This window comes from Polypterus senegalus, chromosome 9 (genome assembly GCF_016835505.1).
Source record: "Polypterus senegalus isolate Bchr_013 chromosome 9, ASM1683550v1, whole genome shotgun sequence".
NCBI classification, from domain to species: Eukaryota; Metazoa; Chordata; class Cladistia; order Polypteriformes; family Polypteridae; genus Polypterus; species Polypterus senegalus.
Window position 1 is genome coordinate 118,270,402 of NC_053162.1, and position 72,089 is coordinate 118,342,490.

General features: G+C 38.0%; 1 protein-coding gene and 1 long non-coding RNA gene across 2 annotated transcripts; one reads left to right on the top strand and one right to left on the bottom strand.

The window, feature by feature from the left end:
- Positions 1–24,562: 24,562 nt before the first annotated feature.
- LOC120535661 (solute carrier family 2, facilitated glucose transporter member 3-like) lies at positions 24,563–37,839 on the bottom strand. Its single transcript, XM_039763622.1, has 10 exons — positions 37,288–37,839; positions 33,713–33,814; positions 33,029–33,189; positions 32,598–32,838; positions 30,950–31,112; positions 30,022–30,209; positions 29,289–29,393; positions 28,995–29,096; positions 28,621–28,833; positions 24,563–27,233 (listed from the first exon to the last, which is right to left on the bottom strand). Exons 1-10 carry the CDS (start codon positions 37,300–37,302, stop codon positions 26,973–26,975), a joined length of 1,551 nt encoding a protein of 516 aa, XP_039619556.1. The 5' UTR covers positions 37,303–37,839; the 3' UTR covers positions 24,563–26,972.
- A 4,822-nt stretch (positions 37,840–42,661) lies between these two features.
- Positions 42,662–43,943, top strand: LOC120535662. Its single transcript, XR_005634957.1, has 5 exons — positions 42,662–42,906; positions 43,023–43,071; positions 43,328–43,438; positions 43,518–43,631; positions 43,709–43,943. It is a non-coding gene; the product is annotated as an uncharacterized LOC120535662 (long non-coding RNA).
- Positions 43,944–72,089: the final 28,146 nt, after the last annotated feature.

The window sequence follows — 72,089 nt, forward strand, 5'->3', positions numbered from 1 at the left end:
GCATCAACTAGACAAGAATATAGTATAGACGCACTGATAAGCTGTGTTCTAATTATTAGTTTAATATAATTACGCTACGAAAACCAGAACCAAAGTAATAGGTGGGGATGTTTTCTGCGCAGAGCAAGAACGCATTCGGATTAATAACGAAATGAAATTATAAATTGTAAACTAGTTGTTCATCTTCCTAGAAATTATTATCGGTGTAACATTTATGTTTATTTTTGTCATTGCCTCATACATTTCAACTGCTGTGTCTGATGCAGAAGGACAGTCTGAACATTATTTTTCTAGCATTTGTGGTTAAAAAAATCAGAGAATTTGACTTTTTTCATACATGAGTGATATTTTTCCGAACCCTGCTGCTTACACACGAATTGTACTGAGCCTTGTGGCCAATAATGCCGCCCCCAAAAATGTGCCGCCCGGGGCGGACCACCCTCCACCCCTCCCTAGCTATGCCACTTTCCCCATTACCTAATTCCTATGAAAAATATATTTTTTCATTATGCAAAAAATAAAAATTCTGTTCAGGAACCTGCACAATTAAAATAGCTGTCATTCTAAAACTTAAAACTTTATTTTAAACCATTCAACCCCCACTTTATTGAAATGTGGCTGCAGCCAAATAGTTTAAATCCTTGACACTCCCAATACTCCAGTTTGGCTTTTTATTCAAAAACTCACAACTGCACCACAACCCAGAACCAAGAAGTAGTAATGGGGGGAGTGAAGCTTTGTGAAACACTAAAGCATTTAAAGCAATTGCATTAGAGATCCTATTATTATTACTATTATTATTAGGCCTCATCTTTTCTTGAGATCCCCTTTAATTGACTGTTGTTTGCCATCCCTTAGCCTAATTTTTTCTCCTCCAATTTTTTCTCTGTTCTGACTCAATTTAAAACTCAGTAGACAGTAAATGAAGCTTTAGCATGTGTCACACACATGTGCATGGGAGGCAGCTAAAGAATTCGAGGAGGGTAATTCCACGCCAGACCAGGGAGGTGGCAGAGTGTACTAACCCTTTTCCTCTTTCCTCTGCAGTCCAGTTATGGGGGATTCCACCTAGCCTCGATGATGAGACTTCCAGTTCCTGGGCCCAATGACATCACTTCCAGTTCTGTCTGCGATGACCTCATTTCCTCTGCCTAACCATAAAAAAATTTTAGTATCCTGTAAATCAGTTCCATTTTGAACTCCATTAACAGAACGTCCTACAATATATGCGGGGTGTTTTTTGTGACACCCTTTACTTTCTTATAAAGTAGGCTGGGCATATTTGAGAAAGAAGATGAAATCCTTACAAACATAGGAAGTTAATATTACATCAAATAATTAAATATTTCAATTATTAAGATGTTATATGGGTTATATTATGAGAATCTCAAAATTAACAAGTTCACCACAAAAAAAAAAGATATCACAGATTTCTTAAAAGCACTGCTTTTTGTATTTTGTATGTTGTGCAGTTTTAAGATGATCTAGGATGGGAGATTCACCTAAGCAAAGAGGTTTTAAATATTTATTACCTAATTTAACAAATAATATTGAGAAATACTATATCAAAAGATCACCTAGGTGGGCTCATTTACTGTTCTGAAATCATTTACAATTTGAATTGTTATCAGAAATGTAATTAGTTAGCATTTGCAGCTCACATATTTAAAATAACCCGTTTTATTTATTGCCACATATAGCCTATGCATCCTGCCATTGCAAAGGGTTATAACATTCCTGCTATGTAAAATCACTGTGATCCATTCCAGTGAAAGCTTATAGCAATCTCAACTGTGTTAGAGATGCTGAAAGACACATCATTCATACTGTCAACAACTGGTTTTCAAACACTGGAAATTCCAAGGTAAGCATTTTAATATTCAGTGCTCTACACTCTAGTTGATATTTACTGTATATTTAAAGTGGAATGTGAATAAAAGCTTGCGCTGAATATCTAATTACGATTGTCATTCAAACAGAAGCATAGCCAATGACATAAGTAGCACATGCCTCTTTTGTGAAAAGAAGCTAAGTGATTCATACAGAGATTGCATAAAGATCCACCATAGTACTGGAAACAAAGGGCAGTAGGATAAATACATCTGGACCTAATGTAAAAAAATGACCTCACTTTGCCAGCAAAATGTATTCATTGTGAACACATTCTATTCAAGTCTGGATAGTTGATCAGTTAAAAAGTCATCTTAGATACAGTAAAGCATAATAAACTCTTTTCTTAAATAAAAGTATGTTTCTCCTTGCTGTACTATTCATAACCATCATAATAATGATAAAGGCAAACAGGGAATATTTATTATTATAATGTTAAGTGAGAGGTTGCATTTTTTGCATTATTATACATTCTACTAATTGGCATTTTCATAAAATTATAGTTTATTTTTTTGACACTAAGTAATTTCAAATGTATTGTTGATGAAATCTCTGTCAAGGTTTTGAAACCAGGTGGTAACATGCACAATTCAAATAAAACATGATTAGATTTTGAAACTGGAGGGAGGCATTCACAGTTCAAATGAAGCTCACTGAATGAGGTTTCAAAACACTAAGCTGTCATGTGCAGTTCACATGAAATGTATAGTATAAACAGAGCTGAATGAATGAGTTTGCAGAATGCTGAGCTGACATGCACATTTCAAATGAGTGTAGAGCGGGTTTCAAAACTTGGGTTGACGTGTAGTTTAAATGAAGTTCTATGAATGAGACTTGAAAACCCTGAGCTGACATGCATAGTGGAATGTCCAGATGTGAATTACTGTCTCTCTTCTGTACTAGACAATAATAACAATATGTACTATACAGAATCTTAATTCTTTATTTGGCAAAGATATTGCTTGTTGCAGTAATGATAAGGCATGTGCGTTCTTCAGTAGTCTACTGAGAGAAGTATTGAACAGATGTGCAGCATACAATCAAGTGACAAAAATTGAACGTCATAAGCAGTTATTTTTAATCAGGTTAGAGTTTGGTAAGGTTTTTAAAAATGTTTTAGCTTAGGAAGAGTGCTAGCACAGAAGTGTCATTCCTGCTTCACAGTGCTGGAGGTCCTACATGGAGTTTGCATGTTCTCCCCATGTACAATATTTATAATTGGCATCAATGTAAGTGAGGTTACTCACTCAAAAACATTGTCCTCAATATTGCTATTACCATATCCTTGGCAACAGTGATTCATGCATGAAAAAAATGGAGGGGAGGGGGTTTACAGAGGGGGATTTACAACACCCACTGTGAACAGAAAAGTGAGGAAGAAATGTATCCTAACCTCATGATAATCATACCAGAAATCTGTGATAATGTATTTTTAGTTTTCTTTTCTTTTCACAAGTATGCCTCAAATGTGGAAGGCATATTTTCTTAAATTGAAGCCTTTCCTACTTCATGGTGGACATATTCAGTAAGTATGAAGGCTTTTTTCACATTAGGAACCAGGTAGCCATTACCTCCATTATAAAATTCAAGAATGAGCTAGTTGGTTTTTTTTTTTTTATTTATGAAATATGCTTCACTGTAGAATGCAATTACATGACAAATTAATGTGAAACATTATTGTTGTGTTATCGTGATATCTCCTTCTGCTTACCCTTTACCTATTTTCTTCAGGGCTAAGGGTACCCATCAGGTTCTTTGCTGGGTTAGTCTACTGTCGCTTAAGAATAACGCATACATATTGATATACACATATACACAGACCTTAACCACAACAGTGCCCTATGAATGATGCATACACAGCTGGTTAATCTTTAACACTTTCAACCACACAAGTGCCTTATGAATAACACATACACAACTATTCACTCTCTTGCTACTTCAAGAGACTTACTTATTATTGGCACAAACAACATATGATGTGTTAAATATATATCAGACCTAAATATTACTTTGATGTCTATGAATATATTTAAACATACAAAGGTTCAACATCCTTGATTATAAACCATTTATCAACCAAGAATGCCTTATTTTATGTATTCTTCGTACTATTGGATGGAGCTCTCACCCTCAGCCTTAATAAATCTTGCAGATTGGAGTGTATGGCAAACATCCGACTGCTCTAGGTGCTCTTAATATATACCTTATTACTTCAATCCCTCTAGATATGAAGACAAAGTTTAGAAAGTTTAAAGCAATGTGGTATTTACTACATGAATAATAATACCAAATAGAACAAGGGATAATAAAAAATAAGATTGATAGTAAAGTCTGGATATATGTTGTTTTTTAGAAAATGTTTATGGAAAATAAAAGATGTCAAAAGATGAATGTCCCTGAGTGGCATTGAGTTAGAAATTGATATTCATGAAATGCTTTTGCTGACAATAAGATGAAAACGGTCGCACATTGCTGGTGCCCTCTGCTGACGTCGCTCTGTCTTCTCCTGACGTCACTCTGTCCTCTTCTGATGTCGCTGTCAGGTGAATTTTATTTATTACTAGCAGAATACCCGCGCTTTGCAGCGGAGAAGAAGTTATGAAAAAGAAAAGCAAACATTTTAAAAATAACGTAAGATGATTGTTAATGTAATTGTTTTGTCATTGATATGAGTGTTGTTGTCATATCTATCTATTTATATTATATATATATATATATATATATATATATATATATATATATATAGCAAAATACCTCGATTGGCAGCGGAGAAGTAAAAAGAAAAGGAAACATTTTAATAATAACATAACATGATTGACAATGTAATTGTTTTGTCATTGTCATGAGTGTTGCTGGCATATATATATATATATATATATATATATATATATATATATATATATATATATACACACATACATATATACATATACATATATACACATACTGTATATATACACACACATATATACATACTGTATATACAACATATACAAATCTACATATATATATATAGGGGTGGGACTCGATTAAAAAAATTAATCCAATTAATTAGAGGCTGTGTAAGAATTAATCTTGATTAATCGTATGTAATCGCACGTAAATTTGCCCCAAATCGCAAATTTTTTTTTTAATTTAAAACGGTTTTAGTGGGCGACAGAATCAAATAATAGACATGGACATGAATATTGTAAACTGAAGCTGTTTTAATTTCTGAAAAAAGCTTTTAAACTGCATTTGAATTCAAAACAGAAACAAAAATATCATCCCTGGTTAAAATTGGGCAGACTTAAAAATAAAGTGGTAGTTTAAGTACTTTAAGTACATTTTCAGAATAGTATTGTCTTTAAATAATAATAACCAAAATTTCAACATAAAGTGCAGTTTTCTTCTTAAAAAATAAGTCAGAAACATAAAAGGTAATTTGACCAGCTTACTCTTTAAACTCTGAGTAACATTAGCCAAAATTATTTTGTACATTAGGCTAAAACAGTGTGATCATTGAACATTTTGTAATTAGATGTATTTAGAATTACTAATGGTCACGGAAGTCCAATGATCCCCAGTAAGAGCCACAAAGTCCGCTTTCTGTAATGCATCTAATTTTGCTTGCTTTTCAGTGTGCACAAAACCATGCTTTTATCAAGGCTTTCGGGTAGTCGAAATGATCAGTCGTAGGAGCGCTTTATTCCGACTCTAACATTTTTGTAGCTGTGATGTGTGCATCAGTGTAATGGATGTACCAGGAAATCATGCATTGACAAAAGTTCCGTTTGCTTGGAATTGAAAGTGTGATTAAATGCGTTATTTTTTAGCGCGTTATGGAGTACATGCATCGAAGCTTCTCAGCTGTGCTTGTGCTAAGAAAGGAAAATTTTAAAAATAGCGTAACATGATTCTGCGTTAACCTAATATTTTTCATACGTCCCAAACCAAGGAGATGCAAGGTAAAATGAATCGGTAGCGTACATAGTCAGTACACCCTCTCGGGAATCGAACCTCGAATGTCGGCGTTAGAGGCGAAGACTCTACAATTAGCCACAGCGTGTGGCTTGTCTATGCTAAAGTATGTATTGTAGATCGGGTATATATATACATTTATATATATACCCGTGTACGCAGTGGAGAAGTAGAAGTTATGAAAAGAAAAGGGAACATTTTAAAAATAACGTAACATGATTGTCAATATACAGTAATTGTTTTGTGAGTGTTATTGAATGTTGCTGTCATCAAGGATTTGATTATCATTATTTCTTTCAATCAGGCTCGTATTTGTAGGATGTGTTCAAGTTACATTCCGTGTTTGTCAATCGTTGTAAAGATAAGAGGTTTCATTCATCGATTAGTTCCTTACTGCATCAATAAACAGCTTCGTCTTCCTTTTATCTGTGATGTGACAAACTGCATGCACGGGTTTTTTTTACACTGTCTTCCTTTAGCAGGACATTCACTTTTTCCACCGTGTGCTTTGTTTCGCAGTAGCTGCACTTATGAATATGATTGTATGTATAAGGCGCTTCATATTTTTTTGCTGCCTTCTCAATTGTGTAATTCGGTTTTTGTTCAGCACTCTTTGGAACTGTTGCTTTTTGTCTGCGCATTGCGTCAGTTCACGTGAGCCGCTTGGTGTTCTTGCATCGAAGGTTCCCAGCTGTACTGGTGCCATCTCGTGTAATGTCAGCTAAGACCCGGCACTTAAAAGTTTCTCTCGCAGTTTCAATGAGTTTGTGCCAAACACCATCCTGACCATCTCATCTTCCTCTGCATAAGTACAGTCCTTCACCCGTGAACATTTACCGGCAGTGTTTGTATTGGATTGCGCTGATGGGCGGCCTTATATGGGCAGGCACTAAATTACAAGCGCTAGTGGCAGCCTGTCTATGAACTTAATTTAATATAAACTTACGGTTCACGCCGTGCTTTGTTTCCGCAGTAGCTGTACTTATGAATATGCTTGTATGCATCATTTGCTTCATAATGTTTTTCTGCCTTCTCAATTGTGAAATGGCGTTTTGTGCTGATCGCTGTTTGGAGTTCTTCCTTGTTATCTACGTACTTACGTAGGAGGCGTGATGATGTCACACGAAACTCCGCCCCCCACGGCCATCTCCAACTCAAGACTCCATTACATTATATGGGGAAAAATAGCTTCCAGTTATGACCCTTATGCATAGAATTTCGAAATGAAACCTGCCCAACTTTTGTAAGTAAGCTGTAAGGAATAAGCCTGCCAAATTTCAGCCTTCTACCTACACGGGAAGTTGGAGAATTAGTGATGAGTCAGTGAGTGAGTGAGTGAGTGAGTGAGTGAGTGAGTGAGTGAGTGAGTGAGGGCTTTGCCTTTTATTAGTATAGATAAAATTCTACAGAATATTCATAACACGTGATTGTTACATACACCTGTTTGACTGACTGTCAATATGATGAAAGAATTTGTTCATTCTTTAATCTGTTTCAATGCGTTTGTTTCCCAAATAACAAAGTTTGTGAAGTTTTCCTGTCCCGAGCTGTTAACTGGTTTGGCAATTTCTAGTTCCACTGCATTTCCTTCTGTAAACCAATTTAGTCCTAGATGTAACAGATGTTATTGTGCTTTGATTGCTAGTACAATTCAGGAAAACAGGATACTTTGATGTTAAATCTGCCCATGCAAGTGAACTGTATTTAAATTCAACTTGTTTGGCTTGAGCAAAATACAATAAAAATATAGATACAAAATTGCAGATTTTGCACTTCAGAACAATTGCGAAGAAATAATTTTGATTTTAAAAATACTGAACATCCTTTAATTTATAATTCAGAATACTTTAATGCAAGTACATTTTTCACTGACATTTTAATCACATAAATTTGCAAATATGATTTGTAATCAACCAGCACATCAAAAACATAACATTCTCAAACTTTCATTATCTGTATTTGATGAACACAAAGATATAGTTACTTCCTTGCTTTCACACTGGAGAAGACTGTATTTAAAATTTGTTTTATAGCCTAAGTAGCTGGCAAACAAAAATTCACACTTCAGAAGCCAGGTTTTGAGTAATTAAAAAATAAGTATATTTATTTATAGATACAATGCATTTTCCAATGTTAATGTATATGAATGAATGACATTGCTCTTGACCATTTTTGTGAAAAGTTTCAGGCTTGGTAAATTCTTACTTTAGATTTATGAACAAGAGACAGTCTTAATGTTGAACTTTAGTGAAATTGAAAATCATGGACATCAGCATTCAAGATTCAATTTCATTCATTGTAATGACACTTGGCGATGACTTTCTGAGTTGAATCCATGCCCCTGACCCTGAAAGGTTGCTGCGAACAAAGACAAGCAGTGAAGCAAAGAACACAGCTGGCCTCCTTTTAAAATGGCTGAATCTCACATTAATATTTTGCTTTTTGCTTTTTTCCCCTTTGTTTAAAACAGCACAGGTTGGTTTGCAATATGTGTGTAATCTCAAGACGCAGATCAATATATGGCACATGCAGTTAGGATGAAATGAGAGAGAGGGTTTCATATATTCTGTTCTTGGAAGCATTGAATGAGTATTGATAGACAAAAGAAGCCTTTGTAACCAATGAAAAATTCAAAGCCATTGTGCAGTAAATTGTTGTGAGATTATCATACATTTGACACCCGTTTCCCTATTGTAATTTGTAATAAAACACACTTGGGCGATATAAGACAGTGGCAGACTGAAATAGAAATCTAGATAATCGCTGTCAGTTTGTAATCATTATTATAAAAGTTTTATTATAAAAAACTAATTCAGAGTTTCACTGCTAAACATATTAAACTTCATTTTTGAGTGTTTGGAGACACTGGTGTAGAAAGATCACTGACTGAACATCTGTACTGAATGTATATTGTGAATTTGTGCATTTTTGTTTTTGACTGTCATAAACACCATGACCTTTTAGGACAAAATGCTAAAAATACTCTTAACCAGTTGGAGCCAATTGGCCAATCCTCCAGCAGGAAAGAGTGATTCTTCATAGTTAGAGTTGTTAGACGAGTACTTCATTTATTTGTATTGATTTTTTTGACTGTTTACTATGGATTATTTAAGTATGTAAGCTTCCTAAACCATAATATGCTCATCAGTTTGATGGGGATTCTATGTGGACATAAGTCTACATCAAAAACCAGGGTGTCTTGTGTGAAACATTCATGCTGCCTCTCCAAAATATTTGTTAACTTATAAATAAGCATTATGCAACCATATTCTTTTTGCTTGGAAAGCGTTCAGCTTTCATCACAGCTACATGATCCACATCACTCAAACTTGTGTTGGTACTACACATAAACTGGCATGGTTCACTGCTTTTTCAGGAAATAAGAAACCTAGAATGAGCATCTGACAAAATGGTCTTTCACGTTCAAAGATCACATTACTTTTTTCAAACTATTTTGCCTGTTATCTTAAAAAAAATGGCAGATGTCAATTTGCAACAGTGTGCAATGCAAATAAATACATAAATAAATAGATAATGGTCACATTCTTAATAGGTTTCTTTTTTACTACTAAATTGAAATCATCCCTCAACTCCAGATACCATTCAGTACATTCAAATTTTAACCCAACAGAAGTGGGAAATAAACATCACAGGAAGGGGTAACTGCATTTTACTGAAAACGGGAGTGGTTATAATCATACTGAGCGATATAGACAGCGGGAAAGTATTAACAGTAAATGATTAATTTTTTAAATACCCCAATTAAAATGTGATTGAGGTTCAGTTTTGAAAGACTGGCAAATGGAAATCAGTATTCATTAACCAATGACTCTTAATAACATCTAAATTACCATTGCAGTTCAAATACAAGTTTATTGTCAGTATCAGCTTCACCAAGGCTGTTAACCACAGGACCAGATTTCAACAACTGTCAACATTGTTTGATCTTCACCTGCTATAGTAAACACTTAGGATAGTGGTGGTAAAGGAAAAAAAAAACAATTGATAAACTTTATTTTTAAAAACACATTTTCCAGAATGAACTAAAATAAACCTAAGGAAAAGGATAGTGACATAACATGGTTTATTAGGAAGCACTACACCATTTTTTATATGCCAAATATTTTTAATAATTTTAGTTTGTTTAATTTGCTATTTCAGTCTGATGAAACAGAACACTTTACACCTGATAATAAATCCTAAACTAATGCAACTATTTTAAAAATGATTCTATGTGGTAATCATTTAATTTTCAAGTCTTACATTTAACAGTTAGTCCTACATTTCAAATCATAGACCATCTATCCATTTTTTTAACCTGTCTTTCCAGTTTAGGGTCACTAGAGCTGAAAAGACTTGGCACAAGGAAATCAAAGTCCAGTTTCTCAAAAAATAAATGGTGAGAGTTTTATTCACGCTCTTTTCACTAGTTTCTCAACCAGCTCTTTTCATTTGTTTCTCAAAGGCATGGAAGATGATTGGTCAGAAGGAAGAACCTCAGACCTATGACACGAAGCCACTGCCTACTTTTTAGGAGGTGCGGTCAACCTAAAAGTTTAATGAAAGTAGCAGTTTAAAATAGGAGTCAGATATGAAGCAATGCAAATAAAATAATGAGGACATTTGAAATATCAATGTAGGTAATAGAAATACAAATACAATACAAATAAAGCATGCACAAAATATATGAGAAAACTGTCTGAAGGCATCAAAAAAGAACAAAATAAAATACTGTCCTGATGAAATTGTTTACATTTGTAATACACTGGTAAAAGAACATAAAAAAAACTTCAAAACTTCACTACACAAGTGGGTAGATGCAACAAAGGCAACTTTTCAGCAAACATGATGTGGAAATCTTGAGATACCTCAGTAGAGATGGTATTAAAAGTGATAAGAAAGTGGCAGGAGCATTGGGTAGAAATAGACCAGAAAATGCCTGTAGCTAGCCCTGGCAGTCCAATTAGTTGGCATCATGTTAAAAATTTGGATGGACAGACCATTACCATGCCATTAAGCAGTTTTCAAGAGAATGTACATCGCTTAAATGTACAGGGAGCTTCTTGAAGCATCACGAACATCAAGTTTCTGCCAGGTGGTGGTCTTCTACCTCACCGTGTCTTGTTTCTCACTCACACTTCCCCAGAAGGGATGTTGAGGTTCACTGAGTGGACACAAGATGGTGTCAACACTTTTGGCTTCTGCTAGTGCCTTGCTGAAGCTCCTGGGCATTGCCAGATGGATGTGCTTCTGGAGCTTCAGGGCAGCCAGTGCTCTAAGGAAATTTTGAAGGGCAAGCTTTGCCTGCACATCATATGGAAACTCCTCTGAAGTTCATTGTGACCAATATACAAGTCTGCTTCTCCCTCCACTGACATGCCCAGGTTCCTAGTTGGTTCCTAGTCCCATTTATTGTGGTGAGCAGCAAGGCATAGATGTGAATGGTATGTTTCCCTTGAGATCATTCCCATTGTACCTGGGAAGATGAGTCTCTATTTGTGTGTAGTTGCAGTAGTAATGGTCTTTTAATTGTCTTTCTTTTTAGATTGATGACACAGCTGGCATTCCATATCCCAGATGTTAGCACCAAGACTCTCAATTAACAACTCAGAAGAGCCCAGCTTACCATTTTGAGTTGGTGAGGCACTCGGCTATTCATTGACTCAGAATGCAGGTCCTTTTCATGTCCTGCTTCTGACACCAATGTAATGCTGCCATGTGATTGCCAGTGCTGACCTAAGGAATTTGTACTCATTTTATGCATTTTGAGTAGCTTGCTATCCTTAAAAGGACTGGTAGCTTTAAACCAAAACAGAAAATGCATGCAATTTTGCAGAGTTGCTGTTTTTAAAGTTGCCCCTGCCATTTGTGATGTAATGCCAGCTCATACTTTTGGTGACTCATCCGATGGCTGATTTAACTTGTTCAGTGCCGTTGCAATATATTTCAAGGGGTGAAACTCACACCCATAGGTACACCTTTGATTGCACTTCCCCTTCATTGTTACATCTTGTATAAGTCCTGGTAAATTGGCCACAATGTTTTTTTGACATACTTAGTCTCCCTGATGATATGTATGTTTACAGAAGGATATTATTTTCTGAAAACAGTTTTAAGGGTCGTCGATGTTGGGTTTGAATCCAGTACAGCTGCCATCAACAGCAGATTGCAGGAAAGCTTTCAATTTACTACCTTCTGGCCATATACTGTACATGCAGTATAATGCAGTGAAATGACTGTCTGGGTAACTGAGCAGCATACTAAGAAGGTGCATCTCCCAGAACATTCAGAAAAAAATCCTCTAGCAAGGCATCTTTATGAGTAATCAGAATTTGCAGTTTTTTGGTCAGGGCATCTTGTTTGCCTTTTAACAGAAGGTGTTCTTTTTTAGCAATAGCTCTTACTATTTTTTTTCGCATATGCTCTGTTCTACATAATTTCTATAGGTTTTCATCTTTTATTAGTTTCTGTGTTGTATCTTTGACTCTGTTGAGAATAATTTGGGTTTTTTTAGAACACGGCAAGTAGTAAGACTGTTGACTGACACGATGAGCACTGTATCAATTCAACCTTTCCATATAGACGATACATTGATTCCCATGCACAACCTTGTACATGACTCTTTTCAAGAAAGCTAAGGAGAGAGTTGCAAACTGTTCTCACCAGTGTTAACTTCATTCTTACTGGTAAAAGGTGTTCAAGAAACTGATTCCAGTTCTTTCATTTTTCACCTATTTGAATCCATACTCATTTGTTTGTTGTCTCCTTTTTTTCCTTCTTGATTTGCTGTAATTCTGGGAAAGTCCACTAGATGGCAGAAAATATTAGCTATGTACACATGTAAAAGTAGCCTAAATACAAAATAATAGTACAACAATTAATACTATTATATATCTTCTTATTATTTATTAACATCTTATAGTCTGACTGTAAACACTAGTAGTTCATGTAGAAGTTTGAGTTTGAACATAACACTAAATACACATAAATGACAGATGTAAAAATGTTATATGAAAAATCTATACATTTAGGTAAATTATTAAATCATATGTTTAAAACGTAAATGCAAATTATAAATGTTGGTGCACAAAGCAGTGGCTATCATGGTTCTATAGTGGATCCAGCATCCTTAGTTCAAAACCAGCATCCTGTTGTTGTTCATGTGGGATTTGCATCTTCTCCCTGTGGATTTTGCTTTGTGTTTCTCCTCAAAAACATGTACATTAGATTATATGGCAACTTTAAATCGACCCTGTGTTATCGATGTCTGCTAGTTGGCCCTGTGATGGACTGGCACCACATCCATAAATGGATTATGCACGTATGACATTGTTGCATTATAAATGTAATTCCAATAATTTGCCACTTATTTCAAATTTTTTATTATTCATTTAGAAATGTTTTGTTAATAATATTCCACGTAAAGTTATGAAGTGGTTAGGAAAACAGAAGACAGGGTATGAATCTGCATTTGCCATTTGGCATTTGTTGACATGTTTTTTCACCAGAAACACCTGTTTCCCACAGCATCCCCAAAACGTTTATTTCATGTATTTTATTTCTTCTAATTTGTCTCATTCAATTTAATCACCACTGTCATCCATATTTGCTAATCTGAAGGGATTATATTTACAATTATATTATAGAAACTGCACATCTTTAGAAACTGAAGGTTGCTGAAGGCCACAACTGTGATTCAGATCAAAACAAACATATCATGCATCTGTTCATGATGAGTTGATCTTTATAAGGGTAGTAAGAATGTCTCATGAAAGAAAAGACAAATACAGTACCTGCAACAATAAACGAGAGAGGCAGTTAAGAGTTGCTGAGATTTTTTTTGTTTTCTTTTGGTTTGAGAATTCATTAAAAAATACTTTTGCTCTTATAAACTTGAGTTTTGGGTGCCTCTAAGGTACCATGTGGGAAGCTTTTTTTCCCTGAAAAAGGTTTTTCTTTGTTTGGGTGTTGTTACTTGTTATGTTTACTTGTTCTTCTTATCTATATTTGAACTAAAGTCGAAGAGGAATGACAGAAAGCAGAAGTAACTGATTTTGGAATCTGTAAGGTCATAGCAATAAATAGTTAATAAGAAACAGAAACAGCAATTCTTTAATTTAAAAAAGACAGTAAGAAATTAACTAGCAGCAGATATTCACTAAGCAAGTTTTTTTTTTATTTATTTATTTTAGATTGAACAGTTCTTAGCAGTCCGGAGGTGGGTGACAGCGTAAGGGTTCATTAATACAGGGGAATAGAAACAGTAGAGAGCTTTTGAGTAAGGAATAAGAGGAGTGCAAAGTTAGAAGAATAGACAGAGAAAAGTAAATTTAAAGTAGAAGGACAAACATTAGGCAGTTGAGAGGGAGAATATTACAAGAGCCTAAGGGACCAGAAGGCATAAAATTGCTGTAGCGGTTTGTGATAGACAGCTGCACAGTCGAGATGCCTCGGATGTGGAAGGACCAGGAGAGTGCCAATACCTCCCCTGGGACAAGAGGGGGCTACCGCCCTAGGGTGCAGGGGAGCTACAAGATCGGAGCTGGGTTGCTCCACCCTGTTGGGGCACGTGGCCACCGCCAGGGGATGCCCAAACGTTCCAGGCCACATGGACTGCAGCACTTCCGCCACAACAGGAAGTGCTGCTAAACCCAAAGACAAGTACACCCGGTGTGCTTCTGGGTGCTTATGCAGCACTTCTGCAAAACCCCGAAGTGCTGCAGGAAGCTCGTCAGGAAGCACCTGGAGCACATCCGGGTACTGGATAAAAGGGGCTGCCTCACTCCATTCCGGGAGCTGGAGTTGGGAGGTAGCATGACGAAGCTTGACAAGAGAGGAGTGGAGGTAGCAGGAGAAGAAATATTAAGGACTATGAGTGATTTGTGCTGTACTGGAATGAGAAAACACAATTTAAGTTGTGCATATATATATATATAAGTTTAGAACTATACATGGAGAAATATACAACAAGTGTAGAAATAAAAATACTTAGTAATGTAAATTCTTACCCCACATGTATATATAGAAGGAGTAGCACATTAAAAATAGCTTACCTTAATGCTAGAAGTATCAAAAAATAAGGCAGTTGAGTTAGAGTTGTATGTAACAGAGCATAATTATGACATTATAACAATAATGGAAACCTGGCTAAATAACAAGGAGCACAAGAGCAGGAGTTTTTGGAAGTAATCAATGACTGTTTTTTTAACTCAGTATGTTAAAGAACTAATGCGGGGTCAAGTCTGTCTGGATTTAGTATTTTGTAATAATCAGGATATAATTGATGGTGTAGAGGAGATTGAACCACTAAGGTCAAGTGACCATAATATAATACAGTCCTCAGTGTTTTGTAATAGTGCAGATGCAAAGACTAAAATTGTTAAGTTTATTAAATTAGTTTATTAGGGTAAATTTTAAGCGGATCTGATAAAGTCTAAGGAGGATAGATTGGGATAAGCTTTTAAGTGTGGAGACAGTTAAGGAGCAGTGGAACAGGCTTAAAAATGGTTTGCATGTAATGCAGGACACTTACATACCTAAATTTGGAATGAATAGGAAATAAAAAAAAACTCCACAGTGGGTTAATAAAGAGTTAAAAAAAGAAGCAGCAAAGGAAAAAACAGCTGTATAAAGTGTATATGACTAATAACTCCAAAGTGAAGCGTAGGGCGTATGAGAACATGAGGGCAAATATTAAGAAGGATATTAGGAAGGCTAAAAGAAGAATTTGCCTTCTATTTGCATGCCTCCAAAATCTCTACTTATACCTGGGGCCTCATGTATAATGCCTTGGATAGAATTCACACTAAAACATGGCATACGGACAAAAACAGAACTGTGCATACACACAAAATATCCATATGTATAAATCTGTGCATATGCCATTCTTCCTCTACCGGTCAGCATGAAATGTATCGCACGTGCACGTGCCTGCCGCCCCAGCTCGACTCCTCCCAAAATTACGCCTCTTTTGAAGTTATTAATATAATGCTCAATTCCGTAGTAACACACTCAACACCAGAATTGAGCATCACAAAGGCAGACAACTGAAACAGGTCGAAACAGGTGTTCTGGTATGACTACCCCTGGTTCGGTCACAATGTCATGCTCAATCAGTGAAGTTCGTCCTGGGTTCTCACTCACCACCTCAGGAACATGCAGGATAACTGGTACCAGCTCCCATCACTGTTTGGCAGTCAAATTGGGTCCGAAGTTAAGGTCTAATTTGTGAGTAAAGAGGGAACGGGGCTGGCCAGAGGAGGGATCAGGCTCCCTATCCTTCTACAGCTTCAGCAAGTTCATGTGATATACCCGTTCACTTGGTCAACTATTTGGTTGCTTCACCTAATATTTGCAGAGTCCCTTGCTCTCCTTAACTTCGTAGGGGGATGTGGGAACAACGACCATGACCCGATCTCCATTGTAGAACTCCTGTAGAGATGTGCCATGATTATGATAACAAACCTGCTCCACTTGCAACTTTTTCATGTGTGTCTTTAGGATAGGTCTAATTTTTCCAAATCTATTGCGTAACTTCACAATCTATTCTAGAATATTTGTGGAGGGGAGTGCCTTTTCTCCCCAACCTTCTTTTAAAATAACTAAAACACCCTGGGGTTGTCGCCCGTATAATATAATAATTCAAAAGGTGAGAACCCAGTGGAGGCTTGTGGGACTTCCCAATAGGCAAAAAGGATGACAAGGAGGAGCTTATCCCAGTTCCTCCCATCCTCGTTGTAGAGCATCTGCTTGAGGTTCTGTTTGAACCACTCTACTAGACCATCAGTTTAAAGATGATACACCAACGTCTTTAAATGCTTCATCTTAATTAACTTGGCAACTTTCCTTAATGTCCCCAAGGTAAAGCTCATACAAAGACCCCTACTAATTCCTGTGTGATAGCTTTGGAGGTAACTGAGTGCAGCGGTAGCATAATCTGCCAGGACCAGTATGTATTTGTGTCCTCAAGCCGATGGTTCTAAGGGTCCTACTAACTCAAGGCATTCAAATGGGTTGTCAATGAGGGGAAAGGGAACTAGAGGAGCATGGTCCCTCCTAGTGCAGTTGACACTCTGGCAGGATGTGCAAAAGCAGTGAACCTACTCGTTTATTCCCGGCCAATAGAATCGGAGCTTGATCCGGTCAAGGACTTTTTTTGGAGATGGGCACCTAAGAGGTGGGTGTGTTCTAGTTCACAAACCTGCCACGGGTAAATTCATTGGACTGACAGCAGTGACCTTACCTTCCGCTCGTGTTCGGCTACCCGATAAAGAAGGTCGTTATTTAGTTCAAAGTATGGCATGGGATGTTGAGTGCGATGGCCATTTACCAGAACCACTGCATTTTTTGCAAATTTTACAGAATCGCCATTCCATTGTTCTCTTTTAAATGAATCTGGTGTCTGCTTAAACTGAAAGTGCAGCTGGGAGAGACGGGCGGGGTTTCATCCCATTCTGTCACAGCATTGAGTGATGATGTCCTATTGTGCGATGGTCCGGGATTTGCCATGTCACACCGAAGAGCTGCGTCATACACATCGTGGAGGCAGCTTGAGATGCATTTTCCCTGTCCATTAATAGGTTCAAATCTTTGCTTAGGAGTGGGTTGAGTGATGTCATCGAGCCAGGAACCGGAAGTGACATCGTCAGATCCAGGCAAATATATATATATATATATATATATATATATATATATATATATATATATATGTAATGCTGTTTTTGAAATACAAGAGTACTTTTTAATAATAAACCATCCAGAATGATTGGTCTGCTCTGGTTTCAAGGATAGGTGATGTGAAAGAGATAGTTCCTTTTGGAAGGGTGGATTTATTTATTGTATTTGTTGATCATTAATGTATTTACAATAATTAGGGCCTTAAAAACAATAAATGAAAAAACTATCAGGAAAAAATACCATGTATTTTAACTTTATTATAGTCGTTCTTCAACTCTGCTTATGATATATAACAGTACACATTTATATCAGACTATCAAAATACCCGCGCTTTGCAGCGGAGAAGTAGTGTGTTAAAGAAGTAATGAAAAAGAAAAGGAAACATTTTGAAAATAACGTAACATGATTGTCAATGTAATCAATGTAATTGTTTTGTCACTGTTATGAGTGTTGCTGTCATATATACATATATATACACACACATCTCTATATATATATACACACATATATTTACATATATATCTATATATATCTCTATATCTATCTATCTATCTATCTATCTATCTATCTATCTATCTATCTATCTATCTATCTATCTATCTATATTGTCAGGGATGCCAGGGGCCATGACCCGGCCGGGACGTCACGAGGGACCGGATGTGGGTCTGTGCCCACCTTGGATCACGTAGGGGTCGCCTTCCTGGTTGCTTTGGGGGCCACGGGTACAGGGCATGGAAGCTCCACCCTGTAGGGGCCCGTGGTCACTGCCAGAAGGCGCCCCAATGCCTTGGGGACCTGTTACCCCAGCACTTCCGCCACACTAAGAAGTGCTGGGGGAAGACTTTGGACGGCACCCAGAGAGCTGCCGGGAGGACAGCCGGCACTTCCGCCACGCTGGGGCGTGGCCAAGGGAGGAATGCCGGGAACACCTGGTGCTCATCCGGGACTTGTATAAAAGGGGCCGTCTCCATTCATTCAGGGCTAGAGTCGGGTGGAAGAAGGACAAGGCAGAAGAGAGTGGAGGCGGCCCGAACAAAGGCAATTGAGTGGCCAGGACTGTGTTGGGGTTTGTGCACTTATGGACTGTGGGTCTTAGTGACCATATTATTTGTAAATATATTTGTAAATAAACGTGTGGTGGTGATTTACAACATGTCCGCCTGTCTGTGTCCGGGCCGGGTTCACAATATATATATAATATCTATCTCCTTTGGGGTGCGAGCAGCTGTTGCTTGGGGTGCCAGAATCCATCGAGGCATTCCTAAATAATTAAATGGCCAGGCTATTTCATATCAGTGCAATACGCTGCTTGTTAAAACGGATGATTTCCGCTCTTACGTGCTCTTAGTGCTGCGTGGGTATTATGAACTATCGTATCTGTTCAAGTTCTATTTGAATGTTAAATATAAGTCATTTTTATTTAGTCGACAGAAATATGTTTAGTAGGAATGTAAGTTAAATTTAGTCATCATTGCATAAATTTTTCTTCACCATAGAAATTTAAAGACTAAATTCAACTTCCATTCCTACCAAAGATATTTCTGGCGACTAAATAGAACCTACTTATATCCAAATTCGAGCTATTGAGCTGTCACCTGCCTGCCTGAATAAGTCACCTTCGCTTCGCTCTTACTTTTTTACCGTTCATTTAATCATGGCTAGTCGCGGAAAAATTATAAAATGGAAGAAGGATTACACTGAGGATGGCTTTACCAAAACAATTATTGATGGCGAAAAAAGTATCCATTATTCATAAAGCTTCAATTGGTGATCTGTTTTTCTGCGTTAACCTCATATTTTTTCATACTTCTTCTCAAACCAAGGGGATGCGAGGGTAAATTGAATCGGGAAGTGCTTATATATATATATTGAATATATTGAAATAGTTTTATTGTCAAATAATGCAAACAGTACGCAGCACGTGTTTCGCTCTAATTCTGGGCTCATCAGGCGTACACACTCACTGCACCTCCTCTCGGGAATTGAACCTCGGACATTAGAGCTAGAGGCGAAGTCTCTCATGTTGTGCCACGGCGTGTGGGTTGTTTATTTGACAGTATGTAGATACTGTAGATAGCAAAATACCCGTGCTTCGCAGCTGCAAAGTACTGCCTTAAAATTTTTATTAAGTAGAAAATTAAACCTTTTTAAGCTGAGGGAAAATATACCAATAATTATTTGTTAAGGATCTTTTTGTATACCACATTGTCAGTTCAGCCCTCCGGTTGTAATATGACCAAGCTGTGTGCTGAGCCTACTCTTGAGCATGCAACGTACAGTTGGCCATGTGAACAGTAATCTTGTTTCAAATCTCACAGCTTGGATTGCTGCTGTCATAATCGGTTTGAGTTTCATGGTTTGTTTCAATTACGACAGTATTTGCAGGACTTGTGTTAAAGAGACATTCAGCATCTGTCAAGCGTTGTAAGTATACAACCTGTTTCATCGATAACTTTACATCCAGCTTTTGAGAGTTTAAACATTCATAAACATCAAAGTGTCCACTACTGAAATCGTCACCTGTCAATCTAAGATGTTTAAGAGGCATTGGCGGTTGTCAAAAGGTGTAAAATATTTGGCCATTTCGGTACACTTGAAAGCGACAACCGAACAATTCACCGGCAGCCATCAACTCACATGCAGATGCATAGGTGAAGGGCTTAAGCATTTCACTCTTCTAGTGCTCCTGTGTAGAATAATTATCTCCTGTACTGTCATCAGTCCACACTTTGAACCTGTCCCAGTCATTCAATATATAAGACACAATGTTCCTCCGGATATCAAGAGTGAGCCTGATATGGCCGTGCAATATTTAACAAAAAGAATGGAAAAGGTAGGTGACATCTCCGGGCATGGAAACCACTTGGTAAGTGACAGTTCTTTGATCGATGGTGATCACCTCGATAGACATGTTATTGGGGGTACGGTTGGAATGATAAAGGAAATGGGTACCTGAACAATGTAAAGTAAGTCTAAAATACCTACACAATAACTATAATTGTAATAAATGAACAATAAAACATCGGAGAAGCTGTGGATTAAATAAAAAGGCTGTAGTTATCAGCAGGGAGACGTGAATCCCGTGGCGAAGCAAGGAAGGGAATGTAGAGACTGGAGCGATGGACGGCCTTATATAGGCAGGCAGCCAACAACGTGGGAGGTGTTGGGATGGGGACCCAACGCTGCCTCACACGGTGACCGAGCTGCAGGCTATGGACGTATATATGTATGTAAGTAGGATTCAATTAGCGTTTAGAACCCACGTACCAAATTTCTTGAAGATGGGCCCATAAGTAACAAAGACCGTTGAAAAGTTCAATATGGCGGCCGACAGTGGCATCATACCACTGAAATAAGTACCAAATTTCAGCCTTCTACCTACACGGGAAGTTGGAGAATTAGTGACGTTGAAAAGTTTAATATGGCGGCTGACAGTGGCGTCATACCACCGAAATAAGTACGTACATTGGTTTCGGTTAGCGCAGGGAAGCCACCTACCAAATTTCGTGAAGATGAGGTCAGCCTTTTACCTACACGGGAAGTTGGAAAATTAGTGACGTTGGAAAGTTCAATATGGCGGCCGACAGTGGCGTCATACCATTGAAATAAGTACGTACATCGGTTTCGGTTAGTGCAGGGAAGCCGCCTACCAAATTTCGCGAAGATGGGGCTATAAATAAGAAAGTTCAACATGGCGGACGTTGTCGACCGTTATGACCGTTACGTGTAGAATTTCAAAAAGAAACCTGCTTAACGTTTTTAAGTAAGCTGTAAGGAATGAGCCTGCCAAATTTCAGCCTTCTACCTACACGGCAAGTTGGAGAATTAGTGGTGAGTGAGTGAGTGAGTGAGTGAGTGAGTGAGTGAGTCAGTGAGGGCTTTGCCTTTTATTAGTATAGATTTGAGTCAGTTGCAAAATTAATTTCAACAGTTAAGCAGAAAAGCTGGATATGAGTCAAAAATCAGCCATTCCACTCTGAATGTAGCCTTAGGGCTCATTTATACTTCACACTCAGAACGCGTACGTGCACACATCATGACTGCCACGCATTCCGAGCATTCATTTGACACGTCCTCTGAGCAAGTCCTCAGAAATGAATGGGACGCATGCACAAGTTGCAGTACCAGCAAAAAGTCGGGGGGCGCAGTGTAATTAAAGTCAGAACATGACGTCAGAGTCTCTGTTTACTATCTACATGTGATAGAAAGCCGCTATGCGGATCCTAGTAGGTTCGATCTGCGCACTTCGATGTTTGATGAATGGTTCGATGTGTTGAATCAAAATGGCGACCTACAGATGCATTCATGGTGCTTTTATATTCAAGCGTCGCATATTCCCGATCGTAATGACATGATACATTTTAAAAATCTTACATACCATCTTTTGTGCCATCTTTTTTTACTGGGGCTTCCTCCTGACCTGACAAGAGAGGCAAACAGCAATAGATCACCACACAGAACACATTAAATGTATGATATTCCAACTGTCTGCACATTTAGAATCCTTAGATTTATACTTGACATCACTTTCATGATGAAATGCATTAAAGTATATATGTTACATTTTACAGATAAATCATTAATTTTGTTTAAATAATGAACACTGTTAATAATTGCACACATGGGGGTGACACAGTGGCGGAGTGATAGTGCTGCTGTCTTTCAGGGAGTCACGTCGCTGATATTTTCTGCCTTGATTTTACATGTTTTCCTGCTGGCTTTCCACAGTGTGCTCTGGTTTCCTTCCAAAGATATAAGTGTCACCAAATCTGCATATGACGCCAGTGTATGTGAATGCTTGTATTCACCTTGTGATGAGCTGATGCCTCGTCCAGGGATTGTTTCTGCCCTGTGCCCAATGCTAGCTGGAATGGACACATCCCTGGATTGATGGATTTAATCATTAAACATCCTTTTCAGAAATAAGATAAGGTATCATCAGAATTTAATGGGTGTTCCAGGCAATTCACATTACAGCGAAGCCGAACCAGTTCTCACCGTGATAATATCTCGCACTGCCACCTGGTGGATTCCTCCAGATTTACGTAAAGTACGCGTGCAAGTATAAACAGTACAACACTTGCGTAGTAGGAGCATTCCCTGGAGTATGCGTTGCGTGAAGAATTGACCCAGCCTTAGTAGCCTGCAGCAAAATATTGCAACATGTTGACTAAAACACTGACAGTGTGAACTTTTGTCTAGCACTACCTCCAGTTTTAGGATTGGGGGCAGTTGCTCTTATACTTTCTAATGATGGTACTATTTCTAAAAATAGGCATTCAAATAAATTTAGGATTAGAATATCATCAGAAACCGAGTGGAAGAAATAAAAATTAAAAATTGAGTTAGCCAATATTTTGAGAAATACTTAAAATGTCAGGTATAGGAATAGTCTATTTCAGCAAAATTACTTTATATATATGCAATACCTCAGTGTTACTAGACACAATTGACATTTGCTTTGAGTAGACTTCACATATATTAGCTGTAAATCCATTTTTGCCTGGATACTCTGGTTTCCCTCTCACATTACCAAGATGTGCAGGTTAGTTGATTTTAAATGGGACACTGCGTGCCTGTGATGGGCTGGTGCTATTAGTAGATCTGTGTACTGCCATGCATCCATTACTGCCAGGATTAGCTCCCACAACTCTTAATTGGATTAAATGGCTTTGAGAATATGTCTGAGCACAAGTAAATGAGTATAAAGAAAGTGATTGGCTTATTGCAAAACATCAAAGAAACTGTTGAGATTGTGTAAGAAAGTTTGGTTCCCCAACATATCACAACCTAATATATTATTAACGCTAAATTGGCTAAACTGGCCCTTATATTGGGTGTGAATTCACCCTGCGATGGACTGGCGCCCTCTCCAGGGTTTGATGTTGCCTTGTGCCCTATGCTAGCTGGGATAAGCACTATCCCCCTGAAACCCTTAAAAAATTATATAACATAATGCAGAAGGTTTCATCACAGAAGATAGCACTTATGTATGAGAGGACATGCAAACTCCACACAGGGAAGACCCAGGATGAGAACCCTGGTCTTCTTACTGTGAGGCTGTAGCACTACCACTGCAGCACCACGCTGCCCCTATGAATAATGGTCCATAAAAAACTGTAAAACAAATGTTTCCAGTTCCACATATATTGGCTTTACCATCTTTCATTTTCATATTATTGCTTCCTTTTAAATGTCTTAGTTTAAAGCAAGTAATCACTTGGGTATTTTTTAACATGTGCTTTTGTTGCTCACTAGTGGTGCTGGTTCACCAGGTATGTGATTAAGAAATGTTTAGACCTGCAACAATGAATAAATGAGTATTTACCCAAAGAGAAAAGTTGTGAAATTGTATAAGTATAAAACAAAATGTTGTTTGCATGCACAGTGATTACATATGTTTTTTTGGAAAATACCCATAACTCTTTACCTTTGCATTTAAAAAATAAATAGCTTGGTATTTTTAAATTCATAATATTTTATTCATATTTAATTCACACATTAAACACATATAATGAAAAATGAACGTTCTATCAAAAATAAACAAAACAATACATTATGGTTAAAATTATTTTTGGCTCAAATCTAGAGGTAGTTGAATATTTTTCATTCAAACCAATAACCAAACCAAAGATAAGTAAGAAAAAATCTTATTTCATACTTATTGCATAAAATGGTAAACAATAGTTAAAATACAGTATCGTTAAATTTCAAGTATGCATGTAAAATTTAGTATAGAAAGACATTCTGACTGGTACAAATATAGAGCTACATTTGTTTTCAGTTAATGAAGACTAAATCTGAATGTTCAATCTGTATTTTCTAGATCTGTATTTATCAATAAAGTGAAAAGTATTTTTCATAAAATTTTAAGAGGAAAAAGAAGTTTGAATGTGAAATGTGGTTTATGAAATTGCATGAAATGTGTACATATAGTAATTTCCCAATAGATACTAAAATGAAAAAATGCTTTTCAGTTTGTATGACTGTATTAAATATCTGGCAAAAAATAAATAAATACAATTTGTACACTGTGAACAAATAATATATTGTTACTTTATTAATATACTGTACATTAATAGGCATCTGACGAGGAACATCAATTATATAATAGTTTAGGATAAAATCTCTTTTACAAAAATAAAGAACAATTACAGACATCACACATCATATTTAAGCAATGATGTTATACAGTAAAACTATTCTCATTCAAGTTTTCACAAGTGTAAATAAAAAAGAGCTGCTAACAATAAAAAATGAAATACTGAGGGCACAAACAGATAGTGAAAAATACATAAATAAGTAACAAATGCAAATAAATAGTAGCAAATATGTATAAAACAAGGCTGTATTTACATATATAAAACAATTTAATAACTTAAAAAATACAGTGTATGTGAATTTTTGGTACTTTTTATCTTTTACAGAAACAATAAAGGCCAGTTTCTAATGATGTATCCCCTCCCAATAAGATGCTATGATCATGTAAACTCATTGACAACTGAATGTTCAAGCTCTGTGTGCAGATGGTTTATACTCTTCTCTATAACTTGACTCATTGGAAAATCAATTGCTTTTCACTAATAACAAATGGGACAGACTTAACAGAAAAATCTAAATAAAAACAAAAAAAAAGATGTAGAAAAATGAAAACTTTGTTTTTTGAGTAAATGAAGACAGCAAAGTAAACAATATTACACTAATCCCATTTTTCATCTTATTTTCTGTGTTTACATATAGAACTCTAACCTTGTTTCCATTTTGTATTTTGTTTTTTATCGGTGTGCAAATAACTGACATTTATCAAATGAAGCAGCATCACATATTAAGGTGTTAACAAGAAAAAAGACACAGCATTGCATTTGTGCAAAATCAGGTTAGCTGGAACATAAATATCTTATTTTTAATATCTGTGGTATCTTTCATTGTAAACATTTTAGAAAAACCTTCTGAGATTTGGTGGATGCATTAATTGTGGATTCTCAGTTAAATTGTTGCAATAAAGATAAATAGAAGTTTTGGAAACTTATACCATAAAAGCTGGAGAATAATCATTTACAGCTATAAGTGGCACCTACCATGTCTATATGATTTAAAATAACACCAAACCCTGGTTATTTTATTTTCTTTTTTAAGTAAAACAATATCACAATATTGAAAATATTGCACAGTCTTATAAACAGCCACAAAGGGCACATACAACTATTTTAATTTGCTGAATTAATGGAAGTTAAACCATAAGTTCAAATCAATGTTCCCTATGTTTTTAATATAATATGATATATTAAAGCAACAATGAGAAAGCAAATTATGTGAAACACTTAGGTTCCTTTCGGATCAAAGCAAGTACAGGACAACTTTTACATGCATATAGTGGACTTTCTACCTTGACATATTAATCTCTTTGTGTTCTGACAGTTTAGTTTCACTTCAAGATGCTTTACATCTGCTGCTAAACAGTACAATTAGTTTTGATGGTACTGAAAACACACAAAGTCAAAAAAGAAGTTGAGTGTTGTCTGCCCTCACACTAAATTTGTATAAAAGACTTTAACAGATGTTACAAGGGTGTTACTTGGTAGAATACAGATGGTTACAAAGCAGCATCACATTATTCTCTATTATTAACAATCCCCTAAAGTACACAATAAATGACCAAAATAGAGGTCATAATATCACACAGTATTTTTTTCTCTCCTATTTAAAAATAGATCAAAGTTAAAAAAATATAAAGAAAATCATGTAAAGACTTTTTGAAAACCAGTTACCAATAATGGCTATTTACGAGGTGGATAGCAAATGCTTTTTCAAATATTTGCAACTATTTTCACTACCATTTGCTTTATTTCAGGAATATCCCTCATTAGTATGTTCCAGAATTTAATTTCTGCAGCCATAGTCTACAGGATATTGGGTCACATTCACTATAAGCCACCCACAGTGCTGAAGATCTGGCTTTAGCATTAGTATAGGCATGATCATTTCAGGCAGAACTAGAAGTTTGAGGTTACCCAAGAATAGAGACATAGACACACACAGTTAAAACCTCTGCAACTAAGAAGAATGATGTGGGCACTAAAAAGATTCCTTTTCTCATGTGCCATACTTCTGTTATACTCAGCGCAAAGGCGTTGTCTACCAATATAACAGTAACTGATTTAATCCGAATATAGGGATTTAATCCCAACACAGAGACCTTTCAATAAAAGGTAACACTACAGAAAAAACTGGGCTTCAATGTTCACACTGTAACAAATTACACCCAACCTGGCAGTTGAACAGTGTAAACAAATTAATAACTCGCCATGATTTTTCAAGTTCAATGACGAAACACTTAAACAAATTACACTGAACTGGGCAGCTAAACAGTGTAAATAAATCAATTACTTAAAATTATTTTTTAAGATCAGTGTCAGAACATTATTTCAGTAGCTTTATCCTTCATTTTATACACTTGATGAAGGGTCTGCGGGAGCACCAGGACTTCCAAGATCCACCATGGGCATCTTTTCGGTTGTGGGAGATATAGGAGGCAGGGTTATGTCTTTTTGAGGTGCAGCTACTCCATTACCTTCTGCTTTGCTGAAACTTTTGCTAATGTCATCAAAGGTGCGGCCTCGTGTCTCAGGCACACGGAAGTAAGTAAAGACGAAGAAAAAGATAAGGAAAACCAAAAAGATGACAAAGACATACGGTCCACAAAGTTTCTGAAAGAAAAAACACAAACAAAAAACTATGTAAATTGAAAGTTACTTTATGTGCTAAAGCATTATTGCCAATACATTTTTGAAAAGACAGATCATCGGATTATTTCCTTTAGTATAGATGTGCTTAGAAACCCTCTTATTGAATTTTATAGTGTTTGTCTACCAATAGCCTTCAAATGTGAAATTATGACTAGAAACAGTATAAAAGGCACACAAAAAGCTGAGAAACATGACATGCAGTGGCTTTTGATAATTCTGTTAATGATCATAAGTCTGTTTAAAAGCAATGTATGTTGATTAATTTGATTTTATATTGGTTCAAAGCCTTTTATTTTATTAATCTTACTAGTACATCAGTGACAATGTACGATGTACCACGTGTTGATTTAGTGGTCTGAAGAAAGGTAAATTATCAAATGTAAATGTAAAAATTAAATATGTAAACATGTATGAAATCTACAGTATCTCAAACATTAATCAATTATGATCTAGGCAAATTATACAATCTCAGAGTAACAGTGTTAACTAAGTATACCATTCCACTGACAAATACAGAAAATATTTCAATATGTAATTCAGTTTTGTTTTATGCAATAATATTTACAAAATCTGAATATTTAATATAATATATTAATTGGCACCAAGCTTTGTTAAAGATGTGTTTCAAAATGAATTAGTCAGTGAAGCTAAAGAGTGTTGCACCACGAGGCATGTGCTTGAGATATTTCCACAAGAGGAAAACATGACACACAGGTGAAATAAAGAGGCGTTTCACTGTAAATTTATTGAATTATCCATGGGCGGCACAGTGATGCAGTGGATAGTGCTGCTGCCTTGCAGTTAGTAGACCCGGGTTCACTTCTCAGGTCCTCCCTGCATGGAGTTTGCAGGTTCTCCCCGTATCTGTGTGGGTTTCCTCCGGCTTCCTCCCACAGTAAAAAGACATGCGGGTTAGGTGCATTGGCGATTCTAAATTATGCCTAGTGTGTGCTTGGTGTGTGGGTGTGTGTGTGCCCTGCGGTGGGGTTTGTTTCCTGCCTTGCGCCCTGTGTTGGCTGGGATTGGCTCAAGCAGACCCCTTTGACCCTGTAGTTAGGATATAGCGGGCTGGATAATCGATAGATGGATGGAATTATCCATTCTTTTGCCATCAAATGCTCAACAGTTTTTTCTGCAACATGTGCAGTTCCAACTTTTATGAAACTGAACTAAAATTAATGTACACAGAGATGTGACATTTATAAAGTTAAATATTCAGAACTTGTAAATATTATTTTAAAAGATAACTCACCTTTATCACTATTAACAAAATAATGATTGTTTTTTAATTATTGGCATTGTTTTTGTTGATGTATATTTAAAGTAGCAAATAACTATGACCACTCACCTCCACATACTGGAAGCACAGACCAACGATAAAATTTGAAGTCCAGTTAGAACAACCTGCAACAGCCATGGCAGCTGGCCGGGGACCCTGACTAAAGAGCTCAGCCACGATAAACCATGGGATGGGGCCAGGACCAATCTCAAAGAAGGCAACAAAGCCAAAGATGGCCACAATGGCAAGATAACTGAATGAAGTCATATCAGAAATGTGTTTCTGGTTGGAAAAAAAAAGTTTTGTCTTAAATTGCAGCAGGCACAATGACCACACATCTATTTTCATTCTCACATCACCTTCTCACTCTATTGTGATCATTCAGACTTCCACACCAAACCAATTTTTCTTGATCCTTTAGAGGAACTAAAATGGACTCTTACCAGTACTACAAGAGCAACTGTCATCAGCAGAGCACAAACTGCCATTCCAGCTAGCCCAATGAGGTGCAAAGTTCGCCGTCCTGCCTTTTCCACTAAGAAAAGCTGCAATCAAACAGAAATTTGTAAGTACAGGAAAACATGTAAGGAATATCAAATTATAATTTTGATTAAATTGGCTGTTACAGAATTTCAGATTAACTCTGTGAATGAGGCTGGTGAAGTGTCCATTACTCATACAGGGATGAAGGAAGGGGTGAGAAAAGGGCTATTCAGTCAATCAACAAAGCCTCTTACCGACACTACTGTGAAGACTGTGTTCACCACTCCAGCCCCAATTGTAGCATAGATTGGTTGTGAGACTTTGGCTGTTTTGAAAATGCTTGTAGAATAATAGAAGACCTATTTGAATGAAACAAGAAAAGCTTAGTTAGCTTCACATATATCTGAGAATGACTTAGACAAGTGACTTTTTTGTATGTTGTCATTTTTGCTTAAAGCTGGGGAAAATTACATGAATTTGTAATTTAAAAAAAAATTTGTAATAGCTACATTAAACATGTGTTTTCTCATAAGTATATTATTTAACAGCTATAGCATGTGTTGCACAGCCAGTGAGATCATTTCCTTATTATAAATGAACACCTGCAAACAAACATATAGTATCTGACAAAATCATACATTCTAGGAGCCAAGCTGAAACATAGAGTTGAACGTGAGATGAATATATGAGGACTGGCTCTTCATAACCTCTTTTCCATTTCTGTTTGTATATGTTTTAGAGATCATGGATACCTAAACATAAGTGCTTACCTTATAAGCTACATCAACAAAATGGCCTTGCCTAGAGTTCATATTCAGGAGTGACAATTTTTTAAAAATACGGCTTTGGGATAACAAGACATAAATGTGTATGTTGTAAACGAAGATCAATGAAAAATCACTTTGTATGTCTTACATTTGCTTTTTCAAAGTATCATTCAGTCGGTTTAAAAACCTGTGTATACTCAAAGTTTTGTTTAATACGTACAGCATTAATTCCAGAGAGCTGTTGGGAAAGTTGCAAAATGATTGCAATGATGATAGGCTGCCGGTAGCTAGGAGAGCGAAACAGCTCAGGGATGGTAACTTTCTTCTCTTGGAGCATTTTCAAGCTCTCATCCTTCATTTCCTGGAGGTCTTCTTGCACATCGTCTGTGCCACGCAGTTTTTTTAAAACTATAAAAAGGAGAGGAAATTAGATGTGCTTCTGCATTTTCACTTTTTCTAAAGATATCTTAAAGAACAGTTAATCTCAGGATTGATTTTGGTGGAAATTCCAGATAACTACTAACACTACACAAACTTAAGTGTTTAATATCTATTGCAATTACAAAAATGAGCCAACAAATACACAAGACAAGGATTTAGTAATCTCAATCAATGTGTAAGGCAATATCTGGCTGATTCTGGGCCAATGAGAAGAAATACAAAAACTGAGATTAAATTCAAGAATAAAAGGGAAATTCTAAGTCATTTTTATGTTTAAGGTTCATTGTCTTAGTTATTCAGTGGGCTCAAAGTGTCCTAGGTTCAATCCCTAGCCTGGGAACTTTCTGTATGATGTCTGCAGGTCCTCCACATTAATTTTATTCTGAGTGTTCTTTTTTTATTTCTTTTTTTTTAACACCCAATAAATTCTAGGTTGATTCCCAGCTTTAAATGTGGCCCTAATTAAGTTGGAGTGGTTATGTACTGTATGTTGGTGTGTCTTGTAACAGACTTGTTTGTGCCCCATCCATGGTTGGTTCATGCATTTTGCCCAGTGGTACTTGAATAACTTCCAGTCTATTCAATCTTCATTAGGTTAAGCAATTTAGATTATGAATCTATATGAGTGCAGTATTACTACATTATTACAGTATATTTTTCAATGTTAAAAAAGACAAAACATATGAAAGTTTATAAGTAACATTTACCTTCTTTAGCCTTTTCTTCTTGACTTTTGTTGATAAGCAGGAATCGAGGACTCTCGGGGCAAAATGGCAGTAATGCACATTGAATCACAGCAGGTAGGATTGTAAGACCAAGAAGCAAAGGCCATAGATTTTCTGATCCCAGAAGAGATTCAAGACCAAATATCTATAGAAAAGAAAATTGGGGACAATTAAAAACTAAGCAAAATACTAACTGAATATTAACTGTAAAATGTTTTTTCTCACATGAAGAAATACATTTTTTAGTACAAGTAATAGACAAAAATATCTTATATGCATCTGCACTGATATAGGCAACTGCATAAAGTATTTAGTATATTTAATAAAATAGTTTTTTTCCACATGTAAAATCAAATGCAAGGCTGTCTATGTGGCTAGCACTATGAAGGTCTGGTAAAATACAATATCTTCCTTTATGTATGCCTAAATTAGACATGTACAACAAATATTTTGAGGGCCTCAAAATAGCTGTTCATTCTTTTCTTAAATTTTTATAATTCTTGAGATCTTTGTATAAGGTTATACATGTAACAAAACAGAGTGATGCATTTTCTTTTAAAAATTAAGATATACTAATGGAAGACCAGTTATTAAACAAATGCCTTGTTTTGGAATTTATTTGCTCCCATGTGGGTTACCCGAATCTGTCTGACAAAATCTTGAACATAAAGACCTGAAACATTAATTTCATAAATGGCTATACATCATGAGTGATTTATTCCTCAGCTGGATAAGCTACTGAAACAAAACAAAATATATTTAAAAAAGCAGATGACATTTTACTTCAAAAAATTGCCTTCCTTATTTCAGAGAATAAATATGGAACAAACTATGAAAACAATGAGTCAAAGGTCAGCTATCAACAGCAACCAGACATCTGATGCCAAACATTTGACTTTAACCAAGTAATGTGACCACATTAACCTTTTGCTAGCTCATCAACAATTGTTTCCAGTTCACTATCAAGCTAACTTTAACACTCTGCTTCTTATTTTGAAAACTGTCAGCTTCACTCAGTAGTGCACTCTGTTTAAACATAACAACTGATATTCTCTCATACACTCTTTCTTTTCGTTATTCTAAAGGAAAATGTTTATTCACCTTTGCAGTTACATCTGTCTATGATGTTTTAATATAATTTGTTTCTAATGTTCCATTTGCCATAGTATTTTATTTAAATTTGAAGGCATGTGATTATATCCTCCCTTTCTAATTCTCTCTTTCTATATTTACCATTATGAAGATGACAAACTCATACATAACTACAACAAGGCATGTTTTGCTATGCAGAGTACTGTAATCAACAAGTGAGCATTTGTTTATCTATTTTAACTTTGAATGTCTCAAGTGATCCACAACCCTGACCTGGGTTAAAATGCCAGCTATTCATAGCATAAGCTTTATCTCTGTCTATCTAATTCTTGAAAAGTAAATTACTTTACTAACTGACATGAAGATTGTGGGACTTTAATGAGGAAAGCTAAAATGTTATCACTAATCATATTTTATTAAATCAGTCCATTGCAAAGGTGCTGTAGCATGCATATATAAAGAATTATGCAACTAATGAACCAAATCATGTTAAAAGGATGAGTTGTATACTGAGGTGCAGTTATATAGCATACTATACCTGGGCAATGAGGATGCCAATAACAACTCCTAGTTGGTGCAGTGTACCAAAAGCTCCACGAAGAGATGTTGGGGAAATCTCGCCAATATATATTGGAACAAATCCAGTACAAAGACCACAAAAGAGCCCAATGATGAGGCGTCCCATGATTAACATTTCAAAGGACAAGGCAGTTTTTGACAAGGCCATCAAAAGTCCACCAATAAATGCCAAAACGTTGACAAGCAGCATAGAATTCCGCCTTGAACAATAAAATATAAAACACATTTAAACATCTGAAATCTGCATACTATGAAGTTAATTTGAACTTTTTTACTGGAGAAAAATTCTAGTATTGAGATAAATTAGTTAGCTTTTAACGGCATTATTTATTTAATATGTCTTGTAAGACAATATGTATTAAATCATGTCATGCTTTAAAGTATTCCTACCTGCCAAAACGATTAACAAACAGGCCAACAGAGAAGGATCCAATCATGCCTCCCACAGAGAAGATGGCTACAGACACAGACCACAGAAATGTACAGTAGTCATCATTTATAGGCTCCACTCTCCGGTAGAACCAGGTGTCATTATAGAACTTTTTAATGATCTGCAGAAATTAAAAGAAATTTATGTAGCAAATGTACAGTGAACAGTATATAAAATACAGCCCTGTAATTATAGGATAATTTAAGACATAAATAATGAATCAAACTATCAACAGAATATCAATCTCAAACTATATGCCAATAACATGTTATTTAAAGCACAGCCCCTAACTAAGTAGACCAATATTGGGAAGTAATAGCATTTTTTTCACAGTCTGAACCTACAGCCATACTGCAAAAAAGTAAAAAAAAAAAAAACACCTTTGGAAACAAACACAGACACACAAAGTTTCCACCTATCCATTTTCAATGCTATCTTTAATCCAAACCAGTTCTAGCAAGTGTTGTCCAGTGGTTTTAACCATTAAGGATGACATTATATACATGTATTCTATTCTCTAAATGAACCAGAAGAGGGCAATAACACTCCACAAAATGTGTATCAACACCAAAGCCCCTATACAGTAGCAGCATATTTTGGTAAAACACATTCTTAATTGTATTCTAGATAATCATATTCCTTACCTGTTCTGGAGCATTAATGACCCCAGTGTTGTATCCAAACTGTAATGATCCTATAACTGCAGCAATTAAAGACAGCAGTAATGTGCAAGTTATTTTACTTTTCTGGAAAACAAGAAAAAAAAAAGTTGCACGTGTTAAGTATAGCTTATATACAGTTTAAGACATTGCAGTTTTTACTATTACTTTTCATCACATTTGCTATAAATATGCTTTCCCATCATATTAATCTATACATATAGAGTATATGCTAAAATATTCAGAGACCCAGATATGGGTGGAAAAAGAGAAACATTTTTCCTGGTGCTGATTACAGTAATTAATAATGAGAACAGGTTTTTCAGCAGGAAAATAAAGAAAGGCAACCCTTACTCTTCTTATACAGTATGATTGTATATAAATATATATATATATATATATATATATATATATATATATATATATATATATATATATATATATATATATATATATATATATATATATATATATATATATATATATGATCTCCATTGGCCATAGTCATTTTGAGTCATGGTCTATTAAACTGGGCCCAACAGCTCTGATATTTTTCTAGGGGCCTGTGGTTCAGGCATCTGTAAACCTGTAGTTATCTGGCAGTATGTTAAAAAAAAATGGAAAGTAAGTTGCTAGGAATAAAAACACGATAATCTGCAAAATACTGAATTTTAAGAAGCAACATTTTGAAAAATGCAAGTCATAATAAAAATTTGAATACTTAAATATTTCTCAGTCTACATATGTTTTTTTTATTTTCAAAAATGTCATGGTCCTGTGTTTTCCATATTGCACTACTGATAAAACAGCATCCACCTGTTGCTATGGCAACACTGTTTCAGCTTCTACACTGACCCTAAGACTGCAGGGAATACTTTGACTGAAATTAAAGCCTCATGAGACTAAGAATCCATAAAAAATGAATACCTCCATCCTTTTGACCCAATAGTATAAAAAGTCAGTTAAAAACATTAAAAGATAATGGGGTTTATGCAGTCATTTAATATTATTTTACTTTTGTTAACATTTCATGCCATGTAATACCATTCTGAATTTGAGAGATTAGTAATTAGCTGATGAAAAATAGTTATTCAGGGTCAAATCTACATGTGCAGTTATTATAGGGATATTATTAAAATGCTCAGAAATACTGTATATAATGTTGCAAAACTCAGACCAACCTTGTGAGGCATGAAACTTTAAAGGTTTACAGGTTTTTTTTCAAATGATCAATGCCCAATCAATTCTCTTGATCAATTTTCATATATTTTATGATTTAGGTATAATGACTCAAGGCAAAGACATATAATAAAAGAGTCAATTGCTGTAAGGTGGTGGCCAGAGATGGCTGTGATTAGAAAAGCTATGGCTAGATTTTTCCATTTGTATAAAAAAGAAAAAGATTCCAAAGGAATATAGAAAAAAACAACATTAGAGGAAAAGGCAAAGAATTGTTTTGGGTTCTAATTCTACTCTGAAGAGCCTGGCTGATCCACCCACTCATAGATTTTATAATAGAAACAAAGACCCAATTGATAGCCAAGAAACTGCTTTGGCTATTTGCCCAGTTTGTCATTTGAATTGTTAATTACTATCTCAGATATGAAAAATGAATGTCCATTACATTTTATTTCCTGTGTAAGTCAAAACCTGAAATGTGAGCACACAAACAGGTTCATCTGTTGTATTACTTTTCATTGCCAAAAATTAAGAAAAAAAAAAAACAAAACATGGCACCAGCTAATCTTTGGTGACATTAAGTTGACTGTTTTTGCTCTCTGAAAAGAGAACATGAGCCACAGTAATTGGCAACTGTCTAGCAAAGAAAACAATGAAGGCAATATTGATTTTGCTATCCTTATCTCCTTCAGCCATTCATGCATTCATTTTATAATATTGGTTATTTGGTTAGTGCTACAAGTCTGATCAGGTCAGCTGAGGAAAAATAATTCCAACAGTGTGTCTTTGATTACAGATCTTTCCAGGGAGGACACAGCAGAGATTATAGACAAGTGTAGCCTTGAAATTCTCCCATACTCTTGAAACCTCTCTTAAATGTTTGCATCATTTTCATAAATGACAAAAACTGGAATGGAGATCAATTGCATCCATTAGGGAAATACACATCCACTTGAACTAAACTCAGCAATACATGACAAATGTCTCTACAAGTAGCAAATAGCAAACAACAGTGACCAATACAACATAAAAATATGGAATACACCATCATCAGTCTTCTTCACACTCTCAGCTTCAGTGCAAATGAAAATGTCAAAATTCCATAATAATAAAAATAAACATGCCAAGATGGTATCCACATTGCACATTCTGGATGAGTACTTCCAACCTAACACAGATTTTCTCAGAAAGGCTGAAAATGGTGGCATCCCCTATAGCCGAGAACACACCTTCTGGGGCCCTACTTCAGTCAGATGCACTGATTTCAATGGGAGATTAGCTAATATACACTGACACTGCCTAGTTACTGACTTAAACCTTACAGTTTGTATGATGGTCTACACTCTTATTTTCCAATTAGAGTTGAGAACACCAGGGAATCAATGATCATTCTTTGATCACACTTTACTTATTAAAAAGCATTGTGAGTATACTTGACTTCCATAAAATTAAAACTTACTTTTCTTAGAGACCTATGGTGATAAAGAGTGCTTTTATTTTTAAACAAACCCGGAATTAGGATACACCAATAGTGCTAGTTAATTGAAAAAAAATTATAATACAGCAGCTTTTTTCTAGTAGTGTAAATACAAAATGTAATAAGTATCAGAATACAAACTGGAATTCAAGCCACACTTTACTTATTAACACCTATATACACTGTGAATATTTCAGACAAAATGGAAGACATATCAGAGTCACCTTGACCTCAAAGCAATGAGTATTTTCTTCCAGGATAAACCTTACACAATATTATGAAAAACTAACTATGATAAAATAAAACAAGATGTTACTTTAGTAGTTCTGTCAATATTTAATTATAAAAATACTAAATTCAGATGTAAAATGAAAATAAACATACAAATGGTATTGTACGACATAATGATTAAATTACTCTTAACCACATACTAATACATCTACTTAAATGTCTGCAGTTTTACATGAAACTTAAAAAATGTTCAAAGTGTCTTAATTGGGCCTGGTAATGTAAAGTGTTACAATATTAAATTCGCATTGAAAATGGATCGACGTGATAATGATGGGTTTATTGCAGTAGTCTCGAAGTTAACGTACTGTATTCCTTTCTGTTTGTAAACAATCGACCATAAGTTGGGCAGGAAGACAGATACAGAAGAGAGTATCGAGGGCACGACATTGACAAAACAGCAAATGAAATCAGAAACGTGCCTGATGCCCGAAAATGAGATCACACCCCTTGATTCCCACGTTTTAGTCAGACTTGCAAGCCAGACGGCGACTTCAGCGTTCACAAGCCAGAAAGACATAAGAACAACTGTCAGGAATTGTGAGTATGTTAGTGTTTAGCATCCGTAAACCACACCATCTTTTCAGATAAATACAGTATATATACAAAGGCTTACCTGTTCTCCTTCCATGCCTTTTATATCGTTCTTCCTCCCTCAGAATCTTATAAATATCCTTTGGTTCAGGGACGATCTATAAATTCGATTCGCTTTTTAAAAATATCACTGGTTTAAAAATAGTCTTGTATCAACTTAAAAATAAATAAATAAATAACACTAATGAGTAAAAACGAAGTGAATCAGAAAAAAGTGCGTCCTTGAAGGGTCTCTTCGGCACAATGTTACGTCTTTGATAAATAATCGCACAAAGAACAGCTCAAGTCTTCCGATAATGAGACGATCCACTTTTATCACTTCCCTCCCGGTCTCTGAGCTACCTAATGTCTAGACGTAAATATCTTCAACAATGATGCGACGCTTCCAGAGAGTAGACACTTCCTCAGTAGTACCGCTCATTCTAGCCCACTCCTAGTCTAGTTTGGTTTTTATAATCTCCGCCTGTTGAAACGACAAGACATGCTGCACGTCGCATGCGAGAAATGACCACCCCCTCCAATCCGTAAAGGATGCAACGTAGGCTGCAGTCTTATGATCCGTGAGCGTGTGTTATGACGCATCACACAACATCTGCCCTGCAGAACGAGCCCCCGCCACTCCTTTCAAGCCTCTGACGCACTCGCCAAATAAACATTTACGCTTAGTTTCCAGGGTGTTGTATGCTGAAGAATTTCATTTTCAGCATTTTAAATACGGAAACTTAAACTTAATACTTGAAATATTTCTCAAATAATGTTTATATTTGATGATAAGTAGCAGCACACATGCTATTTTTCTGTATTACATGCAATTGGAAACAGCAATACTATATTATTTTATGAAACAATAAAAACAGTAATTAACAGAATGTACATTTCAACAGTTGCAGATGAAAATATGCACTTTTCTGTTTTATTAATTCCTTAACAAAAATTAAACGGTTTTAATATACTCATAACATTTACATTGATGATGTTTGCTAACATCTGTGGACACCAGATTCTTCACTGTGCTGTTCTTAAAGTTGTAGGACAACAACAAAGGAAACCTAACCATAATTTTATAAACAATGTTAATGTGGCACCGCAGTCGAATGTACTTTAAGAGTATGAAGACTTCCAATAGCGTAGTGAAGAAACGTCTGTGATTTTAGCTAATCGCATTCCACTACTTTATCGCACTCTTTCACGTCAAGCTTAGCTAGATCGGGAGGTGGGGTGTCCCGCTCAAAATGGGCGTGGTTTTACACAGTGACGCTGCTTCTGCGCATTGTATGTCACTCTATTTGGAGTATGGGCGGGTTAAATAACTTCAATGAGGTCACTCACTTGTCCAGTTTGGATTTTCAATTGACTGCCCTGGTTTTATGTTCAAAGTCTGTCAATACTGTACCACACAACCTGCCCGCGTATTGAGGATTCCCTTCTTCAGCTGGAAACAGGGATACAGAAACGCAAAAGTTTTAGGTAAATGAGATGTCTATGTGTGATTGTTTTTTTCATTTTAAGTTTGCCAGGCACACACGCTGTTCACACACAGTATATGAAAACGCGTACATCGTATTATGCTAGAAAGAGTTACATAAATAAATATGTCCATATTCTGTTTAAAATTAGCCTTTTAAAATTGAAGGGAAACAATAATCAAGCCAAAGGTCAATGTGTAAATACTGATTTCTTAAATATGGGTCTGTTCATCTACTAGAGGAAAGAGGATCCTCATTTTCAAAAAAGGTTTCCACTATCATGCTGGTAATAAAGATTCTTCGCATCCATTGGGGCATTTAAAAATGCAGTCATTTACATATTTTTGTGGTCATTATTGTAACATGTACAGAGTACAGTGCAATTCTTACTTCCATGTGCCAATCAATATGCAACAGTTTGCCACTCTCTGGTGCCAGGATTAATGAGTATAACTGACTTGGCTTTAAACATCTGTTTTCAATACCTGAAATAACTACCTTACCTTGAAACCTTTTAAACTATGATCTGAGTTCATGAAATTGAGTCCCATTAGGTATTGTTTACCTTCAAAAGTAGCTGCACAATTAGTTAGAATACCTGAAAAGCGTTGTTACTTGACGCACCTCAAAGAGTGCCATTGACAAGGTCATCATTCAGAAGCCACACTTTGTGGCTGTTTTGCCCCATTATTCTTGGAACATCCCCTGGTTGTGGGGCAGTAGTAGGGATGCCTCCCTACTACCTCCTGTAGCTGGCTCTAGAACTCTTTCCTCCAAATATGGTCTTTCCTCCTTAGCCAGAGCCAGAAACTCCCTCTCCCCATCTCTTCTGCCAGGTCTTTCAGTGCCTTTTTTAGCTATGTCCCAGGCAGACCCCTGCCCCTCAAGAAATACTGGGTAGCTCACCCCATGTAGTCTCTGTACCCTACCTCAACAGGGTTGATGACAGTCCTCCATTCTGCCTCTATGCTTTCTGTCTTCAAATCTGTGTATTCCTCTTTCTTCATCTTGTGGGTTGCTTTCATAACTGTTTCCCATGGCACAGTCAGCTCATCATATATAGCTGCCTTTGGTGCTGTGGACCACAGCTGTAGTACTATCAGACAAGAACTGTCAAAGGAATGATTGATGACCTTAAGCCCCACCCCAAAATATGATATATGAAATATGGGAATATAATTTATGAAAATGTGAAAATATAAAATATGGAAATATAATTTATGAAAATATGCTTTATAAATTATGAAAATTATGACACTTTGCTTCATTTTATAAACACTACATTAAGAAATTAAAATTAAGTGAAATATACCCTTATCTTGCATGTAATACAAAGCCAAGCATCTACATATGTATCTTTCTAAAAAACGATATAAAATATTCACTTCTCATGACTGTGCACATCTTTTTAAATTTCACCGATTCAAAACAAGAAAATATGCTCAATAAGACAAGTCTTAACACTAAAAACGCATAGCTGTCATTGTAAGTCTTAGCAATAAGATTCACAGACGTTGCAGCAATTACATTCCCACAAGAAGTCGCCAAATCTGTTTTAACAATATGATCGTTCAGACCATGGTTCGTTACACTTTGTTTTAACTACCTTTCTGTTTTCATGATGGGCCCCCGACATAAGACACGTTATTAACCTAAACAATTAAGAAAATTCTTAACGCTAAAAATGCTTACCTGCTGCTTTAAGCCTTAGCAATAAGATTCACAGACGTTGCAGCAATTACATTCCCACAGGAAGTCGCCAAATCTGTTTTAACAATATGATCGTTCAGACCATGGTTCGTTACACTTTGTTTTAACTACCTTTCTGTTTTCATGATGGGCCCCCGACATAAGACACGTTATTAACCTAAACAATTAAGAAAATTCTTAACGCTAAAAATGCTTACCTGCTGCTTTAAGCCTTAGCAATAAGATTCACAGACGTTGCAGCAATTACATTCCCACAGGAAGTCGCCAAATCTGCATATGATGGTTCAGACCATGGTTCGTTACACTTTGTTTTAATTACCTTTCTGTTTTCATAATGAGCCCCCGGCTTACTTAATCTAATTTGAACATGTTCTATTTTTTTATATCATAAGATTTTAACGTAAATACTTATTCTCACAACATTTCAAAGCAATTAAGAAAATATACACTCTTTCTGATTTGCTACATAAGACAAGTCTTAAATCTGTTTTTTACTAATAAAATCCTTAATACGTTTTTCAGCACTTGGCAAAAATGCATTCAACGCGTTCGAATTGGGTTCCTGGCTCTTTGCGAACTTAATCACGAGACTTTTTTTTTTTTTTAAACGCTGTAATCAGTTAAATGTTAAAAGACTTCAAAAACTTCATCATTCAGCACAACGATCAACGAGTGCACGCTGTCTCTGTTCACATTCCGAACGAGCCCCCAGCTCTTTATGGTACTTGATAAAAAGTTGTTTATATTCTGAGTACAAACCCGACTTTTTCTGATGCTGTTTGAATTGGGTAAATTTCAAAACAGATTTTGTTTCACATTTATATCAACTTTAAAATTAATGTGACAATCTCAGAAACGGATTCATGCATAAAACGTTTGGAGTATCTAGCATGTCATTTAAAGCGCATATTACAAAGTCGTCCAAAACATGTTTTTTCCATCTTAAAAATGTTAGGAAATTAAGGCGCTTTCTAAATAAACAGGATTGTGAGAAATTAAATCATGCATTTATCTCTAGTAGGATTGACTACTGGAATGCGGTGTTCACTGGCTGTTCAAACTGTTCTCTATACAGCCTCCAGTTAATCCAAAATGCCGCTGCAAGAATTATTACAAGAACAAGAAAATATGAACACATAAACCCAGTTCTTAAATCCTTACACTGGCTCCCAGTTAAGTTCAGGGCAGATTTCAAAATCCTCCTTTTAACATATAAATTATTAAATGGCCAAGGTCCGGCTTACTTGTCTGAACTTATCATGATTTACAAACCTGAGCTCCCATTAAGATCTCAAGATGCCGGTCTGCTTAGGATTCCAAGGATTAATAAAATAACAGTGGGAGGTCGAGCTTTTAGTTACGGGGCCCCTAAACTGTGGAATGGTCTTCCTGCTTCCATAAGAGATGCCCCTTCAGTCTCAGCCTTTAAATCCCGGCTGAAAACTCACTACTTCAGTTTAGCATATCCTGACTAGAGCTGCTGATTAACTGTACATACTGCATCTCTGTTGTTAGTCATTAGCACTATAACATAAGTAACATGATAATTATATTTAAATACTAATCCTCACCTATTCTGTTTCTTTTCTCGGTACCCAAATGTGGCAATTGGTGGCACGGCCCACCTGCCAAGTTGTTTGCCTGCCTATGGTAAAGTCATCCCTGATGGAGGATCACAGGAATCATGGGAAAGAGGGGTCCTTTCATCGAACAAGCGTTTCAGCGTGGCATGGCCAAATGGGGAGGCAGCTAGATGGATGAGGTCTCCAGGACTCTAAAAATATCCAAACCTAATTATGTCATATCATCTACTGTTAAACCGTACTTCTAAAATTTTTATTATTATGCTGTCTTAAGGAATTGTTCTGTTCTGTATATTGTATTGACCCCCTACTTTTGACACCCACTGCGCGCCCAACCTACCTGGAAAGGGGTCTCTCTTTGAACTGCCTTTCCGAGGTTTCTTCCATTTTCCCTACAAGGTTTTATTGGGAGTTTTTCCTTGTCTTCTCAGAGAGTCAAGGCTGGGGGGCTGTCAAAAGGCAGGGCCTGTTAAAGCCCATTGCGGCACTTCCTGTGTGATTTTGGGCTATACAAAAATAAACTGTATTGTATTGTATTGTATAGCATGACGATTTCTCAGTTAAACAAATGATATTAATTTTCAAGCAGAAAGAATCAAAATAAAACATAACAGATCGCTTTTTCCTTATGTCTAGACGTTACCGTTACAGCTGTGTGTGCTTGAATGAGGGTTCTTTGGCGTTACAAAGGGGTCCCACCTTGAGGAGGTGGTACATCAGCAACTTTTTACCTATGAGCTTTCTCCTAAATGTACAGGGCGTTGTCGCTCTGCCCTTCCAAAGCTGGGACAGCAAGACTGGCGGCATAAAGAACTCTGCGCTACCATCTAACGACACACAAACTTTTTCAGGATACAAGTGCCTCAGCAATCTTTCCAAAAGGTAGGCGATTTTGCTTTTTCTTATGCAATGGCAGACAATGGAAAAAATACTTTTGTGATTGTTGGTAATGATCGTCTCTCTTCAAACTGATGAAATGGTTGTCTTTTATAAATCAGATCAGTTCCAGCGACGAAGAGCAATCTCCATGAACCCTCTCACCAGGAGGTGGGTTTTCTGATTTTTAAATTAAAAAACTGTACCTAGGTGAACGCTCAGAGTTTATCAATGAGGCATTTTTCTTATTTCAAAAGGTAGCAGTTTCTGGCCTGTTGGATGCTTAAAAAGTGAATCAGTTTTAATACTTTTAATTCAAAAAAGTTGTTTATAAGACCACACAGAATAAAGTACATTCAGACTTATTACTTTTAATGGAAATGTCTTTAAGTATGTACAAACTTAGTACATTATATTTTATATGTAGAAGAATCGGAGGCCGACCTATATTCTTCATTACATCTGACAAGCACACAATTGGAAGAACTGATAGCTACCACAAATTGTCTTTTTGAGACTAAAGCATCCCCAGAACCTCGTAAGTACTACTTTCACCTGAGGGTTCGGGTTTGTGGAAAATAAGGTGTTGGGAATTGAATATATATAATTTTTAACAGAAAACGCAATGCTTCCAAAGAGTGGTTATTCTTCTAAAGGTTCCAGTCAGCCTCTAGAATCGGCACAAAGGCCCTCGGACAGTCTGTTATTGAATATCTCTTTCACACAGCTCGGTAAGTTGAACTAATTATGCGAGTGTGCAGCAAATGTTTATTTTTTTAAAGAAAACTTAGTCTTGTTTGTTTTTCAGAACCGGCTTCGCCAAGCTTACTGACTCAGATACTCGGGGATTCACCGCTGTTTGTATCATCACCCGAACTTCTCACCCAAATTGTTGGCGAATCCAAAAGAATTGATGCCAGGGCTAAGGTTGCTGAGCTGAAGGCTGAAATCGACCGAGTTCTGTTGGATTTTCAAAGTGCATTACCTGATCTTTTTTCACGTTCTCCAGATTTAAAGTGAAAAGGTTATTTTATTGTATGCTATTTTAGAAAAATGGGGCAGATGGGGCTCGTTAGCCTTGTAAGGCTACTCATCTAGGAGAAGGAAAACTCTGATTCCAAACCTCCACTGCCTTGTGGCTAGACCCATTCATGGGGAAGGCTAGGGGAGTAAACCCCGAAGACAAATCAGGAGTCGGAGTCCCTAAGGCAGTTTGCTATCTGCTTGTCTCATAGCTTTCTGGCAACTCCTGCGACACCTTGGATGCCAAGATGTATAGGCTATGCCTTTCCCTTGTAAACATCTGATGTGTGGAGAGAGGGGAACTGGTACATGGGCAACATCAGTCTCTCCTCAACATGCTGCCCAGGCTTGCGCCCTGGAGAGGACACTCCAGCTTCGCTATTCAGCGTCGACAAAACACGGAAGGCAGCAGTCTACCGGTTATAAGCCACCTGCTCGATTGACGTAGAGCTGGCGCCAGGGGTTGCCTTCGGTGGGAGAGACTACCTTATCTCATTGGACAGCTACCGCCCGCCTCAAACTGGGCAGCCCCCAGTCAATAAGGTGTTGTCTCGTCACAGTCTGTCTGCCCTACTGGGTGCGTAGGGCTCAGGACATTAATATGGCCGACAAGCAGACTGTAAAGTAAGCACCAAGCCAAACAATAAAAACAAAATCAAACTACAAACAGAAAGAACGACACTTGAGAATTGGAACTTGGAACGTAAGAACAATGACACCAGGCCTGTCTGATAGTGTACAGGACATAAGTGATGCTCGCAAAACAGCAGTCATCAATAATGAGCTGGCAAGGCTGCATATTGACATCGCAGCCCTCCAGGAAACACGACTGCCGGACTCTGGAAGCATAAAGGAGAAAGAATACACATTCTTCTGGCAGGGAAAGAAAGATGACGAAGTCAGAGAACATGGTGTGGGCTTTGCAATAAACAACTCTCTATTAGATATGATTGAGCCATGCAAACCGGGCACAGAAAGGATAATGACACTTCGCCTTCTCACAAGTACAGGCTACGTAAATCTGATCAATGCCTATGCACCAACCATGCAAGCCAGCACCGAAACTAAAGATCAGTTCTATGAGCTACTAAACAGTGCTGTTGCCGCAGTCCCTACTTCAGAACACCTCTACCTTTTGGGAGATTTCAATGCCCGGGTCGGCTCTGACCACGAATCCTGGCCAAGTGTGCTAGGTCACCATGGCATAGGAAAATGAACGAAAATGGCCAGAGATTACTCGAACTCTGCTGCTATCACAGCCTATGTGTGACAAACACCTACTTCCAGAACAAGGCATGTCACAAGACATCATGGAGACACCCAAGATCAAAACATTGGCATCAGCTGGACTTGATCATCACCAGGCGCAAATTTCTGAACAGCATCCACAACACCAGAGCTTACCATAGCGCTGATTGGGATACAGATCACTCCCTCGTTGCATCAAGGATTAAGTTACGCCCCAAGAGGCTCCACCTCTCCAAAAGAAATGTCAGCCAAAATCAACACCTGCCGGACCACCGACCTAATCAAGAACAAGGAATTTATAGAACAACTGGGGGAACTGCAGAATTGTGACCAAGAGCCAAATGCAGAGGACAGATGGAACTTACTCCGGAACACCATCTACAGAGCTGCCATCCTGGCGTATGGCAAAAAGGAGCACAAGAACACTGACTGGTTCGAGGCCAATGCTGCAGAGCTCGAGCCCGTCATTGACGCTAAGAGAAGGGCACTGATCAACTATAAACACGACCCAAGTCAGTACAACCTCCAAGACTTGAAGGCTGCCCGAAGAAAAGCCCAACAGACTGCTCGTCGCTGCGCAAACGACTATTGGCTCCAGCTGGCAAGCAGCATTCAGCAAGCGTCAGACACTGGCGACACAAGAAACATGTACGAGGGCATCAAGCAAGCAACAGGCAAACCAATAAAGAAGACTGCACCCTTAAAGTCCAAATCAGGCGAGACCATCACAGACAAAGACAAACAAATGGGAAGGTGGGTGGAGCACTACCTGGAACTGTACTCCAAAGAAAACTCTGTCACTCAGACAGCGATGGGCGCCATAGAAGACTTGTCAGTTCTGCAGGAGCTGGACACCGAACCTACCATGGATGAACTCAGCAAAGCCATTGATTGCTTGAAAAGCGGAAAATCACCGGGTGATGATGGTATTCCGACAGAGATTATCAAATGCGGAAAACCAGCTCTTCTCAGACCACTCCATGAGCTCCTCTGTATGTGTTGGAGGGAAGGCAAAGTTCCACAGGACATGCGCAACGCCAAGATTGTCACTCTGTACAAGAACAAGGGAGACCGCAGCGACTGCAACAACTACAGGGGTATTTCACTGCTGAGCACGGTGGGCAAAGCCTTTGCCCGCGTGATTTTGGAACGCCTTCAGATCCTCGCGAATCGTGTGTATCCCGAGTCACAATGCGGCTTTAGGCCAGAAAGATCCACAGTTGACATGATCTTCTCAGTACGCCAGCTTCAAGAGAAGTGCAGAGAACAGCAGATGCCATTATTCATCGCCTTCATAGATCTGACTAAAGCGTTCGACCTTGTAAGCAGGAGCGGCCTGTTTCGGTTACTAAAGAAGATCGGTTGTCCACCTCAGCTGCTCAGCACTATAACCTCTTTCCACGACAACACGCAGGGAGTGGTCAGTTACGACGGGGACAGTTCAGAACCCTTCACAATCAAAAGTGGCGTCAAGCAGGGCTGTGTCCTAGCACCTACTTTATTCAACATTTTCTTCTCAATGCTGCTAAACTTTGCTTTCAAGGGCTCTGCCGAGGTGTTTACCTACACACTAGGAGTGACGGAAAGCTGCTGAATATGGCCCGGCTAAGAGCAAAGACCAAGATTCGCACTGTCCTTGTCAGGGACATGCTGTTTGCTGATGACGCTGCCCTAATGTCACATACAGAGGAACACCTCCAGCAGCTAATGGACCGCTTTGCCCAGGCATGCAGGGAATTCGGATTGACAATGAGCATCAAGAAGACCAATGTCATGGGTCAAGACATCTCTGCTCCACCCTCTATCACCATCGACAATGAAGTGCTGGAGACCACCGATAAATACATATACCTGGGCTCCACTATTACCAGCAACTTGTCTCTCGACAACGAGATTAACAAGAGGCTCGCCAAAGCAGCCAGCGTCATGGCCAGGCTGAGCAAACGTGTGTGGTCCAATAACCATCTAACACAGAATACCAAACTTAAGGTATATCATGCATGCGTTCTCAGCACTCTGTTGTATGGCAGTGAGGCCTGGACCACCTACGCCCGGCAGGAAGACCGCCTCGAGAGCTTCCATCTTCACTGCCTCCGACGCATCCTTAACATCACGTGGCAAGACAAAGTCAACAACACTGCCGTGCTTGATCAAGCCAGCTCACTGAGCATACACCTCCTTCTATGCCAAAGACGCTTACGTTGGCTGGGCCACGTGCATAGAATGCAAGATGGACGCATACCCAAAGACATTCTGTATGGTGAATTGGCCGCAGGACACCGCCCCATTGGTCGCCCACATCTTCGCTTCAAAGATGTCTGTAAACGCGATCTCAAGCTGACTGGCATCGACCCTGACAGTTGGGAACAGCTTGCTGATGACCGGAACGCCTGGCGCCAGACTGTCCATGAAGGCATCAAGAGGGGTGAGCAACATCGCAGTCAACAGATGGAAACCAGAAGGCAAAGGAGAAAAATGAGACAGCAGAAACAGGACTCGGGCCCCCCATCCAGCTTCACCTGCAGCCACTGTAGAAGAGACTGTCGATCTAGGATCGGACTGCTGAGTCACTCCAGACGCTGCCCCCAAAAACACAAATGAAGATCATTCCAGAGCGCAAACATCATCTTTCGAGATGGACGAATGCCTACTATATTTTAGAAAAACTGTTCCCCAAATAATGGCAGGCAATATGAGTTGCAATGGTAAAAGCAGGAAAAGGCATGCAAGTGAGGACTTGGATGCTGGGAGCGGTTCTCAAAATGTTGGTTATTGCATGATATGGTGAATGAACTTAGTTACTCTATTCGACCCCCAAAAATGCCTACTCCTCCTCCCTGATATTTTACTGAATTGGAATATATTAATTGGCAAAATCAATGCATGACCCAAATTCATAATATAATTGCTACCATGAGAGTTCCTTCACCTGTTACCACTCCCATTGACTTTGACCAGCTTGACTGCCTTTTAGAAACCCTGTGTCCAGTAGCCACCGCTGATGAAATGCTGACATTAAATAATTTGTTAGAAAGGGTTCAGTGGTTTTTGGCTGAAAATGTGAATGCTCAAATGGGTTGTGGTTTAAAAAACACAGTGGGTTCTGCAAATGCTCAGCCTTTTGGTCCAACCACCCAGAATGCTGTTGTCTCACAGAGTATGGTTACACCAGTCTCAGCTACCCCTTTGGTTACATCCATTTCAGTTATACCTTTTGTACCCTCTACTTCTGTTTCAGTCACGGCAACCTCTGGCACCTCTGCTTCAGTCCCTGTAGCTAACACATCTGTTTCATTATCCCCATCTGTAGCTAACACTTCTGTTTCATTATCCCCATCTGTAGCTAACCTCTCTGTTACTTCAGCTGTATCTAACTCTTTTGGTCCCTCTGCTTCAGTCCCAGTATCTAGCACCTCTGCTTCAGTATCCTCATCTGTAGCTAACCCTTCAGTTGCTGTAGCTAATACTTCTGTTTCAGTACCCCTATCTGTAGCTAACCCCTCTATTCCTTCTGCTGTATCTAGTGCTTCAGTCCCTGTAGCTCGCACCTCTGCTTCAGTATCCTCATCTGTAGCTAGCCCCTCTGGTCACTCTGCTGTATCTAACCCTTCAGTCCCTGTAGCTAACATTTCTGTTTCAGTACTCCCATCTGCATCTAGCGCTTCAGTCCCTGTAGCTCACCCCTCTGATCCCTCTGTTTCAGTCACTGTTTCCTCAGCCCCTGTTGCACTGCCATTTAGAGCTATCCCATTAACCTCCTCAGTCTCACCTGATATGTCCAGTGGTTCTGTGGTATCTAAACCCTCAACCTCTTCTATTTCAGGTGTAACAGTCATGGCTGGTCCCTCTGCTGTCTCTAGTGACGACAATCAGAGCATTTTTCAGCAGATCAACAGACCGGCGTTTAATCATATAGAAATAAGACACCCCTTAAATTTCACTGATGCCTATGAACTAGAGTCTTATGAGGAGGTGTTTAACAATATTCTTGAGATGCTGCAAAGTATTCTGGATAGTTTTTCGGTTACTTTAAATCCACAACATGTTGTACAGTTAGAATTGCATGCTGATTCCTTACCTATTGGTGTTTTTATACAGATGACTGGCTCTAATATTAATGTAGACGATTTTCTTCAACAGATAGAGAATCTTCTTCAGAGACTCTCGAGTCTATTAGCTGATGAGTCTCTGATGCTAGTCATACAGATTGTTCGGTCACCTAGCGGTGGCGCTAACAGCGCTCGCAAGGCAACCACTCTACTCAATTATGAAATAGTTAGAAACAAAATGAGGCATTTAATTATTTCTTATAATTATGGGAATCAGCTCTGTTTTGCCTTTTGTCTGCTTACCATAATGGAAGACCAGTCCGCGGGAGAGGGACGCGGAAGCGCAATTCAAATCTCATGTTTCTAGTTTTAACTACTGAAAAATGATCACCACATTCTTGATCGGGGGATAGATCAATAGCTTAAAGAGTATATCCTTGCTAGAGCTGAACGGGTTATAGACAGAGCTTGATCCTTCAAATGCTTACCAGTGGCCAATACCAGGTTATAGTATTCTCTGGCACTGTTGCCGCTTGTAAAGTCTGGTTGAAAAGATTTGGCCAGAATCTGTTCACCGTCTATGTACAGAGCCAAGAACTCTACATCATTATGTTTGAAATTGAACGGATTCCTTGTATAAGAACCTGAAAAAGCCTCATTATCCACCATGCCAATCACCACATACTTTGGTAGTTGACCCAGTAACAGGTTTTCTTGATTGCATACTCGGATACCCGCAGGCATACTGAATATTTTCATATTCACCCTTTCCACAGGGTATTTAGCATTGGCGGATGTAAGGACATGATCGTGCCCTAATTCCACGGCCGGTGAAACTTTTACTTTTTTTACAAACAGGGAGGCTGACGTTATGATTACTTTGTAACGTTCGCCATCACCAGACATTAAGCAGAATTCATCTTTGTTCCAAACTATTTTAATTTTCACGTCTATCAATATTAGTTTTTCCTGGAAAAAGAGATCGGTATGTATGTGTCCCAGAAGTTCAACAGTCCTGCTACTGGCCGTATAGGCACTTCTTTTATTAAAACCAGTGTTTTCTCCATCAGGATCTGTCTCTTTCCAAAATGTATCTTTGTAAAAAAAGTCCTGTAGCAAACTGTGAATGAAGATTCTCCTGGCTGTAATTTAGCAGGACTTCTAAAACAGCTCTGTAAGGATAACAATTTGAACTCTGCGATATCAGGTGGTCCCCCAGGGTAACATTAACTTGCGAAAACAAACTGGCTATAGGGTAGTTGACAAAGCCAGCCTTTGCACCGGCAGCTATGTTAGTCCCGTCAGTGTTCACTATTTTGCCCCTTAGGTGTAGAAGAGTGTTATTCAAGTCAAGGTAATCTTCCACATTTCCAGCTATGAGAAATTCTAGCGACACTACTTCAGAGAGGGCTGAGAGAGGTGGGACTTCAATGTATATACTCTAATCTACACTCATTTCAGTGAAAGGCACCGTAAACAGGTGCCTTCGGACATTCTTTGTATGAAAGTCATCTACTCTTGTCTCTCTACTTCTTTTTACTGGCTTTAGGTTTGTTCTTCTGACGACGACGTTTAGAAAATGCTGTAAAAATAGTGCGCCTTTCCTTTTTAACTAGCGGGGCCTCACACGATCCCGGTGGTCTCTTGCGTTTTGTCTTTCTCATTAACATCAAGCCCACTCCCTCCTGCTTTTCTCGGACTCCACCAGCCTCACTTGATATAGCCCCAGTGATCACATCTTTTACAATATTTTTAGCAGTAGATTTGATATGTGGCTTTGCAATGTCAAAGCCTTTTTTCAGAAGAGGTAAAGCACTTCTAAACAACTCTGCAAAATATACCTACAATCCCCCCGTCATACATTACAGGGGATCCAGAGAATCCCAGTAACCCATTACCTGCTTGGGTCTGGTAATATTGTATGTATGGTGTCGGGTCCTGGTAAGACCTCATTGTCTCAGTCGTGCATGCAATGCCTGACGGGTCTGAAATGCAACTTTACTATCACCTTACCAAACTGAAAAGTTTTTGTTCTGGCCCGTCTTTATTTCAATAGCTACTGTGTCAAAATGATTCTTGCTGACTCGTACATAATGAGGTTTGTTGTATGTAATGGTAGTCATTTTATTTGCTTGATCCTCTATGTGAACGCACCTCAAAAGGGGCACATAGTTGTCTCTGACTCTCTGATGAGATACCATGTCCACGTACACAAACAACGTGTAAAAGCCTGCCCTGATGTCAGCGAGGAAAGGAGTCTTGTAAATTAATCCCCGAGTCGGATTAGGATGTGCTCCTAATATTCGACCTAGCTGTCCTTTTAAGTGTATAGTTTCATCCTTTTCACCTGGTACCACGTAGACTCTTCTCTCCACCACATTTTAACTGGATTTCACAGGATTCTCAGAAGGGGCAGCTCCCGTTGCAACATCTATCAAAGTGGGTAGACTTAAGGTTGTTGAATTCATAAAAGACAGTAGGTTGTGAATACCTTCGTAATACCCGCATGGAATGTAGTAATATTTTTTTTATCCCTGGAGCTGAAACATAGAATTCGTTATTCGGTTTGTCTATGGTATTCCACGTGTGCGGGTATTGTATTTCTGCTAGACTGACTTCCCAAGAACCTTCTAATTATATGGGTTTAGCAAGCTTTGTTGTGAAATTGGAAATTGTATTGTTAGGGAAAATGTCTGAGGAAGCGTTGCTAGGTAGAGTCAAAAAAAAACTTTTGCGCTCCATTGTATACTGCTAGAGAATGATGAGCTGATTAGGAGCGTTCTGGATTTTATTGAACATCTTCGGCTTGGCTCTCTGGTATCCAACTGTTACATTTTTCTTGTCATCCGAGCCATTTGACTAAAGTGAATCATTTTTTATTCTTAACTTTCCTAGCCAGTATTTTTTTTGATCCAGTAAAAGTCTGTGAAATTGACTTTAATTTTCTGCAATTCAGAGTCGTAAAAGGGTCCTATGATCTCTTCACCATCGTAATCTTTCAGTTTGTACACAGCTGTTGCCCTAGATAAAAGCTCAGATACGGTAAAGGTTTAATCTGAAATTGTTTGTTCATAACTTTTCGCAAAAGGATGTCTGATTTTGGACACCCTAACTGTGTCTCGTACTTTAAACTTAAACAACGGTGGACCCAGGGGGTTGGCTACATCATACACGTTTTTTAAAACTTTCCAGGAATTTAATGTGTTTACCTCAGAAGGAGCCATTTTTATGCTTCGATGATAACTTTTGTTGTAAGAGTATACTAGATCCGACAATTTATCGATGTAGGTTCTCGTATACGCATTGAAATATTTCCACATTTTAGATTTTATTGTGCGGTTAAATCTCTCCACCACGGATGGCTTTAATTTGTTTCCTGTGGTGAAATGTTTTATTCCGATCTTCTTTAACAGCTTTTGAAAATCTCGGTTGACAAACTCTTTGCCCTTATCGGTCTGAAGCTTCTTTGGAGTTCTACCTGTGTTCAGAATGTCTTGGAAGGCTCTTGTCACTTCCTTGCCCATTTTGTTCTTCAGAGGCCATACCCATGCATACTTAGAAAGTATGTCAATACAGGTTAACAAATATTTATAACCCTGGTTATGCTCGGACACTTTTGACATGTCCGCTAAATCCATCTGCCATTGGGAGTCTATATCAGATACATAAACCTTATTTCTTCTAAAATGTCTTCTAGTGGGATTGTGAATTGTATAAGAACATTGACCAGATAACCAGTCCGACACTTGCTGGTCATTATTTTTCTGACCCCAAACCTCAAGAGCTCTTTTCAAAGAGTCTATTCCCCCAAAGCTGCCAGGATTTGCCAGATTATAATAAACCTTTTTCATGTAACCCTCCATCCTTGATGGTGAAAGAAAAATGTCATTGGTTTAAAAAGCAAGTGGTGCTTTATTGGTAATTTTTCAAAAACAATATTAAAATTTAGAGATGTTTTACCAACCACTTCAAAACATAATATTACAACAAAACAGCATGATTAAAAGCAGACAAAAACATATTATATCACAGGTACAATCAATTCAGAAACCTCATCTGATTTTTTTAAGTTGTATTCCCTGTAAAACCCCAAAGGTACATCAGACATATCAGGTACAGAAAAATGGCGTTTAGAGAAAGCATCGGCTATTTCACGTATTTTTGAATAAGAGTCATCGTCCATGTTATGAGAGGCTTGTACAATAGCCTCATTAATAGAATGTTCATTTTTCAGGTCGTCAACAGCATTTTGTACAAATGCGTGAATCTTGTGAAAAGGCAGAAAGCCAGGTTGAAGCAACCCAGAGTCTTTATGACCAGGCTCCTGAGCCACGGTTTGCGGAAAACAGACAGAACCTCTTGAAAACGGCCAACCCGTTAAATAGAGTCAGGCTCAAACAGATATCAATGCTGTGTCTGGCTGGAGTGATCTATTAAACAGCCCTGACAGGTACTTTTTAGGTCCCGATCAACTATTATATCCAGCAGAGCTGCAATCAAACTCTTGACCAGCTTCATAGCCTTTCGAAATGTTTCAACCAAGGATCCGTCAGTTTGTTCAAGGTCCATATCCGCATAATCAGCATCCTTGGGTGATATTTTCCAAGCGGTCAGAGCCTCTACCAGTTCGTCCACAGCATCTTCTTATTGCATGGTCTGAATGGCTATCTCCTCAGCCCCTGTTAGACACCCCGGAACATCATCAGCAGGTACAAAAATGTCACGTGCTGTGTGGGTCTCCAGGAAGCTGTCTGACCAATACATATCATCAGGGACAGGTAACTGAGGCTCAGGCCACTAGATCTGGTCAGTTGAACGAGTAAGAAGGTCCGGCCAAGATGGCTGGTCTGGAGGCGAGCTGTTAGACACAGTGTACCCAGAGTTGGGCACGATATCATCAGGCCAAAACAGGCAATCGGAGGGTGCCGTCTGCCCCGTAGACCAACATACCTGATCAGAATAGCTGGAGAGGTGCTGGTTGTTAACCGGCCAATACACGTCGTTGGCTGTCAGTATCTGGTCTAGAGCAGAGTAGCTGGGTTGTCATTTGGTCTGGAGCAGAGTAGGCAGGGTTTGAGGGTTAGCCGGCCAAAACTGGTAGTCAGCGGCGACTGTCTGTTCCACACTACCATAGATCGGCTCTTCAGAATGCATCAAAGTATGGAGGAGTTCTGACATCTCAGAGTCCGAGAAAACAGGGAAACGCCCAGTACAGTTATCAACAGCTTATAGGAGCTCAGCTTCGGTAAGGTAGTTAGTTGAAGACATTTCGAGATAGCTTTAGGTTAATGTAATCTATGAAAGAAGACTGCTGTATTTGTTTCTACTTACTTATGAATGAGTGTTTCCCAATTTTTTTCCTCCTCCTCTGCGCTTGAATTATTCAACAGGCAAATCTCCTCCTCTGAAAACAATAGCTCCAATTTTCTTTTAATTCTTTTCATTTGGTCAGACAGTTTTCCTTGATGAATAGTGTCATCAATATTTGGAACTAGAGATTTAAAAAAAGTCCAGTCTTTTATAGAAAAATAAATCTCACTCACTCGTTCCTTTATCTCATTTTCTTGATATGCCTCCCCCTCTTCGTGACCATCCTCTTTATATTCAGGAAGGATAGGCTCCTTCTTGGAAACCACCACCGTGAGATGTCCCCAAGTATTTCTTTTTACTTCTACCCGGTGCAAAGCACAATTAGAATCGTACCAAGCTGAGCTGAATCGAGGGTCCTGTAACTCAAGCATTCTGTGTAAAACCTGTTTGTTTTCAGTTTCTTAGGAGTATTCACAAGACCGTCCATTCTATCTGCTTTTGGGTGTCGTAACATTTTCACTATCAATTATGACAGTGGTCCAACCTTTCATTACCCATCCCCACCCCTATGGGCGGGGGATATTTCATAAATCACATTTTCATAAATTATATTTTCATATTTTTACAAATCATAATTTCATATTTTGGGGCGGGGCTTAAAATCATCAATCATATTTTGGGGGTGGGACTTAAGGTCATCAATCATCCCCTTGACAGTTCCTGTCTGATAGTACTTTCATATTTTCATAAATCATATTTTCATATTTTGGGGAGGAGCTTAAAGTCATCAATTATATATTGGGGCAGGGCTTAAGGTCATCAATCATCCATTTGACAGTTCCTGTCTGATAGTACTACTCCACAATACAATTTCTGGCTGAAGGAAAGTTTTGGTCATCTCAGTGGGAAACTGGTGCTTCATGTCAATGTCCACTCTCATGTTCCAGTTGTCAGTAGCTGATAGGATTGATGCTCTCTGAGAGATGTTCTGTCTTCCACCTCCCGATCTAATGCAAGGAATCAATTGCTTTTTATGTGCTGTTTGAGCTCAATTTGTCTCCTGTCTACAACTCTTCAAGATTGCCGCATATCTCTGCAATACCTGGTCATGCTGCCATCTATAGCGACCTTGTGCTAATGCACTGTTACAGCGGGGGAGTAAGTTCTGGGCATTATACAGAAGAACTATACCAAAGAAATGGGTTGATGGGGCTAGGGAAAGTGTTGTATGCTGATCTTATAAGAAAACGAAGTGTGGCCTATTGTATCCTTCAGATATCAATCAGCTCATTTCCATGTTCCCCTCCTTCACAGGTTGTCTAGCTCCCTTGTTGACTCTGACTTTCCACTTTCACTTTGATGGAGCTCATCTTTCATATTGTCTTTTTCAAAGATCATCAGCTCTTTCCTCTTCTTTCTCGTGGCAGCAGGCCACAACATGTGTAATTTTTTTTTCCAGCCAAGACAATTTCTCCCTATCTCTGTCTTGCTAACCACTTCCTGGAGCCTCACTCTGCTAATGGCTTAGCCAACAGCTGGTTCATATTCCATTTGCAGCCTGATCTAACCTGGGCCTTTGTGTCACATTTTGATTGATTAAGTGACTCTCTCAGTTGTATAACAAAACTACACAGGCTAATTCTGTTTGTGCTTCAAATATTTCATGAACACACTGGCTTGGCCAATCTCCACATGTGCTTATTCTTGTATACTGTATGTATGCTTATTGTAAGTATGATAAGATGTTAAGAAGTAAAGCAAAGTATATTTTCAACAGAGGCATGGCTCCAGTCACACATTATTTTCTTCATTGAATAGAAACTGCAAAAAGTACTTTTTCCTGGAAAAAATGAAGCATGTTGGAAAAAGAAATTAATTAATGAGTGTATGAGCCTACATTTGTTGATTACATTTTGCATGTTAAGTAATTGAAATGGTAAAGAAAGCAACTTGGCTTAGTAAGTATGTAGATTTTTCAATTGTTTAATATTTGTCTTCCCTTTTAGTCTGTTAACGTCCACATATTCTTAGGGAATACAGTAATTCCCCAGATGACTTAATGTGTGTCCTGACCTAGTGACAAAGAAAAGTAAATAGGAAATCTGTCTTAGTCAAAAGAAAAAAAAAGTAGCGATTGCATCAGAATGTTAAAAAAAGGAAAAACATACTATTTGTTTAATTAAACCGTGGTATAATCAACAAAAGGAAGTTGATCGAGTGACATAGCATGTTGGAGAAACTTGAAAGCTCACATTCACAAAATCTCACAGTGCCGGAAATAAAAAAGAAGTCACATATCAAAATCGCCGTGAAAAGGTGAGTTGTAGCCCACTGTTTGAGTGTCATATGAAAGCTTATTAGGGTACAGAGAAAAAAAAGGCACACAGTGGGGAAAAAGCACGAAATGTCAACTTCAATCTCAAAATTTCCACTTTAATCATGTAGTTTATTTTGTCATTAAAATAGAACATCATAAACTTCATCTTAAAATCGTTTAATTAACCAGTTTCTCAAATCACATCGTAATTAAAGTATAGCACGTTCAATGCTTTGTTTTGTATACGATCTTCTATATGCTCTTTGTGTGTGAATCACTACGTGCTTCTTAAACCGGCTCTCTTCCTCTAACAGAAAAGAGAATCCATTACATTCATATTACAGCTCTCTGAATAACTAAAACACTGAGATGTATATGTGATATCATTTTCATGATGACAGTTAAAGCACGTTATTAAACATGGGTTTCACGGCATAGTGATTGTGTGCGACCTTCAATGAAATTATTTATTGCAGCAGTACCCATAGGCGGCTCTATGTCCAATGTCAATATGTTATCTTATGCACGGTGGATCGCCACACAATCAGCTCAGTAATAGACGTTAAGCCATCTATAAGCTTAGAGCGCCGATTCTTCAAAACGTTTAAGGAAAATTGAGATATCTTCGTAGTACATGTTTAATTATTCTATCCTTCACGCCAGTCCCAGTGAAGAATATAGATTATTTAAATGAAGTTAAAGTTTTATCTGTATAATATAATAAACATATTTTGCTGCATTTCATCTTAAAAATTATATTGTCATCATATGTAAATACGCGCTTTATAAAATGGCGCAGGTTGTGTAATATTATAACTGTAGTGCAAGTTTACAGTGAGGTAATTGTATGTATAAGTACAAACAGTTCTACAAGGAGCACTTGATTGAGTGCGTTTAAAGTTCTTGGGCTGAAACTGTTTCTGAACCGCGAGGTCCGTACAGGAAAGGTTTTAAAACGTTTTGCCGTGGCTGAGACAGCGTGTTCTTGAAGCTGTATACCGATAATTCTCTTTCCGATCAGCTGTTGCTGTGATTCACACTCAGATACAGTGATATAAATACTCCAAGTGGTGCAGTGAGAGCAATATGGAAAAAGATGATCCGCTGTGGCAACTCCTAACAGGAGCAGCTGAAAGAAGAAGAAAATGCAGTTAGAGTAACAATGCTAAAGCAGCTATGGTATTTGGAATACTATGGCTGTTCCCTGGACCATTATATTGTTACAAGTTAATTACAATCAGATCCATTACACTAATAAACAATATGAGGTTAGTTTCAGTTAATTTATAAAGCTGCGTCAGGAAAATAAGGAGTGACCACACAGGAACAGTAACATTGCTTTGATGCTGGGTGCCGCCAGTTTGCAAAACTGAGCGGAGAACTTGCGTACGACAAGGTATGAGGTACCGTGGAAAATGCGTGGCTTTACGCCAAGTGTAGGTTTTATACATCGCGATATGAATGTGGAAAAGTTCTTACGCAACATTTCTGTGCGTATGCACCGTTTATACATGAGGTCCCAGGACCGGAGTTGGACACTTCGGATACAATTTATAACCCTGTAAAAGTGCAGTAATTTAAATTTAATTTAATCAAAAATTATGTATAAAAAGTTCAAGTTTTTGCACTTTTTTCTAACTCTATTTATTAAGAAATTTTAAAAAATTACATCACTTTTCTTCATAGTCACCTTCGTTTGTGATGCAATTTTTACAGCATCGGACCAACAATTTAATGCCCAATTACTACTCCTCCCACCATTACTATTTCCAAAGAAAATATAAAAGTGAGAAATCTTTTTGAACGTCCCTTGTACATTGTCACTACATTACTATTACTTATGCTGCTACTAAACAAATTCATTAAATTACCGTTTTTCTCAATCAATTTGATTCTTACGCCAAATATACCATTTTCACAACTGTTCACCAATTCCTCACAGCAACAATGCATCTGGTTACAGCACACTCACATTTTTCTTTGTATTTTGACATACTATAAATGCTGCGGCATATATTGGCCAACATGTAAACACATTCTTCATTGTGTAGTGCCTTTCTTATTTGACTCATCATAACGGTTAGAACATTCATCAGACAACTCAAAAACCAACTCTGTCACCTCAGTGCCTCAGTATGGTGCTAGCTGATCTTGGTGTAAAAATACCCTCCAACATGGAGGTAGCAGCTTTATCCAATCCACCACTCTGTCCAGCTCATGGTAGTGTCTTATTCAAGTGAGGTCCAGTTTAGGTGACCGTCCTTTTATTCTCTTGGGTCTATATAGCTAGACAGAATCTCCAGCGTAGAAGAGCTGTCCTTGTACGCACAGGTCATAATGTCTCTTCTGTTTTTGTCCAGCTTTTGTTAACCATGACCTGGCAATGTCGAGAGTGACTTCGATCCTATCCTGCAGCGTCCGGCCGTATTCAGGACCTGGGGTTTCTCTTGGATGGTCGGGGGCAGTCTAAATGTGAAAGAAGAGGGGGTCCTGAGCATCAAGAACACAGTTGTGCAGCCTGTTGATTCTTGTACTAAGGAGCAGTATTTCATCAGGATCGAGGGTTAATGTTGGTCCCAGTCACGTTGGTCCTGCATTTTAACCAATGGCAATTTATGTATCAGCTCTGGGCTGGGAGGGGTACAGTGCATTTCTTCTTGATTCCAATTTTCTCATACATTGTCTATAACACTTGGCTTTTGAAATTCTGACCTTGATCAGAATGCAGCTCTGCCAGCATCACAAACCTACTAATTATGCCTTCTATGAGAACCTCTGCCACTGTTTCTACCTCCTGATCTGGTAGTGGGTAGGCTTCAGGCCATTTTCTGAAGTAGTCCGCTACTACCAGGATGTAGCGATTACCTCTGGTAGATCATGGAAATGGTCCCAGTATGTCTATGCCTAACTGCTCTATAGGTGCTCCAATCTAATACTGGTGAAGGGGTGCAACAGATGGGACTTTCTTAGTTGTGCAGAGGGTATACAGAACAGCAACAGAAATCATCCTCATTGCTCCGACACTTGCCCCAGTAAAAACACTGCCGAAGATGCTTCAATAACTTGGTTGAGCTAAAATGTCCTGCCCCAGGAGCTCCGTGTACACTCTGAAGCACTTCTTCCCACCTTCCTTATAGCACCACGACTTGTCAACGTCCCTCTACAGTAGTGGGGTATATGAGCCATTGTCGCATATTTGGTCCTAAATGTCTAAATTGTCTCTTTGGGACAAAAGGCCCTAATGGCATTATTCTGTGAAGCCACCTCCTCCTGGATGGGTGGGTGTTGGTCTCTGTCCAGTCCCTAACTCAACATACATCAGGGTCTATTCATCAGCATTTGCTCCATTCCTCCTTCTGGTAAAGTCACTGCACAGCAACATGGTTTATCCTACGTGATATGCTCCTGTTCTCATTCTTCTATGTGAGAGCATTCCTGACAGTCTTGTACTGTACATGGTCTTTGTGATAATGCATCCATGTTGTGATGGTGGTCTTCCACCCCATGTTTGATGGTAAATTGGAATGCTTGTGGCCAATCCAGCCAGTGCGCCACCTGTCCTTTGAGCTCTTGCCTACACTTATAAGAAATAAATGTGTCTCCCCTTCTAGAAAGGTAAAAATCCTCTGGTTAAAATCCACTTGTGCCCCAGTGCCCTTTACAAAATCTACCCCCCAATATACATGGGTCACATACATCTGCCACCCAGGCCCACTGATTTCGCTGTTGTTCCCCAATGTGGAGATTAATTTTCACTTCTCCTTTCATGGCAGACGCTTCCCTGGTAGCTTTTAAAAAAAGCGCCTGGGTGACACACAATCGTGTGTCCTTGGGGACCATGTCAGACTGGATTATTGATGCTGTAGCTCCCACGTCAATTAAGGCATTCACCGCCTGACCACAAATCCAGGTGTGAAAGTGGCGGTAATGACCAGTTCCAAATTGCCCTGCCGCTACCAGTGGCTGTGCATGAGTGGGTTTCTCGGCTGCTAGGACTGTTATTGAGCCTGATGCTGCTTCCCTCACCTTAGGCACCTTTGTGTTTCCTGCCTGCCTCTCCAATCCAAAGATCCAGTTTCTCATGCATGCCATTTCTGTCTGTGGCCCACACGGCCACAGCACCAAAATGTCAAAGGTGCCATTCTTTGAGAGGGAGATGGCAGGAGGATGTCAGTGTTATGTTCTCTGCCTGGGGACTAAAAAGAAGCTCTTCGCCACCACTGCTTCTCCAGCCCTGTGTCCCAGATGCGTTGCCTGATCTTTGGGTGTTCACCTTCCTATTTGCCAGCTGGGCAGTTCAGATGGATTTGCCTCTCACCACCTCAGTTAGTGTCTGGTTAAGACTGATGGCTTGGATAAACTTGGTGGGCTGGTGGGGCAGGTGAAGGAGTTCCTGTATGGGCATTGTGCTTATCCCTCCTCAGGCCGGTTTTTCATCCTCCAGTATAAATTTGCATTTGACTGCCTCTTTTAATGCTTGACTAAAGTTGGTGGGTCGAGCGAGATACACTTGTTACCACAGCCTTTCTTTTACTAGTCCCTGTAAGAATGCATCCCGTGTAAGCTTGACCTGTGCCATACAGGGAAAGTAGGGATAGGTGGGTCTTATTAAGATCTTAATCTCAGCTGCAAACATTCCCCACGTCTCCCCTGGTAAACATATCCGGGAATGTAGCTGCCACTATAGGGTGCCTGCACACAACAGTAGCAGTGTTCAATGGCAGCCAGCAGTTGTCCAGTTCTGTGAGCTCCCCAGGGAGTAGGTCTTCCAGTACATTAATAGCCTCCCTGTCTAGAGCCACTACCAGATGTATTGCCTGCTCTTTTGATTCCCAGCCATCGAGATGGCCTGAAAACGTCTCCAGTATGCCTCCCAGGAGGTTGTTCCATTTAAATGGCTGTTTTTCAGTCCGTGCCTCTCCCTTTGCTAATATCAACCTTTCTTTCTGAGGCTCTTGTTTAATTTCAGGCCATGCATTGCTAATGTCTCCCAGGTCTCCAAACAGGGTGTTGTGTCTTTCGGCGCAATGCTGACCTTGAGTGGAGTGGGCTTTTGGTTCATTTTTTGTCAAAGTCAGCGCAGTCAGCCAGTCCTCCATTTTTGGGTCTTTTAAAACTTCTTCAGTCCCACTCCTGAAGAGACACCAGTAATTGTTAAATGCTTTCTTTATTGTATGCCCTACTGGATGCTAAATCGGTGTCCCAAACTACCATTGTATATCCATAACAGACGCCACAGCTAGTTATCAAAAGACTTCAGGCAGTGCAGTACCAATCATGTAGTCTCTCCTTCCAAACACAGTTCAAGGTGTTCTCTAGGTAGCTGTCCTGGTCCCTTTAAATGTCACTCATTGGTCACAGCTCCACCCACTTCCTCAGCTGCTGCACTGATCTAATCTGTGTGGTTTTCTCAAAGGTCTGGTGTTATAATATAAACTTCCCCTTTGCAGTGTGTAGTGCTACATTGACAAGGCATGTTGAGTAGAAGGGGTCCAAGAACACATGGAGGGACAGAGAGGAGCAGTCAAAGAAACCCCAAAGTAGTTTCAGAAATAAAAGCCACAATTGTTGATCATGTAATCAGCAATGGCTTAAGCATGATTGAAGCAGGAAGACCAGTGCCATCTCAGGTGAGCTGGTCTACTGTGGCATCCATACTGTAGATATGCCAGAATGAGAACAGGTACTGAAAATACTGCACGTACATGTTCAATACTACACCAATATTGTACCTATGCACTACTGCAGTTCCACATAATTGCTGTAGAGTACTGTAAAGTATGTTGTTATATTGAGTATAGTGATCTATTGATCTATGACACTGAATAATCAATGGCTTCTCACCTTTAGATGTAAATGAATAGCTGTATTCTTTATTGACAGAAATTAACCACTGCCCCCAAAGCTGCTGGAAAACCTCAATATTTAGTGCTGACCATGAACTGGAATTAGTGAATATGAAAAGGGCAAATAATGCGTTACACTTCAAGAGATCCAACATGCTGCTGGGGAGGACAATAACAACATTCAGGGACACAGTGTCTGTTAGCTTATCAGCTATGGATTGTGTATTGAAGAGGCATGCAATGACAACTAAGTAACTATGCAAAGTTTCATTTGAATGAAATAGTGACAAGGTAGATGAACAAAGATATCTATATGTACAGGTAAAGCTATATGCTATTGTTGTGTACGCTGCCATGTATTTTGACACTGTGGCATGTAAACAATATTTTACTTGGAGTATATTGCACTTTACTGGAACAGTGTGAGTTTTTTTACAGTGGCTGGTGCTGATTAATGTCATATCCACAGATCCCTAGCTTCAGAGTCACCACAAACTATAAGGTGTGATGTAAATCCAGTTCTGTGACCTGAAAGAAATGGGTGGCCCATGTGGGGGTCTGTTGAAATTATTTCATTTGCAGGATACATTTGTGTGTAGTAATCCTTCAGTTCAAACATACTTGTTTTTATAGAAAGATTCCATGTCCTGTATTTTTACTTGATGAATAAATGTGTATATATATTGTAAACACAGTAAATGTGTTCTACAGTTACATGTCATTTTATTTTATTTTTCACCTTTGTTGATGAACAGAAAAAAAAATGATGGTATACGTCTCTTGTAAATATCAAATCTGGTGTAACTATTTGGTCATGGTATTGTAGTGACTGATCATCTTTGTGCATTTTGATGCATGTAGCAAGTGTTCTGAGTGTTTAAGAGCTTTTTGCATAGCTGTGGTGCTGCTTTGAGAAATGCATTGAATCATTTGGGAAATGCTTCCACAGTTGTGAGGCATTTTTGGTGTGAGAAATGTGTCAGATCGATTGAGAAAAACTGCAATGACAAAGACTTAGTATTTTGGAATTGATCTGAAACGTAGTAGTAGTTTCTAAATTACTTGTTCTTCTTTCTATGTCTTTTTAATTTTTCTTCTCTCAGAATATAAATATTTCATTTGCTTTGTTAAGGTTTCACTGGTAAGAATAGTATACTATCTACTTAAAAAAATCAACTATAATGCTTCAGTAAAACTGAATAGGAGCGAATGCAAAGTGATTCAGAATAATGTGCATGCTTCAAGATTCTTTCTTTCTTTCTTTCTTTCTTTGTTTTGGAAAATGTGTTGAACAAATTACAGACATGCATCTGCTTTTATGAATTATGCATTGCTCTTATAAGTTAATGTAGACCAAGTAACTAAGCACAAACCACCAGCACTATATGAATGGAAGTCCACTGGGACTTGTTTCCAATTAACAATGGAGTGATAGAGTTGGAAGTGATTGGTATGAATTAAAATGAGACTGATGTAATCACTTCTCTAACTTGGTAGACGATATCAACATGAGCTCACAAAGAACTTAAAATGTTTTATTAAAATGACAGAAATCACAAGTCAAAAAACGGTACACAAAAACCCTCCATTCCCAATTGCTTAGGTTCCCATCTTTTTGCCCTTCTCTTTCACATGATGGTGTTCAGGGCACCATTCCCATAGACAGGATAAACATATTTTTGTGCAGTATAAGGGAGAGAACACATTAGTCTGTTGAAATGCTTATATGTACATGACCACTTTCAATGTGATTTGGCTTTATATCATTTATATGTGTCTTTCCTTATGATAAACAAAAGGAGTGATCTGTAACTCAGTGTCCACTTCTCCTTATTGGAGCAATGTGTTGTCCTCTATAACTCTATTCTAACCATAAGAAACAGACAAGTAAAGAAAAGACAAAATGTTATATATATGAATGAGATAATATAGGTATGACCCCTTCTGGATCTGCTGTGAGTAGCTGTTAAGTGACTGACACACATTCAAATTGCACCTTGGATATTATCTTCTCAGGCCACAATAAATACAGCACAAGGAAGTCAGGATACACTTATGATTTTGGTGACAATTTTCACAATGTACTGTGCTCCGCTTGAACCTTATTTAAAAGAGAACATTTTCAAAAAGTCTTTGTTACGTGCACCTTGTTTCAACTTATTAAATTTTTTTTTCTTTTATTCATTTTCATTTGTCATTTTAATATTATGAAAATTATTTGCCCTTTATAGAAAAGCAGCTTTTAGAACTATCTACATGACGTACTTACTTCAGTGTTTGGCAGCAGAAAATGTCAAAAAATGTGTCAACAGAGAGCAGTTGTGCAACTAGTTTTTCTGCTCTGTAAAGGGAGGGATTCTGTTGAATTTACCTTTTGATTTTCATTTTTGAAGTCATTGTGCTCAGACGAGTCAAACCAGACTGACACATTTCTGGATTACTTTTAAAAACCTAATTGTTTTGTTTCTATTTATTCCCTTTGGTTCACAATACCTACAGTATGTAATTCAGTACTGTATTCACAAAGGTACAATTTTCAGTCTGTGTGCATGTAACATGTATAAGAGAGATAAGAGTAAGGATTTCGAGAAAGAGCTTTGGTATGCATAAATAAACTGATGATAAACACAAATATGGAGAGCCTTTATCATGTTTTGTCATCTTTTTGCCATTACATGACTATGCATTATTATGCATGCATTTTATTTTATGTTTTGTGTAGGTTTATTTATATTTATCCTTCATTCTGTTTCTAGTGTATTCCATTTGCAGGAGTAAGTTTAGCTTTAAAAGTGCTTTAATATCCAATTAATCTGATAGACTGATGTTTTGAAGTATTTAGGAAAACGGAGGTGATTTGTGTATGGCAAAATTAATGTGAATTATGAAAATTTACCAACAATAATTCTTGTTATTTCTGCTCACTATTGCAGATTGAATTGCAAAGTTTTACATTAATTTATATACCTCGTGTGTGGGCACATTATACAATGCCGTTCTTCACTTTCAGGTAGATGTTCTAAGAGCAGTTTATTTTATTTATTTAGAAGACACTTTTATCCAGTGTGATTAGTAATTAATATGATTACAATTATTTAAATTACAATTAGATAATCCAACACACTGATAAGTTAATAGGCAGTTGAGAAAAAATGTAGAACAATAGAAATCTAGAATGAACTGCAGTTAGCACCCAGGCTAAATAATAAATTAGCAAAATATCAGCAAAGGCACAGCCAATTATGGGTTTATAGGGTCAGTACAAGCAGCTTGATATCTAAAGAGAGTTCAGGGATAGAAAGCCTACGCAGGTCTGGAATGCTGTGTGCAGTTTTTGAGTGTTCAGTAAACACCTGAACGTCAATAGACCAGGTTCATTTTGGATGGTTCAGGAGAGCTTATTCAAGAACTGAGAGTGAATGTGTTATGGGCCCCACAAGTGGGCCATGGCAACAAAAATGACACAAATAGCAAAACCCAAAGTGAATGCAATCTTCGCCTCCACTAGAGGAAGACCTATGTTAACCAGGTCTGGAACTGAACTCCTTCAATGGTAGTGTAATCCGGGTCTTTGGCCCTGAAGTCTTTTATCTGTGGAATAGGTAAAGTGGAGCAGCAATGAGAGCACACCACTTTCACTTCATTGTCCAAGTTGTGTTTTAGGGATGGGCAGAAGTTTGTCCCTTTACTACAATCCTGACGGACCCACTTCAGTGTGAAACATGTTCCTACTGATTACTGCTCCATTCCACAGTCCGCTTTCACTGTCCACTCTATAACAGGAACCAATTGTTTTTCAAATAGCATCACTTTCGGTGATTTATTACATTAATAAAAAAACTATTGTGGCCCTTTTTTTTTGATTGCACCACAAATGTATTGTGTCAGTTCATCTGAATATAAGAGGGGCATTCATTAATACTTACAGCTGTGTTAGTTTGATCATTTGAGTGAACCAGAGTTCAGCTTGATTTACCTCCTTATGAACACCTTAGGTTTTGCTTGTAAAAGTCTTTGCAGACATGTCAACACATATTTCATTAACACCTTTATTATAGGATGAAACAAAGAGAGCAAACTGACCAATCTAGAACTATAGAGTTATGGGAGTGCTGCTAGATTAACAGGCTTTGTGTGCAACTGAAGGTCCTAGCAAAATGGGACAATGCAAACAGTGTAGCAATCATGCAACAAGGACAGAACAAGAGCCAGAACGGGAACTGAGTATCAAAAGATTTTGGTCATGTGAATGTCTAATGGAAACAAGAAAAACTGGGTCAAAGAACAAATGCACTAATTAAAGGAAAACAATTCTTCAAAGGGCACATCAAAACTTTGCAGTCCAATCCCTTTATTTTCATATGGTTATTTATTGTTTTATGAGAAACAATTTGGTTTCCCAAAATACAATTTTCCACTGTTTGGCCATGGAGAATACTTTCATTAAAGCTTGGATAACATGATAATAATTTTACTCAGCTCACACCTGCACATCTGAATAAAACATACAGTATTCATTGTATCTCACTCTCTCTCATTGTTTTCTCTCTCTCTCTCTCTCTCTCTTCACTGTGCTGCTGATTACTGACTGTTCCTCCAGATCACCATGCAGTCAAGTGCTCAGTTAAGTCTTTCTCCAAGTTTTATTTCAATCAAAGAATACAACACAGCCATAGAAAAAAAAACAAAATTAATAGGTGCAAACAAAATACAGTGTTAAAAAAATGGGCTTTAAGTTAAAGTTTACAAGCAGAGAGTAAGGTGCGGGCATGAAGCTCCAGGGGGCCTGCTATGCTAAAATCTCTGTCACCCATAGTGCGTATCAGAGAAGCAAAGTGAATGTGATGGGGTGTAAGGTTTAACTATGGAAAACAGATAAGACAGGGACAGACTATGAATGGCCTTAAAAACTAAAAGGAGAAGTTTATGCTGAATGTAAAAATGAACCGGGAGACAGTGTAATTCTCAAAGTTTTGGAGTAATGTTTTAAATATGTAAGGACCCTTGCTTCTGAGTTTTGCACATGTAATGGTCTGTTCAGGCTCCAAGCAGAGACATCAAACAGGACTTCATTGCAGTAATTATGTTGCAAAATGACAAAAGTATGAATAAGGGTCCCAGTTACAATATAGGAGAGAAGGGGACACAATCTTGCAATTTGCTTGATAAAAGAAAAGTTGCCCTAGTGATATTGTTGATATGTGGTTCTAAAGAGAATGTGGGGTCGAGAATAACACCAAGATTTTTGAGTTGTGTAAGTAAAGATGTAATAAAACCTGGGATTGTCAAAGAAAGATTGTGAATTTTCTTTAGAATACCTTTGAATGAGATGATAATGACTTCTGTTTTTTCACTATTTGTTCTACGAATATTATCAGTGAACCACTGTTTTACATCAGCCAGACAATCAACCAGTGCAGGGGGCGGTAAGGTTTATATGAGGCATTTCCGTAGTCTTACACACGTGCGCACAGGAGGCAGCTAAAGGGCCTGAATGAGAGTAATTCCATACCAGACCAAGGGGTGGCGGGGTGCACTAACTCTTTCTCTCACTTCTCTGCAGACAAGTTATGGGAAATACTGCCTGGCCCTGATGATGGCACTTCCAGTTCCGGGCTCAATAATGTAACTTCCGGTTGTGACCCTCCACCCCCAAAACTGATGATTTTACTTACGGTCCTGGACCCAATGACATCACTTCCAGCCCTGGCCCCAATGATGATGTCACTTCCTCTGCTCTCACTTAAAGCCATCATTTCTGTGCCAGCAAATCAGTTCTGCTTTGGACTCTAACCTGTATACATCAATTATCTCCATTTTGCAGCCAGGAACAATATACAGGTGGCTGCCCGAAACCTTTTTTTGGTTCTTTTCTTTGTTTATCTTTGGCAGTAGATAGACCTGAGTATCAACAGAACAACAATGAAACTGTAAACCATACCATTTGATAATGCCATCAAGTACTGTACATAAATAATAAAGTGTATAGGGTCTGATAGGATAGGTCTGACCTAAGCTCTTCCCAGACTGTCTTAAGACTGCTGTCATTAAACCCCTACTTAAGAAACATAATCTCGACCCCGAGGCTCTTGAAAATTTTAGACCCATCTCTAACTTGCCTTTCTTAACTAAAGTTCTGGAGAAGGCAGTCATTTTGCAGCTAAATGACCACGTAAATAAACAAGCTATTCTTGATAAATTTCAGTTGGGTTTTAGAACAAATCACAGCACAGAAACTGCACTCGTTAAAGTACTAAATGATTTGCGGGTGAATGCAGACAGAGGCCAATTAAATGTTCTCATCCACTTAGATCTGAGTGCTGCATTTGACACCATTGATCATAATATTCTTAGAAATCGCCTTAGTCAATGGGTGGGCCTCTCTGGCAGGGTCTTAAATTGGTTTGAATCCTACCTGACTGGGAGAAAATTCTTTGTTAGTTGTGGTAATTACAACTCAAAGACACATGATATTCAATATGGTGTTCCACAAGGCTCTATCCTGGGTCCGCTGTTATTCTCAATCTACATGCTTCCATTAGGTCAGATTATCTCAGGGCACAATGTGAGCTACCACAGCTATGCTGATGACACACAGCTGTACTTATCAATAGCACCTGATGACCCCGAATCTCTTGATTAACTAGCACAATGTCTGACTTGTATCTCAGAATGGATGAATAGTAACTTCCTCAAGTTAAATAAAGAGAAAACTGAAATCTTAGTGATTGGCAATAATGGATACAATGAGCCTATTAGAAATAAACTGGATACATTAGAATTAAAAGTCAAGACAGAGGTAAAAAGCTTAGGGGTAATTGTTGACTGTAATCTGAATTTTAAATCGCATATTAATCAGATCACTAGGACAGCATTTTTTCACTTAAGAAACATAGCTAAAGTTAGATCTCTTATATCACTGAAAGATGCTGAGAAATTAGTTCACGTGTTTGTTTTCAGTCGACTAGATTACTGTAACGCACTCCTCTTAGGACTACCCAAAAAAGACATAAATCGTTTGCAACTAGTGCAGAATGCAGCTGCTAGAATCCTACCTAGGAAGAGAAAATCCGAGCACATTTCTCCAGGTTTGATGTCACTACATTGATTACCTGTGTCATTCAGGATTGACTTTAAAATTCTGCTTATGGTTTATAAAGCCTTAAATAATCTCGCCCCATCTTATATATCGGAATGTCTGACACCTTATATTCCAAATCGTAACCTCAGATCCTCATATGAGTGTCTCCTTAGAATTCCAAGAACAAAGCTTAAAAGAAGTGGTGAGGCAGGCTTCTGCTGTTATGCACCTAAAATCTGGAATAGCCTGCCAATAGGAATTCGCCAGGCAAATACAGTAGAGCACTTTAAAAATCTGCTAAAAACACATTACTTTAACGTGGCCTTTCATAACTTCACTTTAACTTAATCCTGATACTCTGTATGTTCAATTCATCATAATAACTATTCATGGTGACCCTAAAATCCGTACTGACCCCTACTCTCTTTTCTGTTTTTTTTTCCGGTTTCTTTGTGGTGGTGGCGCAGGCTACCACCACCTACTCAAAACATCATGATGCTCCAACAATGATGGATGGATTAAAAGCCAGAAGTATACGTGACCATCATCATCAAGTCCTTCCATGAGAACCCTAAATCCAAAGAGGACTGTTTCATTTATGTTAGGTAGAATGCCCAGAGGGGACTGGGCAGTCTAATGGTCTGGAATCCCTACAGATTTTATTTTTTTCTCCAGCTGTCTGGAGTTTTTTTTTTTTCTGTCCACCCTGGCCATTGGACCTTACTCTTATTCTATGTTAATTAATGCTTGACTTATTTTATTTTCTTACTGTGTCTTTTATTTTTCTATTCTTCATTATGTAAAGCACTTTGAGCTAATTTTTGTATGAAAATGTGCTATATAAATAAATGTTGTTGTTGTTGTTGTAAGCCCACCTTTACCAACAAATTCATGACAGTCTGTAAGGTAAGCTTTAAACCAGGCAAGAGCACTACCAGTAATCTTAAATTTATGCTAGACAGAAGAGTATCATGAGGCACAAAATGAAAGGCAGCATTAAGATCTAGGAAGATCACAAGTGGTAACAGTTGATCAACTGAAACGTCTCTGTGCTGTGATTGGTCCTGAAACCAGACTGGAATTTTTCAAATTATTAGAGGCATGATGTTCTTTCAAGTGACCATCAACAGCATATTATAAGATTTTAAAAATGGGAAGTTAGAAATAGGGCAGTAGGTTTTTAAAGTCTTTAGGGTGAAGGACTGTTTTTTTTTTGGAAGAAGGGTGTAATAGCTGTCATCTTAAAGCTGGAAGAAATTAATTAGTATGAAGGGATGCATTAATGATAATGGTAATAACAGGAAGAAGAAAAGGAAGAGTAGCCTTGATCAGCGAGGAAGGCATGGTTTCCAGAGGACAGCTGGTTGGACTAGTGGTCATGATAAGCTTATGGTCTGTGGTATCATCCTATTACTAGTTGAACAACTACTAGTTAAGGTAAGAAATGAAGGTGTTTTGACTGAGCATTTGAACCATTACAAAACCCTGAATAGATCAAATCTCGTTGTTGAAAAAGGATATGAATTCTTAACAGAGTCCAGAAGAGGCTGTCAGAGGAAAATTATTAGCAGATTTGAAAAGCATACTACCAGTACAGAAAAGTGTTCTGAGATTATAATTGCCATGTTACACACTATTTGTTTAAAAAACAGTTTTGGCCTTCTGTAATGCCTATGTATAGAGATCAACAGGGGAAAATCATGGAACAGAGTGTGTGCATGTCACAAATCATGTTTTAGATGGGGCAAGATGGACCAAGCTAATTAAAAGAATGTAATTATAATGAGAAATAAGAGTAGTAGGGGATAGAGAGATATCAACTGGAGAATGATGCTGTTTCAGCGTATTAAAAAGAACAGTGGAGTGTGTTCCTAAAGGTGCTATTATGAGATGAGTGGCGACTATGTGACTGATCAGAGGTAAATAGGTTAAACAGAGCAACCTTCTGGTCAGAAATGAAAAGGTAATGCCATGCGGATTTGCAGGAATAACACTAGAAGTACACATATGGTCAAGTGTGTGTCCTTTAGCATGTCTGGAGAAATTTAAATGTTGTGTGAACTCAAAACACTGAAATCAGACACATATGAAGAGTTAGCAGAGACCACACACACATCACACATACATATATATATATATATATATATATATATATATATATATATATATATATATATATATATATATATATATATATATATATATATATATATATATATATATATATATATATATATATATTTATATTGTGGTAGATAGGGACGCTCTCGCTCCCTTGAACCCCTGTCCACGACTCCAGACACCAGGTAAAAGTC

Excerpts from the sequence above, each read along its gene's own strand:
- LOC120535661 (XM_039763622.1), bottom strand. Across the intron at positions 32,839-33,028 it reads TTTGTTAATCGTTTTGGCAG|GCGGAATTCTATGCTGCTTG; the intron begins GTAGGAATACTT and ends TTATTGTTCAAG. Across the intron at positions 31,113-32,597 it reads TTGGCATCCTCATTGCCCAG|ATATTTGGTCTTGAATCTCT; the intron begins GTATAGTATGCT and ends TCTTTTCTATAG.